This window comes from Mytilus galloprovincialis, chromosome 14 (assembly GCF_965363235.1).
Source record: "Mytilus galloprovincialis chromosome 14, xbMytGall1.hap1.1, whole genome shotgun sequence".
Classification (NCBI taxonomy): Eukaryota; Metazoa; Mollusca; class Bivalvia; order Mytilida; family Mytilidae; genus Mytilus; species Mytilus galloprovincialis.
The window spans coordinates 2603876-2675964 of NC_134851.1; the positions used below are offsets into that span (position 1 = coordinate 2603876).

Consider the following 72089-nt stretch of genomic DNA (forward strand, 5'->3'; position numbering starts at 1 on the left):
GTACTTCTATATACCGTCTATCAATACTATTTTTCTCTACCTACCGTCGGTGGTTAACATATAATACAGTGCACCTATATACCGTCTATCAACACTATTTTTCTATACCTACCGTCGGTGGTTAACATGACATATAGTACTCCTATATACCGTATATCAACAGTACCTGTCTATACCTACCGTCAGTGGGTAACATACAATATAGTCCTCTTATATACCGTATATCGACAGTACCTGTTTATACCTACCATCGGTGGTAAACAAGCAATACAGTACTCCTATATACCGTATCACAACAGTATTTGTCTGTACCTACCGTCTGTGTTTAACATACAATACAGTACTTCTATATACCGTCTATCAATACTATTTTTCTCTACCTACCGTCGGTGTTTAACATATAATACAGTGCACCTATATACCGTATATCAACAGTATTTGTCTATACCTACCGTCGGTGGTTAAAATACAATACAGTCCTTCTAAATACCGTCTATCAATACTATTTTTCTCTACCTACCATCGGTGGTTAACATATAATACAGTGCACCTATATACCGTCTATCAACACTATTTTTCTATACCTACCGTCGGTGGTTAACATGACATATAGTACTCCTATATACCGTATATCAACAGTACCTGTCTATACCTACCATCGGTGGTTAACAAGCAATACAGTACTCCTATATACCGTATATCAGCAGTATTTGTCTATACCTACCGTCGGTGGTTAACATATATTACAGTACTCCTATATACCGTATATCAACAGTATTTGTCTATATCTACCGTCGGTGGGTAACATACAATATAGTCCTCCTTTATACCGTCTATCGACAGTATCTGTCTATACCTACCATCGGTGGTTAACAAGCAATATAGTACTCCTCTATACCGTATAACAACAGTATATGTCTGTACCTACCGCCGGTGTTTAACATACAATACAGTCCATCTATATACTGTCTATCAATACTATTTTTCTCTACCTACCGTCGGTGGTTAACATATAATACAGTGCACCTATATACCGTATATCAACAGTATTTTTCTATACCTACCGTCGGTGGTTAACATATAATACAGTCCTTCTATATACCGTCTATCAATACTATTTTTCTCTACCTACCGTCGGTGGTTTACATATAATACAGTGCACCTATATACCGTCTATCAACACTATTTTTCTATACCTACCGTCGGTGGTTAACATAACATATAGTACTCCTATATACCGTCTATCAACACTATGTTTCTATACTTACCATCGGTGGTTAACAAGCAATACAGTACTCCTATATACCGTCTATCAACAGTATTTGTCTATACCTACTGTCGGTGGTTAACATACAATATAGTGCTCCTATATACCGTCTATCAACAGTATTTGTCTATACCTACTGTCGGTAGTTAACATACAATATAGTGCTCCTATATACCGTCTATCAACAGTATTTGTCTATACCTACTGTCGGTGGTTAACATACAATACAGTACTTCTATATACCGTCTATCAACAGTATTTGTCTATACCTACTGTCGGTAGTTAACATATAATACAATGCACCTATATACCGTATATCAACAGTATTTGTCTATACCTACCGTCTGTGTTTAACATACAATACAGTACTTCTATATACCGTCTATCAATACTATTTTTCTCTACCTACCGTCGGTGGTTATCCTATAATACAGTGCACCTATATACCGTATATCAACAGTATTTGTCTATACCTACCGTCGGTGGTTAAAATACAATACAGTCCTTCTAAATACCGTCTATCAATACTATTTTTCTCTACCTACCATCGGTGGTTAACATATAATACAGTGCACCTATATACCGTCTATCAACACTATTTTTCTATACCTACCGTCGGTGGTTAACATGACATATAGTACTCCTATATACCGTATATCAACAGTACCAGTCTATACCTACCATCGGTGGTTAACAAGCAATACAGTACTCCTATATACCGTATATCAGCAGTATTTGTCTATACCTACCGTCGGTGGTTAACATATATTACAGTCCTTCTATATACCGTCCATCAATACTATTTTTCTCTACCTAACGTCGGTGGTTTACATATAATACAGTGAACCTATATACCGTCTATCAACACTATTTTTCTATACCTACCGTCGGTGGTTAACATGACATATAGTACTCCTATATACCGTATATCAACAGTACCTGTCTATACCTACCGTCAGTGGGTAACAAGCAATATAGTCCTCTTATGTACCGTATATCGACAGTACCTGTTTATACCTACCATCGGTGGTAAACAAGCAATACAGTACTCCTATATACCGTATCACAACAGTATTTGTCTGTACCTACCGTCTGTGTTTAACATACAATACAGTACTTCTATATACCGTCTATCAATACTATTTTTCTCTACCTACCGTCGGTGGTTAACATATAATACAGTGCACCTATATACCGTATATCAACAGTATTTGTCTATACCTACCGTCGGTGGTTAAAATACAATACAGTCCTTCTAAATACCGTCTATCAATACTATTTTTCTCTACCTACCATCGATGGTTAACATATAATACAGTGCACCTATATACCGTCTATCAACACTATTTTTCTATACCTACCGTCGGTGGTTAACATGACATATAGTACTCCTATATACCGTATATCAACAGTACCTGTCTATACCTACCATCGGTGGTTAACAAGCAATACAGTACTCCTATATACCGTATATCAGCAGTATTTGTCTATACCTACCGTCGGTGGTTAACATATATTACAGTACTCCTATATACCGTATATCAACAGTATTTGTCTATACCTACCGTCGGTGGGTAACATACAATATAGTCCTCCTTTATACCGTCTATCGACAGTACCTGTTTATACCTACCATCGGTGGTTAACAAGCAATATAGTACTCCTCTATACCGTATAACAACAGTATATGTCTGTACCTACCGCCGGTGTTTAACATACAATACAGTCCATCTATATACTGTCTATCAATACTATTTTTCTCTACCTACCGTCGGTGGTTAACATATAATACAGTGCACCTATATACCGTATATCAACAGTATTTTTCTATACCTACCGTCGGTGGTTAACATATAATACAGTCCTTCTATATACCGTCTATCAATACTATTTTTCTCTACCTACCGTCGATGGTTTACATATAATACAGTGCACCTATATACCGTCTATCAACACTATTTTTCTATACCTATCGTCGGTGGTTAACATGACATATAGTACTCCTATATACCGTATATCAACAGTACCTGTCTATACCTACCGTCAGTGGGTAACATACAATATAGTCCTCTTATGTACCGTATATCGACAGTACCTGTTTATACCTACCATCGGTGGTAAACAAGCAATACAGTACTCCTATATACCGTATCACAACAGTATTTGTCTATACCTACCGTCTGTGTTTAACATACAATACAGTACTTCTATATACCGTCTATCAATACTATTTTTCTCTACCTACCGTCGGTGGTTAACATATAATACAGTGCACCTATATACCATATATCAACAGTATTTGTCTATACCTACCGTCTGTGTTTAACATACAATACAGTACTTCTATATACCGTCTATCAATACTATTTTTCTCTACCTACCGTCGGTGGTTAACATATAATACAGTACACCTATATACCATATATCAACAGTATTTGTCTATACCTACCGTCTGTGTTTAACATACAATACAGTACTTCTATATACCGTCTATCAATACTATTTTTCTCTACCTACCGTCGGTGGTTAACATATAATACAGTCCTTCTATATACCGTCTATCAATAATACTATTTTTCTCTACCTAACGTCGGTGGTTTACATATAATACAGTGCACCTATATACCGTCTATCAACACTATTTTTCTATACCTACCGTCGGTGGTTCACATGACATATAGTACTCCTATATACCGTATATCAACAGTACATGTCTATACCTACCGTCGGTGGGTAACATACAATATAGTCCTCCTATATACCGTATATCGACAGTACCTGTCTATACCTACCATCGGTGGTTAAGAAGCAATACAGTACTCCTATATACCGTATAACAACAGTATTTGTCTGTACCTACCGTCTGTGTTTAACATACAATACAGTACTTCTATATACCGTCTATCAATACTATTTTTCCCTACCTACCGTCGGTGGTTAACATATAATACAGTGCACCTATATACCGTATATCAACAGTATTTTTCTATACCTACCGTCGGTGGTTAACATATAATACAGTACTTCTATATACCGTCTATCAATACTATTTTTCTCTACCTACCGTCGGTGGTTAACATATAATACAGTACTCCTATATACCGTATATCAACAGTACCTTTCTATACCTACCATCGGTGGTTAACACGCAATACAGTACTATATACCGCCTATCAATACTATTTTTCTCTACCTACCGTCGGTGGTTAATATATAATACAGTGCACCTATATACCGTCTATCAACACTATTTTTCTATACCTACCGTCGGTGGTTAACATGACATATAGTACTCCTATATACCGTATATCAACAGTACCTGCTTATACCTACCGTCGGTGGGTAACATACAATATAGTCCTCCTTTATACCGTATATCGACAGTACCTGTCTATACCGTCGGTGGTTAACATGCAATACAGTACTCCTATATACTGTATATCAACAGTATTTGTCTATACCTACCGTCGGTGGGTAACATACAATGTAGTCCTCCTTTAAACCGTCTATCAACAGTACCTGTCTATACCTACCATCGGTGGTTAACAAGTAATACAGTACTCCTATATACCGTATAACAGCAGTATTTGTCTGTACCTACCGTCGGTGTTTAACATACAATACAGTCCTTTTATATACCGTCTATCAATAATACTATTTTTCTCTACCTACCGTCGGTGGTTAACATATAATACAGTGCACCTATATACCGTCTATCAACACTATTTTTCTATACCTATCGTCGGTGGTTAACATGACATATAGTACTCCTATATACCGTATATCAACAGTACCTGTCTATACCTACCGTCAGTGGGTAACATACAATATAGTCCTCTTATGTACCGTATATCGACAGTACCTGTTTATACCTACCATCGGTGGTAAACAAGCAATACAGTACTCCTATATACCGTATCACAACAGTATTTGTCTATACCTACCGTCTGTGTTTAACATACAATACAGTACTTCTATATACCGTCTATCAATACTATTTTTCTCTACCTACCGTCGGTGGTTAACATATAATACAGTGCACCTATATACCGTATATCAACAGTATTTTTCTATACCTACCGTCGGTGGTTAACATATAATACAGTCCTTCTATATACCGTCTATCAATACTATTTTTCTCTACCTACCGTCGATGGTTTACATATAATACAGTGCACCTATATACCGTCTATCAACACTATTTTTCTATACCTATCGTCGGTGGTTAACATGACATATAGTACTCCTATATACCGTATATCAACAGTACCTGTCTATACCTACCGTCAGTGGGTAACATACAATATAGTCCTCTTATGTACCGTATATCGACAGTACCTGTTTATACCTACCATCGGTGGTAAACAAGCAATACAGTACTCCTATATACCGTATCACAACAGTATTTGTCTATACCTACCGTCTGTGTTTAACATACAATACAGTACTTCTATATACCGTCTATCAATACTATTTTTCTCTACCTACCGTCGGTGGTTAACATATAATACAGTGCACCTATATACCATATATCAACAGTATTTGTCTATACCTACCGTCTGTGTTTAACATACAATACAGTACTTCTATATACCGTCTATCAATACTATTTTTCTCTACCTACCGTCGGTGGTTAACATATAATACAGTACACCTATATACCATATATCAACAGTATTTGTCTATACCTACCGTCTGTGTTTAACATACAATACAGTACTTCTATATACCGTCTATCAATACTATTTTTCTCTACCTACCGTCGGTGGTTAACATATAATACAGTCCTTCTATATACCGTCTATCAATAATACTATTTTTCTCTACCTAACGTCGGTGGTTTACATATAATACAGTGCACCTATATACCGTCTATCAACACTATTTTTCTATACCTACCGTCGGTGGTTCACATGACATATAGTACTCCTATATACCGTATATCAACAGTACATGTCTATACCTACCGTCGGTGGGTAACATACAATATAGTCCTCCTATATACCGTATATCGACAGTACCTGTCTATACCTACCATCGGTGGTTAAGAAGCAATACAGTACTCCTATATACCGTATAACAACAGTATTTGTCTGTACCTACCGTCTGTGTTTAACATACAATACAGTACTTCTATATACCGTCTATCAATACTATTTTTCCCTACCTACCGTCGGTGGTTAACATATAATACAGTGCACCTATATACCGTATATCAACAGTATTTTTCTATACCTACCGTCGGTGGTTAACATATAATACAGTACTTCTATATACCGTCTATCAATACTATTTTTCTCTACCTACCGTCGGTGGTTAACATATAATACAGTACTCCTATATACCGTATATCAACAGTACCTTTCTATACCTACCATCGGTGGTTAACACGCAATACAGTACTATATACCGCCTATCAATACTATTTTTCTCTACCTACCGTCGGTGGTTAATATATAATACAGTGCACCTATATACCGTCTATCAACACTATTTTTCTATACCTACCGTCGGTGGTTAACATGACATATAGTACTCCTATATACCGTATATCAACAGTACCTGCTTATACCTACCGTCGGTGGGTAACATACAATATAGTCCTCCTTTATACCGTATATCGACAGTACCTGTCTATACCTACCATCAGTTGTTAACAAGCAATACAGTACTCCTATATACCGTATAACGGCAGTATTTGTCTGTACCTACCGTCTGTGTTTAACATACAATACAGTACTTCTATATACCGTCTATCAATACTATTTTTCTCTACCTACCGTCGGTGGTTAACATATAATACAGTGCACCTATATACCGTCTATTTTTCTATACCTACCATTGGTGTTTAACAAGCAATACAGTACTCCTATATACCGTATATCAACAGTATTTGTCTATACCTATACCGTCGGTGGTTAACGTATAATATAGTGCTCCTACAAAATGTATATACTGTCTATTAAAATTATGTGTCTATACATACTGTCGCTGGTTAACATACAATTAAGTGCTCCTATAAACCGTCTATCAACAGTTTTCATTTATACCTACCGTGGATTGTTAATATAACGTATTATATGGTCCGTATTATATAGTGCTCATATATACCGTATGTCAAAAGTATCTGAATTTACCTACTGTCGGTGGTTAACATACAATATAGTGCTCCTATATACCGTCTATTAACAGCATTTCTTTATACCTACCGTCGGTGGTTAACGTAAAATATAGTGCTCCTTTATATACCGTCTTTCAATAGTATTTCTTTATACATACTGTCGGTGGTTAATATAGAATTTAGTGCTCCTATATACCGTCTATCAACCTTATTTGTCTATACCTACCCTACTGGCGGTTGTTATCAAAACAAACTATGTTCAATCGGCAGTCCAAAGTTTCGTATACTTCACTCTGAATGACCGATGACATTTATTTGACCAGTAACATTCCCTATTGTATTCATTATTAAGTTTTCTCCGTGAACTTGTCTGAAATATTTGCGGCTGTACTGATGACAAACAACAATCAATCAATTTCTTAAAGTACTTCTTAATCTGAATAATATATTATTTTTTAATCTAACCAGTAATATGTGATCGGTGAATGTACGTGTGACAATTACGCCAATTTTGAAAAAAGCATATTTTTTTTTTGCATTTGCGCACATTGACATTTTTTAATTTGCGCCAAATTGATTCGAAAGGTTAGGTCTGATAAATTTAGATGATAAAATTGAACTTTTTTTAACCAAACGCAGCAGTTCAATGAACACAAGCTACAATATAGATAAATGTGTATATAAACATATGTTGAGCTCATGGGTATCATCATTTAATCACACTTCTTGTACCCGAACATTTACTTTCATATATGGAACCGATGCCATAGAGAAAAAAACAGGCATTAACTTGTAAAAATGATAATCAGATGTTTCAACGTGGCAGCAAATGTACCATAACATAAAAAGTTTTTTTTTTAATAAAAAAAAGGGGATGCTTTATTGTAGGGAAGATATCACAAGGTTGCAGTTCAACAGAAGTGTTGCATGCATGACAATACTCAGTTAAAAAAAGATTTGTGCATATGCAAATGTGCTTTTTATGTCAAACTGTTACAATCTTATTTTATAAAGTGCTACTTCAGGTGCGATGTACACAGTTTTAAAACTTTTGCAATAAACTTATCCTGCTTTCAATCCCCCTCCTCCTCCCCGTCACGTGTGAGCAAGTGGCAGGTGGCAAAAGGCCAAGGAATATTTTTGTTATTATATAAATAAATTCTATACATCTTATATGCCTCATGACTTGTGTTTACCTGTTAATTTGTGCAAATGAGGAAAATAAATTTTGCGCAAAGAAATAAAAAAAAATAGGCGCTAATTAAGTGCAGATTGGCGCAAATGGAAAAAGCCGAAGCAAATATAATCTTTTCTCGTATCAGATCAAATTGATGTTTTCTTTCTTTTTTTCGTTCAGTTTCATCTAGTCCATTTGTTCATTTGACTCTGTCTCCATCACGACTAGGATGCATTTTAATTTATGATGTAAAGTTGTTCAGGTTTTTGTTTTATTATATAAAAAAAGAAGATATGGCATGATTGCCAATGAGACAACTCTCTAAAAGAGACAAAGTGACACCGGAGTTAACTATAAAAAAAACCTTTAACAGATCACGGTACTCTCACGGAACAGATGCCTGTAAATTCAGAAATTAATGCAAGGTTTTTATTATTGCGACAATAATTAAGACTCGCATTTTGAAATATTGCGTTTGATTTGATCAGGATTTTTTCTTAATCGTGGTAATCAAAATCTCATTTCAGGTTATAACGACACTCATCGCACTTAATATTTAACAATTGCACGCAACAAATTTACATTCAAAGACTTGATGTATATTTGACAAGATTAGTTCGTTTAAATTACCAAAGATTCTATAATAAGGGTACTATTCTCCCAAGTTCATGTGAAAAGGTATAATTCCTCTATACAAATAGCAAATATCCAGTAAGTTGGATAAACGTTTACCAAATCATCCCAAAACAGTTTGATTTATATATTCACTTTGCTATTCCGTTCTTGCACAGTGATATAGTTCATTTTGCGTCATCCCATATTCTAGCAAAGGGAGATTATCTCAGCATCACCGTTACATTAGTAATAAAATAGTTAGCTCGAACTGTATGATCCTGTGTGAATCTATTCTTTATATTAAAAGTGCATAAATGGTTCACATATAGGTCTTATTTAAACATTAAACAGTATCAAAACAATTAGTGCATTATAATATAACCAAATAGGCATGCAAACAAGAATCAATAGGCAAAATATGCTTGTCTATCGTCTAATTCTAATTGCTAGTATTTACTGTATTGTACATAGCTCAATTCCATTCCATTCAATTCAATTTTATTTATTTTTTAATCTTCAGCAGAAAACAGTATTTCTAACAATTAAATTGAATTAATTTGATATGACGTTGACACACGGTAATCACTCTCATGTTTTTATTTACATCGCTGTCAATCATCCGGTAAAGATGAATATTCATTACTACCCTCGGTAGTTAACGTCCCTCGATGGTTAACTTTAAGTGCCTACCGTTTAAAATAGAGAGCACAAATAAAAGGGGGAAGGTGTCCACAGGGAATATTTGTATCTTATGAACTCTATATTTGAAAGGTTTATTTTTTTAATTTAATTAAAAAGAGAAAAACAAATGTAAGACAAATTGTGAATGGTCTTTCTTCCTTTCTCGCGGCATAAATACTTCATACTTGCGCTGCGCCTTTTAGTTATACTGAAAACTTCACAGACTAAAATGTTTTTACAGGTGGAAAATGTTCTATGATAGATATCATTTTGTCAGACACTTTTCTTTCTTTGATTTGGTTCTTGTAATATGCCAAATATCTGCATATTTAAAAGAGTTTAACATTAAATTGTGCGTTTTACTCTTAACAGACGTATAACCAACCCGACTGATTAACAAACCAACCGCCCACATAGCCGCATACTCAAATATAGATTAACCGACCAATCTCTCGGTTAGCCGAGTGTCGGCCGTGATATACATGTTTAATCAGTTTACAAGTGTATTATAAACGGGTCAAAGTTCGCTCGGGTCAAGGTTGAGCGAACATGAATTTCAATCGATTACACAGATGACAATCAATTGATTGAGGCGCGTGTCGATAAAACATTAAATAACTTTCTAATTACTAAAGATATGATTATAAAATTTGAAAGTATGAAATTTTTCAAAGTATAATTCTATATGCCATGTCCTTTGTGACCGTTGTATCATTCCATCAGGTCCTTAGTGCACATTTTTGTTCTCAGTGCACTAAGGAGGTCCTTTGTGGTATTTCTACGGACCCGAAAATAGGCTCTTCAAAGCTCTGTCAGATCGGCGGCACTTCTTTTAACTGTTTCTTGACGCGTGCCAAAAAAAAAATGCAATACCGAGTTACAGATGCTCATTGACAAATTATCATCTTTCGATTATATGATCTTAAATCTATATGGTCGTAAATTTGAAATTTATAAAATCTTAAATGTTTAGTGATCTAAAATTACTAGTTAATGAGTATTTTCGATTTTTCTGTGAAATGAGTCTAATTAAGGTGGTCTAAACGTATATATATATATATATACATGTGTATTTGGCTACTGACTGCATAGTAAACTATTTATGTACCTATTAGGGGTGTTTGAGCGAGACGCGGGATTGTCGAGGCGGATTTTTTGTAAGCGTGACACATGATAGTCAAATTATTGTGCCGTGAAAACGGGAAATGAAGTTAAGCGGGACACGGGAAATTACAAAAATATCAGAATTGCTTACTTACATAGTGTATAAGCGGGATGCGGGAATCTAAAAAAAAAGTAACTAAGCGGGATCCGTGAACGGAACCCCCAATGAGACCCCCATTAGTTGTGGCTTATTTTGGTCTTTTAAGTTAGTTTCTTTCCCCTACATTACTTGATCGTTTTTGTAAAACAACAGCACTCGAGGTCTGATAGTATTTTACCAAGAAATGGACAAAATATTCAAAAAGAAGGCTTAGAAAATTTAAATATTGGTATGCACACATATACTAACCTGTCAGCACAGACAATTATATTTTTGTTAACGCGACAAACTCGTTTCTTCCACAGTGCGACACTCTTTACAATGTTGATGGTGGTGAAAATCTAGTCCAAATAATTATGACGTCTTGCAAGGCTATTTTATTTCTGGGACGCTTTCCTCCGACGAAGCCGAAATGTGAAACCAAATCAACAAGAAGTCTAACATTTATTATAGAACTGAAAATAAAATTGAAAATGGGGAATGTGTCAAAGATAACAACCTGATGATTGATCAAAGAGCAGATAACAGCCAAAGGTCACCAATGGGTCGTCAACGCAACGAGAAAAATCCCGCAACCTGAGGCTGTGGTGGATTCAGCCATTTCAAGGAGGGGTTCCTAACCCAGGACAAATGGGGGGGGTCCAACTACATGTCCCCATTCAAATGCATTGGTCGTCAAAAAAAAAGGGGGGTTCCAACCCTCGGACCCCCCTGGATCCGTGCCTGTGAGGCATGCTTTAGCTTGCCATTAAACAAAAATGTATACTAGTTGAGGGATAATGGACGTGATACTAAACTCCTCAATATAAAAAAAAGAAACTAAAATAAAAATCATACAAAGGTCAAAAAGGCCATAACTTCTGGCCCCTGACTTGGGAAAAGTGCAAAATGCATTGGGGTTAAAAGCCTTTACTGTAAATTCCTGAAATTACAATTATATAAATCATCTGCATCTTTGTGCATTTCTAAAAATTGGTCATATTAATAAATGCATGCTATATTTTCAGAATATTTCAATATATATAGGCTTTTAAAAGTCAATCTTGTGCATGCTTATCACGATTATACTAGCACAATTAACACATGTGGTTCTCAAAAACTAAGAGGTGTCTATGCTATTTATGACAACATTTTAATCAAGTATTCACAAAATATATTTAGTACTCTATGATTTTTAGGTTTTTAAACATAAATATAGTGGGTCAGGATCTGCCAACTTTCACTGACTGACTGAGTACATGAATTCAACACTAGTTTTTTGGTGATGTTGGTGTTGCTTAGTGTTTTGTTTTGTTTTTCTTTTTTGCATCTTATGTTTTGCCTTGGCATTGTCAGTTTCTCTTTGTTTTTTTTTTTGTTATTGTTAAATAACAAGAGAGAAAAGACAAAAAAAATGTGAAGAAATTGGCTTAGTTCAGTAGATATTAAGGACAGAGATAACAAATAGCTAAATAAGAAAAAGAAAATTCCTTTTCTACAGTCAATTGTCTGATAATCTAGAAGATAGCCTGATTGGCTCTTAATTCTCCTGAATTCTAGTAGGTACTTTATTCCAACTTTTTTAATTCAAACAAACCATGTCTTAGATAATCTTGGAATTAGAATACATTATCCATAAAATTTTCATAATACTTTGGTGAATTATCTATTGATATAATTAAGCTCCTTTTTAATTTTTAAAGATTTTGAATTTTGCAATTTAAAGTTATAGATTTTATTCATAAACGGGGGATTTTCCCAGTATACTATTAACAATGCTTCCTGTAAGTCAGTGGTTGTTGTTTGTTTTTGTGGTGCTTATTTGTTTTTCGTTAATTTTTTTACATAAATAAGGCCGTTAGTTTTCTCGTTTGAATTGTTTTACATTAATTGTCTTATCAGGGCCTATTATAGCTGACTATGCGGTATGGGCTTTGCTCATTGTTGAAGGCTGTACGATGACCTATAGTGGTTAATGTCTGTGTCATTTTAGTCTTTTGTGGATAGTTGTCTCATTGGCAATCATACCACATCTTCTTTTTTTTATATTTGAGCAATTTTCATGAAACTTGGTCATGTTGGTGAATTATTTTTGTATAACATAATCATGATAATTTTCCTTTCAATTTTAAAAAATTCTGATTTATGTCATTGTACTATTGGGATTTGGATAGTCTCAAGAATGCTTTAACCAATTTTTTTGGTAAATTGTTTTTATATCTTGACATAAACTCCCTTTTCATTTTCATGACCCATAGTGGAGGGGGCATTATTGATTAAGTTTAACACTTGATCATCTGTCCGTCTGTCCAAAAGTTGTTTTTAAAGCAATTGCTTTTATGCCGTCGCGTATGGCCATCTTTGTGACCCAGATCAGAGACTCCGCCCAGATCAAGCCATAGTATTTTGTTAAACAGGCTCCTGGTCAGTCATTCTTTAACACCTATGTATGTTTTCTAATGCAATACATAGCTTGAAACTTTAAAAAAAAAGTTAGTGGATTTAAGAAGTTTCAGAATATGTTCTTGTAGATGTATTTTTGTATTTAAAGGGTCAACCGTTTGACTATCAAATAACATAGAAGTCCGAGTGAAAAAAAGTACATTTTTATAAATGCGATTCCGTTTTCCGCCGTTCGTACGATGTTTCAACAAAATATGGATTCATTTCAGTTGTTGATTTAGTATTGAAAATTTAACTGAATTATCTCCTAATAAATACGGTTTTTTATGTTTAATTTGTGTTTCTTTAAGAGGTCAGGTGCTCTTGTTCATTCATAAAATTATCGTTCATTCATACATTTATCGTAAAATCAAAATCACTACACTGGTTAATATCTACATATCTGCTCTGTGCCCATTTTGCTGTGACAACCATTGAAAATTAAAAACTAAGCCAAAAACATCAGTATCAGTCATTTTTTAATAGCTATGGGTTGTATTTATTCAAAAAATATCATCCATGGATAAGATAATGTCTCATCATTAATTTCTGCATAGTTCAATAGGTCTTGCACGTTATTTAATGTAACATGGACAGACATGTTCTTATTCAAGGTTCCAAAGAGTTTTATTAATTTAAAGTGAGTAATTGTGAACTGTTATCATGTAAGAGCAATGTGTCATTCATAAAAAAAATCATAAACCATTCAAAACAGTGAATTTTGCTACCTTAAAGGTGTAGAATCGCATAAAATTTAATTGAAAAAAATCATCAAGCATTAAAGTTATCTTAAAAATACTTTCAGACTTGCAGAAGTATTGTTTCTTTCCTAATATTGACAGATCTACATATGTAGCATAATATATATGAGCAAAAAGGCAACTGATATGAACAGAAAAAATAACTGAAGGCAGTAAAATATCAATGGTTCATCAGCCAGTCTCATGTAACATGGACAGACGTCAGTTAAAACTTGTCAACCATTTAATTATTAGGGCATATAATGTCTAATTTTTATATGATTGTCTTTCAATAAAGAAAACAAACAAAAAAAACTTTGCATTGCAATCCCATAATTAATAGAACAATGTACAATGTCGGAACCTTGACACCTTTAGATACAAATGGATTCTGTCGCAGTTTTTTAGCCTTTAATCGTGACAATTCATTAATGTTTTATATTTTTAAACAAGATTACACATTTTAGTTTTAATTCAATTTATTGATATTCTAATAATTATTAGTCATTGCATTGCAGTTCACAGGTCAATCTTCTTTGGCCCTTTCTTGAAATCATTGCCTGCAAAGAAATTTTGAAAAAAAATGTTTTGAAAAAGACCTGTTATACAGTAAAATATGAAATAAAGAAATAGCAGCCTGTTTTATTAATTTATGTTATTAGCAATAAAGTTAAACCAGAGTTTAAGAATCATTTACCAGAATATATTTTAAAACTACAAACTACATCTGTGCTTTTATTTTTTCAATGGTGGCCAACATTTAAAGAACACAAGCATAAACTCACTTGCATAAATATCCATTGAAAAGGCATGTTTACCTTATGGAAGCAATATGACAATTGTGCACATTTTATATGTTTATAATCATCACATAATCAGTGTAATAAGTCTTGATTAGAGATAGCTTCAAGATTTGTTCATTATCTGGATTTGCTCGGTTTAGCTGCAAGATTTCTTCATTATCTGGACTTAATCAGTTTGCTGGGGTTCGTGTTGCTTATTCTTTAGTTTTCTATGTTGTGTTATATGTACTGTTGTTTGTCTTTTTCTTTTTAAGCCATGGCGTTGTCAGTTTTTTTCGATTTATGACTTTGACTGTCCCTCTTTTACAGTTATTTGTATACTACTGACAAAGTCAATAATTTTATAATTTAACTTGTTTAATCCCATATAAAATATACTTACATCCATGCTTTGTTTTGTTTATTTTATTAAGAGAAAAAAAAGTTTTTAAGACACTTGTCATGTTTTGTGAATACCTACCATTAAATATATAATAAAGATGACGGCCTTCCATTCTTATGTCTGGTGGGTCCAACGTATCAACAACATCTGAAATTGCAATGGTATACGTTGGCCCACCATCCATCCATTTTCCATCTTTAAAATACTTATAGTACATGATCCATGGCCATTCAGAAACCTTTAAGAAAAATGATATATATATCAATAAAAAAGTATTAGAACGACAACCAACTTTGGACTTTTTATATTTCGTTCATGGTGTTTAATAAAGAGCCGTTCTATACATTGAAATATACTGAAATTTGTGTACATTCAACCTAATTCACATTATATCTGAACTTTAGAACTTTTGATAACTACATTAATTTGTAAATTTCCAAATAGTACTCACATGACTCACAATCTTGACCCAGTATGGACTATTTCAATAAATAATTACCATCAAATTGCAAATTGAAATTTTATGCAGCAAACTAAATTGCATATTAAATTGCAATAAATGAAGTACATGAGAGATGATTATTTTTGACAAAACCCACATATTGTAAACAACAATCTGCACAAAATAATTGCTTTCTAATTAATATTTTTTATAAAGGTATTGATCCTCTTGGATGTCAAGTGTTCAATAAGACAACTGTGAATAGTATCAGAAAATAATCATCTCTGGGTGCACTACGGTAAAAAGAAATTAAAAACAAATAACAACAAATGTTCTTCAACTCCACTTACTACTGCTGGATAAATATTAGAACCAAACTTTACAGCTATGTTTGTACCATTATTAAAGTTTCTGTTAAAAAAATTGAGTAAAAGTTCAACAGCTAGGATTAAATTCCAATTAAACAAATGTCTGAAATAAGGCTGTTCCATTACGGCATTTTAACTCAAATTAAAAAAATAGTGTGGTATTATTGCCAATAAGACAACAATTTACTTAGATCTTAACTTTAGGTCACTGTACAGCTTTTGTCAATGAGCAAAAGTAACACAGCATAGACACAATTTATACCAATGTAATTTAGTTTATTGAGAAATTTAGATACTAAAACCACAAAGTGAAAGAAATAAAACATTACATACAAGAAAACTAACAGCCTTATTCGTGTACAGTACATTACATAAAAGTATTATATACAGCAAAAAAATTACCCTCAAATAACATGTTTCTATGTTAGCACAGACAAATAATAACATACCTTGAAGGATTACATTTTTCTTGAACATGTTCAATGTTTTCTGTGTTTTCATGGTTCCTTTAAATATAAAAAAAACATCCATATGTAATGCATTAAATGATAAAACAAAACTAACCCTACTACAGATAAAAAAGGTTATCTGAATTTTGCATGGTTTATGAGCTAATGCCTTTATGGTGTTTTATAGTGGTTAGAAAAAGTAATACACCCAAAACAAAACCCTGAGGAACCCCTTACTGATGAATACAATATGATTTCAATATTTTTTAATCTAAAATTAGCATGCCAAACTTGTAAAATGTAATGTCCATTACAAAACTTGTGTAATAATAATATAAACATGCAGAAAACCAAATGCATTTGAGATTTCTTTTCTTCTGAAAATTAAACTTCAAGACAAAAACCTACCCACTGATAAATTGATCAATATATGTATCATGCGTATTGAAAGATTCTTTTTCGCAATCAGCATCACTGAATGACATGTTGAAGTTGAGACTCGTCATACTGGTGTCTACAAAAAATAAAAATATATATATTGAAACATTTAAATGTGACTTATAAGTAAAACAATTAATTGAAGACATTGGTTGCATTATTATGATTATCTCAGACATGAAATTAGTCATTCAAATTATAAGTATCGCCATGGCTTAAACCACAAAATTTGATGTTCATTTTCATTCAAAATTTAGCAGTTGTTCAATGTTAAGTTTTGGAATCTGCAATCTTATCAAAAAATTCTGATTAAATTTAAATCATTTTAAGCAGTAATTATGATAGTTATCGTTACATGTATGTCAAGCATGTATTGTTTTTGGCTTTATGCATTATTGCATGAAACAAAGAATACCATACACTTTTGTTAAATTAATATTAAAACATGTTTAGATTAATGCTTTTGTCATGATTTTATACCCTTTAGGTCTGGTAGTTCAGTAAATAAGTCACTTCCAAGGAAATCGTCAGGTCCATCTTCAGTAACTAATTCATCATCATCATCTCTTTTATCTTGTTCGTTTTCAATGTCTTGCTCTTCATCATTCCTGTTTAGCATGTTGAGATCAGGTCCATCTTCGTTTACTATTTCATCATCATCATCTCTATCATCTGTTTTGTTTTCAATGTCTTGCTCTTCATCATTCCTGTTTAGCATGTTGAGATCAGGTCCATCTTCGTTTACTATTTCATCATCATCATCTCTATCATCTGTTTTGTTTTCAATGTCTTGCTCTTCATCATTCCTGTTTAGCATGTTGAGATCAGGTCCATCTTCGTTTACTATTTCATCATCATCATCTCTATCATCTGTTTTATTTTCAATGTCTTGCTCTTCATCATTCCTGTTTAGCATGTTGAGATCAGGTCCATCTTCGTTTACTATTTCATACTCATCATCTCTATTATCTTGTTCGTTTTCAATGTCTTGCTCTTCATCATTCCTGTTTACCATGTTGAAACCATTCAAGATTACACTCCTCCATGGACCAACAACTGCCTCATTCTCACATGTTAAACTTGTTCCTTCAGCATGTTCAGTGGCAGTGCAAAAAGCACAAAAACAAGTCAGTTTCCTGACTTGAATTTGTCCTGCTCCTATACCCCTCACAGAATGTAGACTTCGGGTACCTTTAACTGTTTTACATACTCTGTTTGGTCTTACATGTCGTATGTTGCTTCTTTCAACCCAAATTAATTTTCGTCTATTATGGTTACAAGTTCCATCAGGGTTTGTAAGTTCTTTCTGCAAACATAAACACTGTTGATACAAATCCTTAGCAGAGTTGATCAATCCTCCGTTCCTTATTATTCTTGCTGCCTTCGATTTTATGACTCCCCCTTCTCCATCACACCTGTTCTTTCCATGCCTGGAGCCATAAAATGCCTTTTCTGATTTAATATTATTGTCCACCTGTGACATGCTGGAATCTAAAAATGCCACCTTAGACTTGTATTGGGCAGCACATCCGTCTGAAAGAATGAACATTTTTTCTACATCTATTCTTCTTTCTTCCCTCAAAAATTTTATAATCACTTCTGTAAATTTTTGAACTGCATGTACATCATGTTGTAAATCATTACTGATGATGTCAATGATGTCATCTACCATTGAATTGTTACATTCTTGGTTTTTGCACTGATATCTTGCTATAACTGGATGTATTGTAACTGAGTCTTTGGCCCAATGGGCGCCTTGGATTTCATTCTGCGCAAAGCAAGAAAAGTTTTCTGCAAAATCCATTGTGAGGACAACAGTTTTTTCTGGGGGTCTATTGTTTAATTGTCTAAACTGATTTTGTTGCCAACTGGCAACAAACAAATGATATAGTAGGAACTGCAGTTCATCCAATAGTTGAACAAACAACTGTTGTGCTGGGGTGAAAAATGTAACCAACTGCCTTTTTTTTATTTCTTTTCCTGTTTTGTGGTTTGGTACATTCACAAAATCCCATTTTTGCCATTTCATTTCTTCATTAGCTATGATAAGAGGTTCCATTCTTTTACTTAGATTCTCTGTTCCACAATTCACACACTTTCCTTCTATGCAAGTAATTTTGTTAAATTGTTCCCCATTTTTATCGCATAAAATCATATTAATAGCTTCGTACTTATCTCTAATTCTAAGATGCTGTTGATTCTTACGTACTGCAAAATTGTTAAAAGCTGTGATTTTCAAATTCACATTTTCACAATATTCACATAGACACTGGATTAGTTTTCTCTGGTTCTGTAATTTTACATTCTTTGGTCTCATTTTTAAGAATTTAGATTTTGATAATTTTGTATTTTGGTTTTCGGCTTTCCAATCTGAATATATTTCTGTCATTGACTTCTGTAGCACAAATTGATGGTCTTCTGTATTTGCTTTCATTGCTTTAATATTTGGTACATTAATTGATATGTCTTCACGTACAAGAAATTTGTTAACAGAATCTGTAGTATCTTTTGAAATAGTATCCTTTCTTTGTTTCTGTTCCGTGTTTTTACAATATTTTGTTAAGTATCTTTTTTCAATTCCAAAGGTTTTACAAACTAAACTTTGCATGCCATATTTTCTTTTGATATGGTCTGATAAATTGGAAACAAATTTTTTCCTGGCCATCTTTTCTGTCTTTGTTTTTCCTTTTAAATTTTCATGTGCTGCTTTCACTATTGATATAAGTGTTCTGTTCTGTTCATTACATATGTCATTTGTTTTACTCAATTGGTTCAACACCTTTTGCCTTTTAGAAGGACTTCTAGGCAAAGCTGATTTTACCCTGCTTATTGCTTTTCTTAAAGCTGGTTTGGTCCATTGCTTTGACACTTGATTAGATTGATCATTTTGAACAGGTACTATTTCACTATCTGTATTTGAAATTATATTGGATGTAGTGTCTACTTGATGAACATGATGAACTGTAAGCTTGTTTAATTTTGTTTTTTGTCGTTTTAACCTTTTCTTGTTTCGGTCTTTTTCTTTAATTCTTCTTTTCTTTTGTGAAGACAGAGTTTCTCTGTATTGTCTCTTTTTTTCTCTTTGCACTCTTTTTCTCTCTTCTTCTTTTTTTAATTCATGTCTTGTCAGAATGTTTTTACTTACAGACTTTTGAGTATGTTCTTTTTTTTTCCTTTCACGCATATTTTGCATCCTTATTCTGCTTCTTTCTTTATTTTCTTGTTTCTGTTGTTCATTCCACTTTGCTCGTCTTTCACGCATTACTTTGGCATGTTTTTGTTTCTTGTTCAATTCTGGAGTATCTGGACTTTGTGCAGATGGTAGGGCACTTAATCTGATTTCAAATCTTTTTCCCATCTTAAAAAAGAAATTGTAATGTATAAGTTCACTATGCACATGTGATGCAGTAGTTTTACAAAAAATAAAACATTTATAATTTATAGGCAACTGTGTTTTATAAAAGATTTTAATATAACGCTCTGGTTTTGATATGTGAACCAAGTCAAGTCTGTGTTTATGTTTCATTTTTCTTCTTCTTTGTATTGATCTGACAAATTTATAAGAAGATGTGGTATGATTGCCAATGAGACAACTTACCACAAGAGACCAAATGACACAGAAAATAATATTTATAGGTTCATGTACATGATCTAAGGCCTTCAATAACATGAATAATGAGCAAAGCCCATAGCGCATAGTCGGGTATGTATAAGGCCCTGAAATGACAATTTAAACAAATATATATAACACATAAACAAACAACAACCACTGACTTACAGGGTCCTGACTTGGGACAGGCACATAAATACAGAATGAGGCGGGCTTTAACATGTTAGTGGGATCCAACAATTCCCCTATCCTCGGACAGTGGTGTAATAGTACAAGATAAGAACAAACTATAAAAATCAGTTGAAATAGGCTTAACCCATCAGATGGATACAAATAAAAATACTACACATACTGGAGGTGGCCGCTTACTTGTATATATCCCGACAACAAAAAGACACTAAGTACAGATCTGAGAGTACTCACAGAACTTTACTGACAGACATATTTCTCTTGTCAAGGCCTTTTATAGCCAACTCTACGGTATGGGTTTTTTCTCATTGTTGAAGGCCACAAGGTTGCTTACATCCACATTATTTGAACTTTGATGGAACGTTGTCTCCTTGGCAATCATACAGGTCTCTAATCCTTATTTTTACAAAGCAATGTTCTAATTCCAATAATAATGGGAAAAAAGGGGGGGGTGACCTCATAAAATCAAACTCATAGTTACATACATGACATATATATTTCAATTAATTTTGAACATTGTGAAACAACTTTTTTACTGGCACGTCTGTTCTTCATCAAATTAAAATAGCTGCCATTAGAACGTGTCTTATGTGTCGGCCTTGGAGTACATAATATTTAAAATGGGTACAACAACCCCTCCCCCCTTTCCTCCATATCACGCCAGGATTTCCATGTATGACTGAGAAAAGAAACCTGAAACCCTAAAAATCATTTTTATTGAAATAAAAGGTACTTTAAGAAGCTTATTTATTTTGAAGTATACAGTATACCTAATTTGCAATTGAAGTTTATGTAACAAAATTTGACAGACATGTCTGTGTGTCTTGTTACATGATACCAGAATTTAATGTTATTTCTTTTTTTCTTCAACAAATATTTTTTACCTGAAACAGGAATTATTGTTTCCTTTAAAATTCTAATTGTAAGCACATTCCATCATATAACCTTAATAGTGGATGGTCACAAATGGTTTCTGAGTAAACAATTCATGTAACAAGACAGACAAGTTTGTCTGTCATGTTACATGAAATGTTAAACAAAATGGAAAATTTACATTAAAAATGATTTTTTGAAGAATGTTATATAAACACAATGTTATCACTAATGAAAATAAAGTGATAAACAACAAAGATCACTTTACTTTTATACTGTACTAAATTGCAACTCAAAATTAATGCAATGTAACAAGAATGGACACATCTGTCTGTCTGTGTTACATGATATCAGAATTTAAAGTTACTTCATAATAAGTTTAAACAAATATTCCATTAATGTAATAATATTAATTTCTTTTCATACACAGGTTTATATCTTTTTCATTTTATTTAATAATTAAAGGTAAACTGTCATTCAGGTACCCTCACAAATAGAATCATGTAACATGACGGACAACTTATTTATTGTGATACGGATTTAATGTAACATGACAGATTTTATTCTGTCCGTCTTGTTATGTGAAATGTTAAAAAATAAAGACAAACTTTTTTAATTTTCGATGAAACCAACAAAATCTCAAAGTGACATTGACATTTAAGTGGTGGGATCATAATGAAATAGTAACAGAACAGTGCAAAATTACGAGATAATCATGTATGTATTTTTCCATTTCATGCAACCATGACAGATATTTTTTCTGTCTTTGTTACGATAAATTAATATTGATATCTGTCCGGATGACCAAATAAAGATAAAAGTCTCACTTCGATCTTATCTCAAACATTTCAAATTAAAAAATTGCTTTTCACATTGTATTCTAGCGTAGTAAAAACACAAAAAAACAGCCTTCAAACACAAGGAAATAAACACTTTATATGAAATTTGCATGCTATTCATTGCATTCACGTAACTTACCTTCATTAGGCTTTAACGTAACATTTTGGACAGAATGTGACTGGCTGTATTTTTTCCATACTTCGTCTTTCGTGCCAATGTTGACAACCGGAAATTATAGTCCTAAACTTGTTTGCGCATGTTCCCGCCTCTCTCTGGCTTTCTTATATTTAGATTTCTAAATTTACAACACGGGATTTCCTAATCACGTAATGGATTCGATCTGGACAGAACTCCCGACCGCAACTTCAACATCGATTTTCTACAACTTATGATGAATTCATGGCCATTTTGAGTCTTAGTAAACGAAATAACAAATAAAAAAAGATATTTATTTAATCTACAATACGAATAATTCTCATATAACTCTCAAAAAACGAAATTTTGAAATGAAGCCTTTGGACAGAAGTTACGTTAAAATGAGAAGTCACTTTCATCAAATAATTTTGATGTTAATTGCGGAAAGTTTATCTATTTGAGTGTTCCTACTTGTTTATTATAATCATGACAATCTGTTTACCCCTGTTTAGGGTAGTTTTCCCCTTCAAAACAATTTCAAATTTATAGAAATAAAATCGTTATTGCGTATGTCACAATTTACACTGAAAAAGACACCAGTTGGGGCCCTTTAAACATTTGAGCATTTAAAACGAATAACTTAATGAGCTTGAAACTATTTTTTTTATTTCTTAATATCATAAACCACACTCCTACAAACACAAAAGTTTTAAAAGATTATGATAAATGTACAAAAATACATTTTTAATATAAATTATACAAAAGTGCTATGGAGTCAATATTGACCCTAATGCGTAGTGTCAAATTATTACCTGTAATCTAAAAATAGACAAACTTTATTTGCGCAAATAATTTAGCGGAACGAAACCCTTGTTGAAAACACATAACAATAAGTTCGTTTTCCTTATGTCAAAACTCCGTAATATTTATCGATCACCTTACTAATGAAATGGACCCGTCCAAACGTAGTAGATGCCAAGTCGGTCCAGATGAAGAGATATTTACAATTTGGAATTTTCTAGTTTATTAATACATAGATTGAAAAAAAGAACGTCTTTTTAAATATCATGATCAAAACTGGGTTTGCATAACAAATGTCAGATGAAACCATTATCCTCGTCTTTTCAGTGAACAAGTCTACTACGTTTGTTGACACTCGACGGTCCACCGTGTTAGCAATTTGATTTCACATGTTTTCGAAATATTGAAGATCATGTTTCGCAATGTTTCCTGAAAATTGATAAATATCAAAGCAACGTAGAGCTGTTTGTTCTTGTTCGTATAATAAAATTGAGAATGGAAATGGGGAATTTGTCAAAGAGACAACAACCCGACCATAGAAAAACATACAACAGCAGAATTAAGGTCACCAACAGGTCTTCAATGCAGCGAAAAATTCCCGCACCCGGAGGCGTCCTTCAGCTGGCCCCTATACAATATATATACTAGTTCAGTGATAACGATTTAATGTCATGTTTGTCTGTGATGACCCCCCTTTTCGGGATTGCATGAGAATTGTAGTTATCTCGTACCCACATGCACTTGTTTCTATCCATAGGAAGGTCGACTATCCATATAAAACTATTTATATGGATAATCGACCTTCCTATGGATAGAAACAAGTGCCTGTGCTCGTACCGCATCAGAAGGACACATATCAACTGAGCAATAATGTTTGGAACTTGGTTTTAAAAATGATGACAAAGTAACATTATGAAAATATTTTTATTAAGCTGAAATATACATTTATTCTTTACATGTTTATGTCTTGTAAGATATTTATTTCTTTCCCGTTTTTTAACATTTGCGTCTGGAAAGTTGAAATGTTTTAACTTAATCATTTGTGTTAATGGTTAAATATAAATTAATAATGAAAATTGTTAAAATTAAATCAATAAAGGAAATTATTGCCAAGGAAGTTACAAACACTACCAGGGGATAATCCATGATGATTTCTTTTTGAATTATATGTTTCAGCACATGTATATTTGACCCCAACTTTAGCCTGGTAAACGTGTTGTCTCCTTGTGAAATATAAAACATATTAAAAATGACTTTCTGCTAAAGTCTTTTATTTATATAAAGTTAAAACCTTCTTACTTTTAACTAGACAACACTCATGTCAGGTTTAATTCTTGTATATATGTGGATGAAAAATAAAAGTCCCCAAACATTAACATGGCAGCAATTGCTTTTACAGCCTTTAAGGCTTTGATTTGTTCTCTTACAGTACTTTAGTTTGCCTCAACCAAATTTAATTAAACTTTTACAAAAGCTTGTTATCACAATACTCAGATCAAGTTTGTATTTTGGTGATGTCAGTGCTACTGTACTAGAGTTATGCCCCTTTACAAATGGGAAAAAAATGCTGAATTTTTGGTTTCCTGTTCTCTAAACTTTAGTTTGTCTCAACCAAATGTTATAAAACTTATAGACAATGCTTATCACCACAAAATACAGATTAAGTTTGAATTTTGGTAGTGTCTCTTTTACTATTCTAGAGTTATGTTCTTTAAAAACGGAAAAATTATAAATTTTTCGTTTCCAGCCTCTAACTTAAGTTTACCTCAACCAAATTTTATTAAACTTTAAAACAATACTTTTTACCACAAAATCAGATCAATTTCAAATTTTGTTAGTAAAACTTTTACAGTTCTTCAGTTATGTTCCTTTAAAACTTTGAAGAATATGCAAGCTGGAGTATCATCCCCTAGTTATCATGTATATTTTTGTATAAGATGCAGAGTTAAGGAACTTTAGTTGTTCGAAAGTTATTTAAAATCTGTCCATTTTCAAACTTTGGAAGGTTTTAGAAATGTATTTGTTAAAAAATCACAGCCTTAAACTTAAAGTCACTTGAGATATCTCTAAATGGAGCCAAATTATCTTCATGTTTTATGTCAATGAGTACCACTGTGTGTGCATGTCCTTTTTTTTTTATTTGGAAGGGGGGGGGTCTTATTTGTGCAGTGCTCATAGTTTTTCTAGTTGATCATTAAAATTCATTTATAGCATAAAGACCAACTAAAAGGGCAACAAGCTTATCAAGCACTCATGGTACAGATTTTTATTAAACTCACATTAATATACATCATGTACATTAAACAGCAAAAAAAATCATTGATGCAAGATGTCATTCAATACATGTACTAACTTTTACTCTTTTATGTATAGGACAAGAACTATAGAAGAATTAAGAATTATAAACAGCAGAAATGATAGGCAATTTAAAATTTGCACACTCCAACTAAACCTACATGGTAAGGCAACTTTTATTTATTTTTAAAGTTATTGAACTTGAAAGACAGTTATCATGATTACTATAAAAATTAAAAGATGTGGTATATTAAATATGAAAACTATTGATCATGGCTTAAAGAAAGCAATTGTAGGCCTGTGACGACCTTCAATAATGAGAAAATTCGTACCCTATAGTTAAAGTAGGCAGCTATAAAAGACCCTCAGATGAAAAATTGAAACAATTAAAACTGTAAAATTAATAGCCTAGTTTATAACAAAATAAAATACAAAAAAATAAATATGAACAGTATGAAACAACAACAACCACTAAATTTTAGTGTCAGACTAAGCTGACAAAAACTACAGGCTCTGAACTTTGGACAGGCACAATAGGAATATGGCAAGGTTATATAAAAATAAGATGTGGCATGATTGCCAATAAGACAACTCTCCACCAGACAACCAATGATGTAAATTTCCTGCAAACACAGACCATTGCAGACTGGACTACTGTACCCAGGCTTAAGTTATTACAAGCATGTAACTTACTATATAAGAGTAAATGAGACACTTGGAATCTTGCGCAGTGCCTCATTACAAGCTCTGACCATCATTTCTTACAATGAATGGTAAACCAACTAAATTTTATTTTGCGTTTTATACTTTCTAGTCTACATCACAGCTATTTATTTTTTTTGCGATTTTCAATTTTACTTTAAGGAAAGATACATATGAAAACAGTCCCGACAATTTATATGCGTGTAATATTTCTAAATGCGAAAATAAATTGTTTGTGAAAATAAATCGCTCGCGAAAATTAGTTAGTTTACAGTAAGCAAGAAATTTATACATTTCCCTTAATTGAAAAGACACAAAGTTAAGTACTCACAGTAACTGACAGCTTAAGTTAAAAATCCATAAAAACTAATGCATGTAATGAAAAACAGGTTTATAAGCACTCAACCCTACCCTTACTTCAGACAGTGGTTTAACAGCTTAACATATATATATAATATAAAGAACAAACTGCCTCAACTTGAAAGATTGATAAATGCAAAAAATCAACTAATATAAGAACTATAGACAAAAGCATTCACAAGTAAGAAAGGAAATATATTTAAAATGTTAATAAACATGACAAAATAAACTTTTATTGCTGTTTTTCTCTCCATTTATAACATTTTATTTGTTTATTTTGTGTATTTATAGGTGATCAGACATCTTGGTTTTCATGATCAATAGGTCATTGTACTGAAGAGGAAACTTAAAGTTGAAATGTATCTACATAGTGCGCAATTGGATTAATTTGAACTGGAATGTGTGCTTTCCTGCAAAAAAAGAAATAGGAAATTTCATCATAATCACATGATAATGGCCATAAACAAAATGGAGTTCTATCATAGATACACTAAAACACTATTGTATAAAAGCAACAACATATTATATATATTAGTCTAAAGAAAGGAGAAATGCAGAACAAATACTATTTTGTTTTTGAAAAAAGGAAAGCCAGTTTTATCCACACATTTACATCGCTCCCTCATATCAAATATATGGAAGAAGATTATTGAAGAACAATTTGCAAAAATGTTTAGTGAATGGAATAATGTATTCACTGAATTCTTACGTAGTGGATTGAATAACTGTACACAAGCTGAAACAGAAGAAAATTTCAGTTTAAAATAACAGGAAAAGACGTGTTTTTTTATTATTTAATCTGCAAATATAAACAAATTCAATGGTATGACATTCAAATTGGTTGCTTATTAATGTATTGGATTGAAACAATTACAAAGAAAACAGAATCCTTTGCTACAAATTTTTTTTATAAATTAAAGTTAAAGTTATATAAAAAGTATGAACATTTGATACCTGTCATACCTAGACCTAAACAGTCAGACTGTATGAATTTTCAATGTCATTAAAATGTTGGGTCAAACATTTATTAAAGTTTTAAATATCAATTATTCAGTCTTGTAAAATTATATTCATACTGTTTGTATACATGGTATAGTGAAGAAATGTTTAACTAGTAAAAATAAGGGAAAACATTTCCTTAAGGGAAATTTGATGTTCAGAAATTTCCTTAGAGGAAATTTGAAGAACAATAATTTCCTTAGAGGAAATTTGTTGTCTGGAATTTTCCCTTAAGGAAAAGTGTTTGTCAAAATTTTCCTCACAGGAAAAAGTATTTCCTCCAAGGAAAATTTGACGCTACAAATTTCCTCACAGGAAAAAGTTTTTCCTCAAAGGAAATATTTATGCAGCAAACCTTAAGGAAAATCTTTTTCCCTTGAGGAAAAAACAATTTCCCTTGAGGAAAAATCTTTTTCCTTTAGGGAAATTTGATTTCCCTTGAGGAAAACTACTTTTCCTCTGAGGAAATTCTTGAAAAAAGGGGCATAACTTTTTCAACAGTGGTGCTAGAGCCAAAAAAATTTAGGACAAATATCAGGGAACCAATACCAACCAAGTTATCAACTTCATTTTAACTTAACTCCAAAAATTAAGGTGACAACTTTTGCACTCAGCGGAATTGCAAACTTGTCCCGGAGACTGTTATATCATCATTGTCAAATCAAAGTCCTTGGATGAGGTAGCTAGAAAAAGAAAGTGTCAAGATCTGCTGAAGTATTTCACACCAGTGACATTTTCAAAACGTTCATCAATCTCACAAAACTACAGTACACAATATAAAATTACAACACGTTAATAATTTCGAGCGTACGAAGTGCTTTGCTGGATTTTCCTTCATCATGAACGCTAAAATATAAAAAAAGAAGATGTGGTATGATTGCCAATGAGATAACTATAAAAAAAAAAGACTCAAATGATACAGACATTAACAACTATTGGTCACCGTACGGCCTTCAACAATGAGCAAAGCCCATACCGCATAGTCAGCTATAAAATGTCCCGATAAGACAATGTAAAACAGTTCAAACGAGAAAACTAACGGCCTTATTTATGTAAAGAAAAATGAACGAAAAACAAATATGTAACACATAAACAAACGACAACCACTGGAGCCGATTATATGCAAGCTAGGTGTGACCAAGAACCGCAACAGTTCTACAGATGAAAAAGGACATAACAAGTAAAATCACAAAAATACTGTACTCAGAGGAAAATCTTATCGGAAGTCCACAATCACATGGCAAAATCCAATGACAAAACACATAAAAAACGAATGGACAAGAACTGTCATATTCCTGAAAGGCACAGTCACAGGCATTTTCAAACCTGGTTTAATAGAGCTAAACCTCTCACTTTGTTGACAGTCTCATCAAATTCCGTTATATTTACAATGATGCGTGAACTAAACAAACATAATAAATAAAATAGTGAAATATGGGTACAACAGTCATCATGGTGTTACAATTTTAAAAGGAACAATTTAACAGAACACAAAAACTAGACGATCTTAAGAACACGTGGCGCTAACCTAGATTTACGTTTACCTTCAACATTATCGACTACTATTTAGAGTTTCTTACCATTTTATTTAGTCCCCCCCCCCTTCCCCCTAAAAAAAGGGTAAAACAAAATCTCCATCACTCCTCTCTACTAACTTCAGGCAGAATTTGACCTGTTTGCGGATCTTGTCTTTTTACCATATTTTAAGTTTCTATCTATCTATTACGGTCTTCAGATAGTAGACAAAATTGGTAAAGATCGTAATTAAAAGAGCAATAATTTCAACAAACAGTCCTCTGAAGAACTCAGACTTATTTGTAAATCTGATCTTGCGGATCACTTAAACTGTTTAAAGTGTTAATCTATCTATAATTGTAAAATTAAAAGAAATCGCACGACGACGACAGACGACGAACGCCGACTGATGGAAAAAAACCTCACAAGCCGTACGGCCCAGGTGGGCTAAACTTTTGTTCTTTATAGTTTAAACATTAATAAACGAATAATTGTAGAAAGGTATGTTAAAAATCATGTCGTTCACTCCTGGGTTTAGGATATCATCAGGACTGATAGTCCATTTAATGCATACTATGAAGTAGAACAACATTGATGTATTTCCGATTGTGGTGTGTGATTGTGAGTTACTAAAGATGTATTAAAACTGCAATTGAAAAAGATATCAACATATATTAAGGTATAGGTATATAGAAAAAATTTTCTGAGACAAGTGCCTGTGCATGCAAAGCTCTGATTTCTTGCTTTACGTTTGCTATGGATTTCTCAAGCGTTTTTTTTTTCATTTAGAGGTTTTGATTTTAAATAAGCGTTTGATTATCAAAACATTATTGAAGTGACACCTTTATTTGTAACGTTAATGTTATTTTTCTGTTTTCATTTTGAAAATTAAAATAGATGCGTTAGACAACTATAAGCTCTATTATAAATATTTACGTATTGTTCCGGTCATCGGAGGGAGATATGAAGGCCATACCGTTCCAGGGATACCCCTTAGTATTTCTAATTGGGCTGCATTTATTCTTTTTGATTTGTTCAACTTCAGGATGGCACTCATACTATTGTTGATGATTTGAGATAAATGTGTTGGTGGAAATACTCCGTCAAAGAATCGCCTTGCAATCGCAGGTGATACTTTAAAGTTGAGCAAGAAAAATCGAGTGAAGTTTCCCTCTTCTTCTGTAAGTTGTGAAATCGATGCCATGATTTCACTTTAGAGCCTCTGTTGAACAAGTATGATCCCCAGTATTTAGTCAGGAACTCCGTTTGTAATATATGCCATCATAACTATCCTGTTTGAGGTATAAACACATTGGTATAAATACATTGTTTATTTCTAAAACATTCTTTAAGTTTTAATGAAAGCCCAGGCAAAAAATAAAATAGGAATTGTATAATGGTGCATACCTTCCCACTTAAAAAGCAGCTATATATATATAAATAAATGCATATGACAAACGCTTTTAATTTTTTTTTTGGTGTTCTATTTCGGAATCGTATTAGGGACATAGTAAAAAGAAATTTGAAAAAATTCAAAGTCGATATTTTGACATTTCAAAGCTTTAAATTTCGACTTTGAATTACATTAAAATCTTGAAGAAATTAATGTGGAAGTTTTGTAACTGAAGGTACATCTGTAAATTTTGGTATAATATAGCTGCTGAACCGTAGCTCTTAGTTCCTTATTTTGTTTTATTTTTTAATATTTGCGGACCATAGAATAGAGCTACGGATTTTTCCTATTTCAAAATGTTCGGAATTGCAACCCAGGTTCAGCTCGCACTTTATCCCCAAAATATATTGTTTATAATCCATGTAGAGCTTGTCAATATATATAGTTCGTTTCGTCAGATATTTTTCTAGGATATGACGTACCTCGTCGTGACGTCACGGAAATCATTGTAAGATTTCGCCCTTTCCAGTAATGTATTAATTTTTCACAAACTTAGGCTTTTCTGGACTTACCTTAATCAGGAACGCTCAAACATCTGAAATCAGAAGATGTATAAGTACCGAAAATCGTCGAAGAGCTATATGTCAAAAATACCTAAAATAAATAGCCAAATTTATCTAAAGCCAACTTTGCCTGAGGGAGTTGAAACCTTAGTTTCATTATTAATTTAAATTGATAAACGAACAAATTTGGTAAAGTTTGTTCAATCATGTCAGTACCGAAGCACTGGCTACTGGGCTGATGATATCCTCGGGGACTGATAGGCATTGGCCCAGTGATGTAAAAAATGGAAAACAACACGTTTAATAATTTATTGCGTCCGAAACGCTTTAACCGTGTAATCAGGATATATAACCTTATTCTGCGGTATAATATAAACAGTTCAAGATGTCATAAATGATATGTTTTCATGATAACATAACTTAAACAAAAACTTAACTTAAAAACGTGAGGACTTACGGATGGACGCACAGAATAGAATACATAATGCCCAACTTTCTGCTATCATGGAGCGGGTATGCAATTACTGTTACAGCTATAGTAATAGTTCGTCATTTATATACAGTTTCTGCTTTGTTAAACATGTAATTTAAAACATATGTGCTTTTAAATTCAAGACTTTCACGGTATGATTATTGAATTCTATTTCTGTCATTCATTTTGATAAACACTTAAAACAAATATAACATTTCCGTCTGTCGGTACTGACTCGTGATTTCAAATAGGTGTGTTTCAAGTGATTTCCTTTCTAATCGTAATCAAACAACTGTCAACGGTTAAGTATTTTCTGTTATAAAACTACATTGCATGGGAAAAAACAAATTAACAATTATTTCCTCTCCAGTTGAAAGATCCAGTGATAAGTTTCTTTTTACTCATTTCGAGTAATAGTTCTTTGTAATACATTCGTTTTAGTTAAATTTACATGATTTAGGAAAATATCATGCATTTTATTATGTTTATGCTATGAATATTTATCTAATTCCAAAAATATTCTTTGGTGATCTGTTCATCAAAGAAAACTGAAGGATAGCAAATTGATAGTCAAACTCATAAGTCGAAAAAAAACTGACCACGTCCACTCTGGGTAGATGTATGTATCCATCTGACGATGTTTGCCTTTTTCGACTGATATGTATAGTTCGTTCTTTTGTTTTACTGTTTCACCAATGTCCCAGGTTAAGGGGAGGATTGGGATCCAGCTAACATATTTTACCCCGACACATTCTGTATGTGTGTGTCTGTTCCTGTAATAAAGTGGTTGTCGTTTGTTTGGTAATTTTATATCTGACAATGAGGTATAGGTTTTGCTGTTGAAGGCCATAAATTGACCTGTAGTTGTTAATTGCTGTGTCATTTAGTCTCCTGTGGAAACTTGTTTTAAATACAACTATTTCCCATAGGGTTCAAAAATACATGTTTGCCTACAAATTAAAAGAAACTCTGGAAAATTTAATCATTTAACATCTTACTCCCAACAGATGATAGCCTTATCAAAAAACGAACCCACAATTCCACGGTAAACTATTCCTGGGATAAGAAAATCCTTAGTTTTCGAAAAAAATTAAAGAGTTGTCAACCGGAAATTTTTACAAAACACTATGTAATTCATATTCTTTGTAGATCGTACTTTGTTATATAATTGTGCTGTTTACAGTTTATCTCTTTCTTTATTAATATTCTAGTTTATGACCAAAAACCTAAAAAAAAGGTCATGAAAAATACCTTTACAAGGACAGCAACCCAACAACGTAAAATCTAATGAATCTCAAAATTTCAGAGCACACATATCTTGACCTGATACGAGATTTTTCTACATGCTTTAGTTACAGATATATTAGCCAAAAGCTTCAATTTACCCTAATTTTCGTTTTTAACCATGACGGCCACCTTTATTGATGACCGGGGTTGGGGATCATCGGATACTAAAAGGATGATTCGGGCCAAGTTTGGTTCAATTTGGTCACGTAGTTTCAGAGTAGCAGTTAAAAACAAAAAAGGACGATAACGGGTGAAGGACGCCAAGTGATGTGGAAAGCTCGGTTGGCCCTCTTGGCCAGGTGAGCTAAAATGAAATATGACAAATTCACGAGTATATATAAACGTAGGGTATAACACGATATATTTTTCTATAAAAAGCTTGCTTTTGGAAACATATTTGTTTGGTCAATAGTTACACCAAAAAGTGAAAATATTAGATTGTTTCACAGCCGATATTTATTCTATCAGATCTAAAATGAAGTAAGAGTAGAGGAAGATATGTTCTCTTTCTGACAAAATGTAAAAAAATGAAAAAAAAATCATTTGAAGAGATTTCTCCCATCAAACTGAGGTGAAATACTTAAAGCGATTAGTTCAAAGAAAGATATTTAATTTTAAACTTGGAATGGTACCTTTGGCAGACTATTTGTTTCATTTTTTTTTAATCTATTTAAAACGATATCTTTTGGTGCAGTAAGTTTGTTCTAAACTGAAAATGAAATATCTGAACAATTAGTTCGTTGGAAGAAATGTCTTCTATCAAAACTTCTACAAAATACTTGGAGCAATTAATTCGTTGTAATAAATGAATTATATTTAGCGTTAATTTAGTACATTTAGTATTGACCAACACTGTCAGTTCACTGGTATTAAAGAGATAATAGTAACTGCAATTACGATTATCCCAATATGGCGACGGTAGATATAGGTAAAATCTTTACACTCATTTTTCTTAAATGTAGCATGCTTTTGTCAATAGTTACTCAGCTGCAAGGTTTATCTATACCAGTACATCATATTTGAATCGTAAAGGTGCACTGGATTAGTCTAAGCGCTTTGAAAATTGCCGTCGAAAAATTCGGGATGATAATCGTAACTCGGAAAAAAAGATAATCGTAATTATGGTATTTAAAAATGGAAAGATAATCGTAACTGGAAAGTGTTTTATTGATATTGACACTTAAAACATATATCTAATAGCATATAATGAAGTTATGTCGATGAATTATTTACGAAACGTTCCAACATCTTATGACATTTCTTTTTATGCATATATTATTAACAGTTCTTAGGAAAACAGCTACATATGTGTATTAATTGATGTTTTTTGATTGAGTTAAGTCTGCCAATTGATATTTTAACGTGTGTTTTTCTATGTTGTGATGTTATGCTATTGTTTTTTTACACTAGTAATTTTGGGGCCCTTTATAGCTTGTTGTTCGGTGTGAGCTAAGGCTCCGTGTTGAAGGCCGTACATTGACCTATAATGGTTTACTTTTTTATAAATTGTTATTTGGATAGAGAGTTGCATGTCTCATTGGCACTCACACCACATCTTCCTATATCTACATACTAGTATATCATAAAATTTAGTTTTTTTAATAAATAATGCCGTTAGTTTTCTCGTCTAAAGTGTTTTACATTGTCATTTCGGAGCCTTTTATAGCTGTCTATGCCGTATGGGCTTTGCTCATTGTTGAAGGCCGTACGGTGACCTATTTTTGTTAATATCTGAGTCATGTTGGTCTCTTGTGGAAAGTTGTCTCGTTGTTAATTATACCATATTTTTTTGGCATTTTAGCTACTTCATGACTGTCACTGAAATTTCGATATCTCAGAAAAAAAACTATAAACAACACAAATTTAATTTTGAATTATAGCAATATGACATCCTTTAAACAGTTAATGCTATATAAGAATAGAGAAAGGTTGGGATTTTTGGTGTATTATGAAATTAAGTAACGTGGAGTTCTTTGACAAACATGGATTTGTGTTCTCTTATAGTTTGGCCAAAAGCCCGAAAATGAAGAATTGAAGTTGATGTGGCTTTAAATTGTCTTACAAGGAATACTTATTCAAAGAATGACTGCAAAGTGGAGAATAAAATAACGCATATTCCGCAATATTAGAAACAAACTAATTCAAAAATTCATAAATACTCGGTATATGAAAAGTATGATGCATACATATGCATGGAAGATATTGTAGAGACAAATATTGAAGGTACTAAACAAGGAACATTTTTGTATTTGCATACTTGCCATACAATAAGTTATTTTCTATTAAATGAAAACAAAAATTAGCCTAACCTAATTGTCATGTATTTTTCTGAAGCATAAAATATTTGTTGTAAAATCTATAAAAATCTTTGTAATTAAACAAGTTCCGACTGTGATGATGTACATGTTATGCCTTCTGGTGTAATTTATCAATATACATATTTGTGTGTTTTTTCAGTCCGTCAAGTGCTTCGTATTAAGACTATAGGTAAGGCTAAAAAAAACAAAAAACAAAAGTAACTATAAACAAAAGTAACAATAAACAAAAGTAACAATAAACAATAGTAACAATAAACTGTAACTATTTTAGATCCTTTACCATACACACTGTTTAAAGAAACGTCCTAAAATACATGGGTATTTGATCAAAACATTTGAAGTAAATTTTTAAAATCATATATTATATCAGTATAAAATAGAAAAAAGGGAATCAAAGGGGAAAAAATGGACGGCTATATTTATTGAATTATAAGGAAAAGGGAAATATGAACACTCATATCTACCGATAAAGGTATCAACTGTTAAATCCGATAATGCAGTTATAAAGTTATTGACGGAAACTTTTGTTCATTTCGCGCAGAATTTTAATATAAACGTGATATTGGAGGCAAAACATATATATGACATATGAAAATGTGGTATACGTGACTTTCATTTTGAGCAATGAATTGAAAGGATTGCACTTTTGGGATATGGGATATAGCTAATCCCACCTCCCCCTCCCCCTAAAAAAACCAAACAAAAACGGACTTAAACGCGCACACAACATTGAAACTTTGAAAAAAATCAAAATATCTACTTACCACAATAGCTGTCTCGACAGCTGCTTCATTTTCCGTATCTTTAACAGGTACATGTATATATCAAAAGGTTCACCAGCTAATAGAAATTTATTATAGGATATGCATGTCACTTGATGATCGCTGTATAACATCTCTTATATTATGTGATACCTCGAAAGCTTTTGATAGGGTATGGCATAGTGGCCTCTTAATAAAACTTAAAGCGTATGGTATTGATGGAAATCTGTATAAATGGTTTGAAAGTTATATTTCAAATAGAAAACAAAGCGTTTTCGTTTCAAATGCCTATTCGCCTTTTGATAATACTAATGCAGGAGTTCCGCAAGGCTCTGTATTAGGTCCCCTACTATTTCTTATTTATGTAAATGACATAGCTGATAATTTGACAAGTCTAACTCGATTGTTTGCTGATGATACATCTCTTTCTTATTCCAGCAATAACCCTTACACTATAGAGGATGTCTTAAACAGCGATTTAGAACAAATTTCAGTATGGTCTAAAGATTGGCTTATTAACTTTAACCCTAATAAGACAAAGGCTATGATATTCTCCTGCCATACTTCCCCAGATGATATTGAAATAGAATTTCAAAACCAATTAGTAGAATTTGTCTCCTGTCATAAACACTTAGGGATTACTTTTGATTCCAATGATAAATTCCATACACATATAGAAAATATTTTAAAGTGTGCAAGCACGAGATTAAATGTTCTTAAAAAATTGAAATATGTATTGAATAGAAATTATCTTGCTCGTATATATTTAACTTTTATAAGACCAGAACAGAAGAAAATCCAGAATGCTCAATATGTTCTATTCTATACATAATGAGACTGCCCCTGATTATCTCTGTGATGTAATGCCCTCGCTTGTTGGTCAAGTATGTAACTACGATTTGCGAAACAGTAATAATTATGTAGTACCCGGTTATAGACTAGACATAACTAGAAAATCCTTTTTCCCATCCACTACTTTTGAATGGAATAGCCTTCCCCCCGACATACGTACGTCCAAAACATTAATATTTTTAAGCGAAAGATGAAGTCCAAATTGATACAGCCCCCTTCCTATTTTAGTTGTGGGGATAGAAAATTAATATCATTCATACACGTTTGAGAAATATGTGCAGTTCTTTAAATTCAGATTTACATCGTGTTAATATTAAACCCAGTCCCGCATGCAGCTGTGGCCACCCTGTTGAGGATAGTATACACTATTTTTTACAGTGCGCTCTTCACAACGAAGCCAGAGAAATACTGTTTTCAAAATTAGAAAGTTATGCTATATCCATTGACCTTCTTTTAGCTGGTGACGGTGACCTTTCTTTTCAGCAAAACAAAGACATTTTGAGTCCGTACAATCTTATATCAGAATAACACAAAGATTTAAGGTAGCACAATACAAAGATTTTTTTACTTCCAATCACTAACCTTCAAAATGCTGTAACTTTCTTATGAATGCATAAAAAATAATGAAAGAGGTATATATAGATAGATAAAAGATTAATCTTTTATATGGATGCAATATTTTTATTATGCAATCATTATGTAATCAATTATTATGTAATTAGTGGCAAAATCTTGGTCAGTTCACTTGAATGAATTTAGCTCTATCATTTCTTTAACTATACAGAATTTTTTTACGAAATCTTAATCAACACATCATGGGCTTCAAAAGGGTGTCTCAAATTGTCCCTATGGGATTCCATTCTCTCATAAATCTGTAATTAGTGTAAACATCCTAACCACATAAAGGAAGATAATGTTTGATTGGGTGTAAAATTTGTTCTATACATTCTATCTGAAATCTGAGACACCCTTTTGTAGATAATGGACATCGGAACAACATATAATAAAATCAATCCTCTAGGAATACCTATGCAGAAGCTAATTTCATTTGAAAGTGGAAATTTGGTGAAAAATATTTTAGACACAGTTAACATTATAGTTGGTTACATAATTGTTGCATATACTAACATAGCATTAATTTGAAAGAGTAATCTGTTAGCTATCCAAAACTACCACTTTTATAAATTTTCAAGCATTATTAAGAAAGTTACAGCATTTTAAAACTTGGGAGTTGGAGTTATGAAATCTTTGTATTGTGCTACCTTAAAGCAGTTAATTAACATTCTAAATTTCTACTTTACAACCTTTCACTTCAGTCTAGTTGTTTCATTATTATTCCTTTAATATTATATTGTATTTTTTTTTCTTTTTTCTTTTATTTCTAATTTTTGTTTGAAGTATGTATTACATGCATTACTACTATGTTGTGTTTTTTCGCCATTATCTAATGTACTTTGTGTTTATATTTATATTGGGAGAGGACGTCTCTAATGTTGTTATAACTTGTGTCCAATCCCTTTTGCTACTTTTGCAAGTAAAATATGTTTAAACTAAAAGGTTATGCATATTGTTGTCAGTTATAAATAGATATACAAGTTGAAATGATAGGACTTTTTTTTACTGGGAACTCACTTTAGTCCCATGACTGTATATATATATATATATAGGTAAATTTGTCCTAGATATTAACCTGTAAGTTTCTTCATTTATTTTTATATGCGTTTATGTCATCGTTAAACTTGACATTTGCATTTTTAACACACAAAATACCATTGAAATGCTGAAAGACACATTTATTATGTTTCAGTTACTATTATCCGATAAAGAAAATTACGATTATCAAAGAAGAAAAATACCATAGAGTTACGATTATCATACCGAATTTTTCAACGGCAATTTTCAAAGCGCTCAGACGATTCCAGTGCACCGTTACGATTCAAATATGATGTAATGGTATAGATAAACCTTGCAGCTGAGTAACTATTGACAAAAGCATGCTACATTTAAGAAAAATGAGTGTAAAGATTTTACCTATATCTACCGTCGCCATATTGGGATAATCGTAATTGCAGTTACTATTATCTCTTTAATACCAGTGGTCAGTTGTGTATTTATCAGTAGGAAAACCAGAACTGGTGTTTTACCTATTTTAATATTTGGAGCTGGTTCTAAATTACCACCGCCTAATTACTTCTGCATCATGATGATTTAAGTTCCTTCCCCTGGTATGCAGTACTAGTGGTCATGAGAAGAATTAATACAAAATATGTAAGCATCTGTCTTGCTTTACTATTTCCTTTTTCATATATTTCATATCTATGTTGGTATACTGACCTCATTACACTAAACACTTTTAATACTGCGATACTCATATCTGAGGGTATTAATGGGGTTTACAGTTTAGAGAATTCTACATATAGGTCAATATTGCAAAAACAAAATGTCAAAAAAAAAAAGAATAGAGAAACATATATAGTAAAAAAAGAATATGGAACAATTGGTTGCTTAAATAGAAAGAATAGAGAAAAATGTCCTATTCATTTTGAAATAAAAGTATAATTTAACGACCCTCAATCCAGACCGTAAGATTGTACTTTTTTCTTTGTGTACGTATGGCGTACTTGTAATAAAATCACGCATGTTTAATGATATTTATTGTGTTATAAGGTGTTATGTACAAATGTATTTAAACTTTATATAGAAAGGCATTTCTTTAACAGGAGGCTGTTTAATTCTTCACCAAATGTTTTTATAATATATCTACAGAATAATGTAAAACATATAAATATTTAAAAAGTTTACCCTCTTGGAATAAGCTTCGTCATCAAAAGGCAATAATCCGAATAAAACTGAAAAGAAATAAGACAATTTAATCTTCCAAATAAGCTGCTGATAGCTTGTAATATAAGTTGGTCAGATTCATACTGAAACACATATTATATAAGGTAAATATAAAAATGAAAACAAATAATTCACCTACCTATTTAACCTATTGTTTTCGTCAGCAGACAGGAGACAAATATTTGTAATATCTCAATAATGTGATTAATTTCACTAATTAAAGCAAATCCATAGCATCCAAGTTTAACCAGAAACACAAATTTTATTAAATGTTTCGTGTTCACGTGAAACTACAGCTTCAATTCCCGTAAACACACACTTCTACTGTTCTCTATATATAGTTTTACATTCTAAAGATTTGTTCATCTGCACTACAAAATCCTTTAAATAAATACATTGATATCTGTATGTAAATAGGCCACGCAATAATAATTAACAACAGACTATCTGATGGTATACTATTAAACTAAAGAACTGAATTAATCCAGTGTGTAAACGTGTGTTATGTATCATGTCTTTACACAGCAGTACTAAACGTAATAACATACAAGTAAAAGCGTTCTAAAAAAAACTTGCCGTTTTATAGCCTGTTATCCATAGAAATATAGTAGAGTTTTATTAAACTCAGTAATATATTTTGAAATATTTGAAACACAATCAGAACAGATACAAAAAGTAGTAAATAGTTATCAAAGGTACCAGGATTATAATTTAGTACGCCAGCCGCAAGGTACTTATTTCAAACGACAAATGTTTTTGTGAAGAATTTGATCAATCTTTAAACATTTGCTTATATGAGGAGAGCAATGTGTTATAATACCGGCGTCAAACATTATCGTATAGACCGGTGTGCACCAGACATACAGAGGAAATTGACAAACTCCGTATACGTTAGTTGCACGCCAGAGCAACGGTAAGCATAAGTTTGAAGTACGTCGAAATGCAAAGGTATACACTTGGCAAACGCTTTATTTGCAGGACATGTTTATGCAGCATAAACATGTTCATCCAGCTCAAACGTTTGTCAAGCATAAACCTGTACGCTACACGCACGTAATGCGTACGCTACAAGCGAGTTGAAAACGCTACAGATAAGTTTTAGATACGTTTAGGGCACATTGTATACGTTTCAAGACTTACACGCATACGGTTTTTTTTGTAACAAACACCCCATAATTAAACCTCCCACACATGCCAAAAGCACGGATTATCGTCCTAGATACGTTGGGAGATATATATACCCCTTATTCCGGTGCTGCTGGAATGTTGCTACTTAGAAATGGAAAGTTCACATTTGAAAGCTGAAATCATCTCTTTTGTCGTAAAGTTTCTGTTTGAACCGACCCTCATTGTGAATTTCTAGATGTAAGTCAAGATATGAGGCCGACTTAACTGTATCTGGTGTATCCTTTATCTCTAGTTTGATGGGATAGATGCGTTCAACATAGTCACCAAATTTTGAATTATTTAGTGAAGGAACTTCATCTATATAGCGGAAAGTAGAGTTAAAAGATATTGCTAACTTCTTATCTTTCTTCCTAAGAAGTTTCTGTATGAAGTGAGCCTCATAATACTTTAAGATCATATATCAAATTTTCTGTCTAGTCCGTTTATAAAAAGAGCTAGTTTGTGTGTTAATTGTTTTACAAGAATATACATGTACATGTTTAAAATCAATGCTTAACATTTTTTTTTAAAAGACTTGCCTACATACCAATTGGCTGTATTACTAAAAACAATATAATTGACAATCTTAAAGATAGATAGATAGATAGATAGATAGATAGATAGATAGATATATAGTTGCATTATTAAACAGATGATTCGTAAAAGTAGCTTTTAACTTACTGTGAGTTGTTTTATCTTGTTGCGATGCTGTATGTGTGAAAATAGTTTCTTTTTAATATCGACTATATCATTTAACATAGTTGTTTACATCAAAACCCCGGAAAGAAGAATACAATTCCTTCCTCAAGTGTACAAATTGAACCAAAACATTTTTTAAACATTGTCAAGCCTCCTTTTTTATTTATGAAATTAACAACTGTGATCACATGTCATGGTGGGTCCGATTGAATTTTCCTCTGAGTTCAGTATTTTTGTGATTTTACTTTTTTTGATACAGGAACAACCCATCTTTATGGAGTACCAGGGTTCATGTCGGTGTTTGTTTGGTTTATTGTTCATTTTTTTGTTATATCGTGAGTGTTATGTTAAACGTTATTTAAACCTTGTCTTTTTTCGTTTTGTTAATGAAATGTTGATTTTTCTTTGAGCGATGGATTTTAATTACAGCTTCCATTTTTAATTTTCTATAAACAATAGAGCTTAAGGAAAATTAGCATACACGTACATTTACTTATTTCAGTTTCCTTAACCAGTGTCAATTAGTAAATTTGTATCGACATGCTGATACATTTTATGTTCAAAACAACATGTAACAGCTTCAACAATATACCACGCACTACGTAGATGTATGTATATACATACCTGGATATTCATATCTACATATCACTACAGAAGAGGAAGGTACAACGACGAAAATTCGAATTAAGGTTAGTTAATGCATAAACTGTTTGTTTCGTTCACTTATGCATGCTATAAAACAACCATACGAAAATACCTCTACCAAGTAAGAAGTACAACTGTTAATATGCATTCGTTTGGTGTGTTTGACCCTTTGATTTGCAATTCTAAAAATAACTTTCTGTTTTTAATTATTCTATGAATGTTTGTTATTTTTGATATTTTGCATTCTACATCATATTTGTTTTTAATATAAATATATTTACATGACAGGTGAATATGTTACCCCATTCATTACTCCACAATTTGGTCTTTCAATAATATTACATAAACTCGATTTGTTTACGGTTACAATGATCGGGAATATAACAGATATTTTCAAATGTTATCTGTTAGCAAGCGCTTTAATAACAAATTTTGATATAGATTAATTTGAACAATAATTTAAGTTATGGGCATTTCGTATGGAATTTCTTTCTTCTATTTCTATACAAAAAAGTAAAGGTGATATGCTTAACAAACTTTTAAAATACTAATAATCATTAAGTTAAGCCTCGGTCACACCTTACCGGATAGCACGAACGGACGACTAACGGATGAAAATAAGTTGTCCGTTGACGAAATTGCTATCCGTTGGGAGTCCGTTGATGTATTGACCAAATAAAACGGACGCATAACGAATGCACAACGGACACGCAGCGGATATGCAACGTACGATAAACGGAAACGTACCGGACAGAACGAATGTCAAACGTACATCTAACGGACGAGTACCGCATAAAATGGACTCATAACGGAGGCGTACCGCATAAACGGATGAACAAGATATATACGGAAAAATTAAAGTCGACAATTATGAAACATGTAAATCGTATAAATATTCAAAATGTTTCTGGTTTTGGTTTGTACTTCGAAATGCCACCAAAGGGCAGTATCTGGCATGAATAAGAGCTGCTTGATTGTGAAGACGTGCCCTTACTCTAAGATCGATTATTAATTAAAAGAATTCATGAACCTTAAGAAATCTAATTGGCATTTCTAACAGGCAGGTCCGTGACCACAGTTATTTCGTAATGCATTTCCTGTAGACAATAAATGAAAATTAAAAAAATCCCACCTGCCCTTTCTGAATAATATTTTTACAGTATGTTGTACTATTTTTGGGACAAACTATATAAAAATTATAGAAAACTAAATCAGCTCTAACTCAAAATATGGACAATTTTATGTTAAGATGTCTTGACAACTTCAGAAATGCTATTTTTTAAAACCTTTTTCAACCTAACCAAATCACTACTTGACTTTCAAATCCATTACCCAAATTTATCTACAGTGCATATCCGTTTAGTGTACGTTTTGACCGTCGACGTCCGTTCTGTCCGGTGGAAATTTTTGAGCATGTTCAAAACTTTGAACGGACGTCCAACGGATGAAATGCCCGTTGAACGTCCGGGAGGCATCCGTTTTGTACGGTACTCGTCCGTTTTGTTTCCGTTTTGTATCCGTTACGTGTCCGTTATACATCCGTTGGAGGTCTGGAAGATAAATTCACAATCGGACTTCTACCGCACGTTTAACGGATAAAACGGATGATGAACGAATCTAAAACCGATAAATGCCAATTGAAAATTTCGCGTCAGAAATGCCAATTATTGGTAAGTCAGATTTCTTAAAATTCATGACTTTTTATTATTTTAGAGTAAGGACACGTCTTCAAAATCAATCAGCTCGTTTTCAGGCCAGACACTGCCTTTTGGCGGCATTTTGAAGAACAACCCAAAACCAGTTACACAGAAACATTTTGAATGTTTATACGATTTACATGTATTATTATTGTCGCCTCTATTTTTTTACGTATATCTTGTTCATACGTTTTATCCGGTACGCTTCCGTTAGGTGTCCGTTTTATGCGGTACTCGTCCGTTGAATGAACGTTCGAAATACGTTCTGTCCGGTACGTTTCCGTTTCTCGTACGTTGCATATACGGTATGTGTCCGTTATGCATTCGTTAAACTTCATTTGATCTGTAGAAAATTGAAAGCAGACAAGAAAATATATAACCATGCAAACAATAATTGCCTTCTAAAATTTAGAAACTGAAAAGGTAAATACCACAACATAGATTCGTTATTGCCAAAACTGTCAAAAATAAATAAACTATTTTACCTTTGAAATGGTTCTTCAAGATTCTTTTGTTTTGTTTTGTTTCATGATTTGTGTTATTTTTTTGTTTTTGGTCTAATTATCAACCATGATATTTCATAGGATATCTTAAAGGATATGAATTCCTTTAATTGTAAGTCAATAGCGTGTCTTCACTTTGCAAGATTATTGGGATAACTATAAAGCAAAACTAAATTATTTGAAACATGTATGGATCATTAAATATTATCATTAGATACAATCAACAAAAATAAAAGTGATACCAACTATCCCCGAAATTAGTTCTTTGATGAATATAACATCTTTGTATAAGTGAATGTACTGAGATGTTTAACATAGGATACTTTAATCTGTAGCTTGTATAAAGTTTATTTAAATGTTCAACATCAACTTGATTTCGTGTGAATCTCAAAAGAGGGGCGTAAAAGGGCTAGGATTTCTGCACGGAAAACTTAAAATGAAATTGCCCTTTCACGACGAACGAACAATAAAAAATGTCTTGAACGTTGATATTTTTACTGATTTCCTGAAACACGAATAAATAACCTTTATCACGGCTGCACGTGATATGAAAGTGGCAAAACACGTTGCACGAAAATAACCCTTTACCATCCTCTCAAAAGTTATGTTGACATATCTTTCTATTTTGGTTGATTGCATTGGGCATTATTCTATGTATTCTGATATATAACTTTATGAGTACGATATTTTGTAGAAATCAAAGGTTATTGATGAATGGATTAATGCCCTCATGTATAGGATTATATCAGATGTACGTAACCCACATTGTTAGTTTTATTTTCAATTGCAGACGAGGTGTTGTTTCGAAATATAAAGATGTATCAACTGCTTAGTGTCAGTGTATTTGTCGGTAAGTTAATAATAAAGTTAACAATATACTAAGTCGACAATAGTTTACCTATGTTCAAATATCTGAAATCAATAAGAAACAGACACATCAAGATAAAATTCAAAAGATATCACATGTACACACAGAAGTGCGAGACCAAGTGCATAAACAGCGTCTTATTCTAAACACGCATCAAGCAGACAACAAAAATATCCTTAAACGGTAGTTTGTTTTTGTTTCATTCAAAAAAAAAATCAAGTTCTGAATAAGCATTTGTTCAGTTATATTAAGTCTTTTAAATAATTTTTAGAACATCCACTGCAGTAAATAAACATATTTACACTTTTGGTATTTAGCTGAATTTTGTCTCCAAATGACCTTAGATCGCCTCCAAATAACCTTTTGACGTCAAGCAACAATTACTTTTTTATTGCGACGTCAAATGTTTTGAATTGTTATGTCAAAGTTTACGGGAACCTGTGTGATTCTACGTAATGGCGGACAAATTTGCATACAAGTGTAAATACGCCTATTCCGGTTTCTACTAACGGTAGAATTCATGAATTCATATATTTACGAATAACGCAAAGCTAAAAAATGAAAAAAGGCAAACTACAGTATAATGAGAATACAAAACATGAAGAAAAAAACATAGACAATGAGCAACACGTTCCATACCAAAAACAAAAACCCAAAAAAGACGGGCTTATCTCATTGCTCCTGATGTATAACCAGTTTCTTTGTCGCATGTTGTACCTGTCGAGTTACTCATGAAAGTACAAACCCAAAGATAAGTCCCATTCAAACTAATGTATTGTAATTATAGTCATGACAAAAATACATTGTAATGATTTTGATAATTGTAGAGATACTTTCTTATGTTTTTGTAGTGTTCCTCGTGTCTACAGTACGTATATGAACATTAATTTAATATATGATGAGTATTATTCAATTTTGAGAGTTTTCACACGGCTCCTTATGAATGAACATCAATATGTGTTCAAATACAAAGGAAACGTTCTCGATAATTATATAAGGACAATTAATGTTGTGTACAACAATATAGCAACAATTTGACGGATATCAAATGTAAATTAGAATCAATGTTGACGAAACAAATTGGAGGAACGGTATTATTTCTTTTTTTAAAGGAATAGTTATAGCCTTTTTAGAATTATCACAGCTTTCTGTGTGACTTGATGATGGTAATTGTATAATCGCTACACACTCTCTTTTTCTTTTTCGTTATGAGAATCGTAAAAAAACTTCTTAAATGTTATTTTATTATCACTATAAAAAAATGTCTTAACTTGGAGATCTATTGATAAAAAAAATGTAGCATTTCTGCACTCTAAATGTTTTTACTTGGGGCTTGCCATGAACATATATTTAATTCATTTTTTAATATAACTTAGGCGTTTTCGGCTGATACAAGTGTAAAGATAGTTAATGGTGACAATGCCAACATTGAAGATCATCCATATCAGGTCTCTGTTCAGATCAAAAGAACCGAAAACGGCAATTTTACCCATGAATGCGGAGGATCAATTATTGACAAAAGTTGGGTTCTTACAGCTGCACATTGTAATATTTATCCTGAGTATCCGTAAGCTATGTTATTTACAGTTGAAAATATAATACAATGCGCATCTGTATCAATTATGATTACCCTGCCAGGGTCCCGTCTGAAATCATTCAAACTCTGTAATTGGAATCATTTCACTCACCCTGCCAGGGCCCCGTCTAAAATCATTCAAACTCTGTGATTGGAATCATTTCACTCACCCTGCCAGAGCCCCGTCTAAAATCATTCAAACTCTGTGATTGGAATCATTTCACTCACTCTGCCATGGCCCCGTCTGAAATCATTCAAACTCATTTCACTGCTCAGTCCTTACATTTTATAAAGTGTTTCGTTAATTGTTTCCTTACGATCATTCGTATCATAATGTTGATTTTTTTGGCATATTTTGTTATTTTGTCCTTTCTCAAATCAAAGAATCCGATAATTTTCCACAATCAAGGTATTCTAAAGACATATTCTAATGAAGAACTTTTTAAGAAAAACTTATTTGTCTTCATACTATTATTTTTACAAGAAGCTTCTAAGAAATATTGATGTGCATTAGTGCCCCTTTTTTTTGTATTTTAGAACAGAGACAAAACTTCATATGCCCTTAAAGATATGGTCTTCATAGAAGATTATAGATGCGGTATAAATTTAAAAATCAACACTGCAGAACCAAAATAAAACTCGGTCAATTGGCATATAATTGGAATTATTTCTTATTTGCCATTTATTAAAGTCTACAGCCATTTTTAAAAGGGGGTTTCAAGTCATAATAAAGGAGTGGGATTCAACCGTATGTCCTCATTCATTGATCGTTAAAAATGAGAGTTCCAACTCTCAGATCCCGCTACTAAATTATTATGTGGTTGTAGGATAGTGCTGACATGAGGGTTCAACCTCCCAATATTTCATTTGCTTTAAAATGGCAGGAGAGGAACGCTTATACCCTTACGTGTATGCGCAGTTTAGTTCTCCATATAATTTAAGAATGAATGCGTGTCGTCACTGACAAAAACTCAGCAACGGTTATTCACAGTGCAGAAACCTGTTAGGTATCTTCAAGTCAATAAAATTGAGAATGGAAATGGGGAATGTGTCAATGAGACAACAACCCGACCATAGAAAAAACAACAGCAGAAGGTCACCAACAGATCATCAATAAAGGGAGAAATTTCCGCACCCGGAGGCGTCCTTCTGCAAGTTTAGTGAAAATGAACGCCATATTGATTTCCAAATTGTACTAAATAAACTAAAATTAAAATAATACAAGACTAACAAAGACAAGAGGCTGCTGGGACAGGCGCAAAAATGCGATGGGGTTAAACATGTTTATGAGATCTCAACCCTCCCCCTATACCTCTAGTCGATGTAGAAAAGTAAACGCATAACAATACGCATTAATATTCAGTTCAAGAGAAGTCTGTGTCTGATATCAGAAGATGTAACCAAGGAAAAAAACCAAAATGATAATAATACATTAATAACAACAGACTACTACAAGATAACTGACATGCCAGCTCCAGACTTCAATTGAACTGATTGAAGGATTATGATTTCATCAGATGAATATCAGGCATAATCCTTCCCGTTAGGGGTTAAGTATCATACCATCATAAAATATACGAGAAGAACATAAACCGTGTCATCCCAACAACAAGTTCAGTTTTCATAGTCAAATTCTCAATTATCATCTTTGCTTCTTTTCACTTCTCATCAAAACCGATCTCAGCAACTGTTATTCACATTTCTTTTAACAAGTTAAGATTTTATAAAACTAAAACCTTTTATGTGTCACTTTCCTCAAGCAGACATGGAATATAATATATTTTCTTTTTTTTTTTAAATAAATACAAAATATGATTTTAAAACAAAAAATCAACTAGAGTTTATTGGACGGGCTAAATTAAGTGATATAGATCATTGTCCACAAATTTTTAAAAATGTGCTTTGTTCATTATTGAAGACCGTACGGTGACCTATAATTGTTAATTTCCATGTCGGTCAATTATGGAGAGTTGTCTCATTGACAATATTACCTCGTGTGTTTTATATATATGCTCAGGACCATATGAGTATTTGGACCATACGCGTAAGTTCATGACCATATGTGTATACTCATATGGTTCGACCATACGTGTATGGTCAGAACGTATGCATATGCTCCGACCAAATGAGTATATACTCGTTTGGTTAATAACGGACCGGACCATATGAGTAATTGGACCGAATAGGTGTTTTTTGCAATAAAATGCATTAGAAAACAAGAAAATGTATTATTTACAATTCAAAAGTTTTTATCGCTAATTGTATTTTTGCATGTAAATGCAGGGTGAGATTTTTCAACAAGGTATCATAGCTTTTTTAGGTCCTGCGTCGTTCCGATGTGTCTACGGTGTTTTTAAGAGGCTCTAGATCTCCAAATTATAGCATGACTGAATAACATCACATCACAGATAACACGTAATAAACAAGGGTCCATTCCGGTGACGTCACTCATTTTTAAAAACAAAAACACGTATAAGTGACAAAATTCTGAACTGCTATTGGTAATTTTAAAGTTTCAAACGTATCAAACGTAAGCAAATAATTAGACTTCTATCTTGTACTTTTATGTCAGTTTATAGTAAAATGGTTGACTTCTTATTTAACAGATATTTTTTGGACGTTTTCCTCCCAAGTCCACATGTTGCCATTCACTCGTAATAACAAATCATTAATGACCAGTAGTATAAAATGTGTCTGTAATAATTTTGACTAACGATGAAATTTACTGTGTTATACTGCTTATTTAATTTTCTTAATCTTCTTACTATTATTTTTCAATTGATCTATAATAAAGTGGCCTTTGGTAGTATCTTTTTTTTTAAATAACGTGACAATTAACCAGAAGGGTTATATGAAGCGTTAAGTATTAAAAGTAAACCTGTTTATTACCACGACCATATGAGTATATACCCATAAACTCATGACCATACGCGTATGGTCCGAATTCTCATATAGTCCGGAACATACATATTAAAATAAAACTCTATATAACGTTACTGTTGGATTTTTTTCATTTTAGGGTAAAGAGTATCAAAGTAGCAGCCGGAAGTTCTCTTTTGAGTCAGATGAAAACAATTATACAAATAAAAAAATTCTATAGGGTATAAATTTTAAGTAACATATGTTATATCCAACTATATATTTGGGCAATAATGCACCCACCCTGCTTTCCCATCACTCCTTTCGTGATTATGATTACAACACAATGTTGACTGATGTACAGTTATTTTTGATATGTTTACCTATTATGTTTTTTTGTTTATTTCACACATCGTTGTCAATTTAATTAAATTTGAAGCGACTGGCATACACGTGAGGAGTTCAACTAGCTTTAAAACCAGGTGTAATCCAACATTTTCTACATCAACAAATGTCTGTACCAAGGCAGGATTAAGACAGTTGTTATCTATCGTTTGATTTTGTTTAAGTTTTTGATTTTGCCATTTGATTACAGACTTTTTGTTTTGAATTTTCCCCTGACACTGGAGTTCGGAAGAAATTTTACCTCTTTCTATTCTGTGTTTCTTTTGTAGATGCCTCGTTAACCACTATATTGATCCATACTGCATCTTAAAAAATATGCGTTTAAATAGAGCTTAGATTACCAAAGATTATGTTATGAAAAGTTCGTAAACTGCGTCCATGCATAAATTCACATTCTTACAAATCTATCAACTAACATTTAGATTATTTCTAGACATTTGGAACCATTTGAAATTAGTTCATGAATACTATTCGCTGGATATATTGGAATATTGGCGCGTGAAAATCATTTTATAAAACACTAATAGTGTAATTCCGTCATTACAAAGAAGAAAATAATCACGATTTTTTTTAAAGTTTTATATTTGAACACCTGTTAGTTATACCTTTATCGTAAACTGATTATAAAATTATTATCTTTCAGCACGAAAACTTCAAACCATTAACATCAGAAATCAATAGTGACCTCATGCTACTACAATTAAGAAGGCCGCTTAAATTCGGGTCTACCATTAATAAAATCGACCTAGACACTGCTGTAGGGAAAAATTATACTGGAGAGTTGTGCACAATATCAGGATGGGGAAATACAAATACAAGTGGTATGTTTTATTATAAATTGACGTTTAGCTAGAAAAACAATAGCTAAATATACCAAAGGGATAATCAAACTTATACAACTACATGATTATTTGATTCAAATAACCTTTTCGGTATGTTTTATCAAGATTGGAAACCTGACAAAACAGAGGCGACAGGTACCAAAGAAATATTTTAGAAAACAAACTGACAATGCCATGTCAAAAACTTGCCACTTGTCGGATATCCAGGGCTTTGAATAGAAACATACCTTATGCATAGTTTTATGTTGTAATTTCTTACAACATGTAGAATAATCTTCATTATCAATAAATTCCTTAATTGATTTCTTCAAATTTAGTTGTTTAAACTTGAACTTACTCAGTTAGATAACCTGTTGAATACGTTCTCTTATTGTGAACTGCAGATTTTTTATTTTTTTTTACATAGGATTTGATGAGAAAAATATACATATATATTTCTAAATGGAAAACAAATGGTAGTTCATTTATACGAATTTAAGAAACTATATGCACAGGAATTTATTTGTTTTTACACAGTTTTGATTTAGAAGTAAAAATATGGATTTAAAATACAAATAAATACATCGATACTAAATTGTAAAGGTTACAAAATAAATACAACGGCAATATTCCAAACTTAATCCCAATTTCATATAATTTATTTAGAAGCTGACCTGTGACAGTACTTTTTGTGTTGTTGAAACAATACCTCATTTCTGGAATCATGTCTTTCACCGGAAAAGATCGTCAATTTCGCACGCCTGTATGACGTCATTTGTCAGATAGAAGGCGCATCTGTATCCCTGCTTTATTAAAAAAATTCCAGTAATTTCATAATCGTCATTCTGTAGGGTAGTATAGAAATAATGAATGTTCCGTAAGTACGAAATCTTGATTGCCGTATGACTGAAGGAGGCATCATCTTATTAGATTTTAATTTCCCAAATATTTATTGCAGGATCAAATTAAACTTTTTCGCCACCCGTTTTTCCAACACGTGTTGAGAATGACAATGTATTCATTTTTGTCACGTGGTGATGGAAGTCACATGATATATTCGTCCGTGTCCTGGAACTGGCATATTGTGTGACACGTAGATCATATTTCTATTATGGTGTATGTGTATACAGTCTTACACTTTGTCATTAACTAATGTCATATCTGTTTAATTGTGTTCTAAATAGGAAAGAGATCTAATTTTGAAAAATATGATGCATTGTATACAAGAAATAGAGCCATATAATTATGTTTACCCTTCCAACTTCAAAATAGATCAATGGCGTGGATGTAAACAGGTATATATGTATAAACCGTAGTCCGATTTTACTAACGAGAATATACCAATGATAAGGCGTGGTTAAACGTCTCTATAAGCGTTTAACTTTCACGTAACTTAGATGATTAGAAATTGATGTTACGATACATTATTATACAGGATATAATTAAATTTCACAACCTTTGGACTAATAACAATTTTGATTACAGTGACGAATTTTCCTGATCGTCTGCAAGTAGTGTCAATGCCAGTTGTCACCAATGAATACTGCCGAACTTCTTGGTTTAGTGGTTTGAAGAACATGATATGTCTTCAAGAGGAAGAAAAGGATTCTTGTAATGTAACTATATTTTCATTTACTCAAATTATAAATTCGTATTTGTTAACGCAATTCTACAAATAATTCATGAATATCGTAGCATGTCGACCATGCTATTTTCGTTTTAATTTTTTGTTCTATTACAATAACAGAGAGACTAAATAAATCAAAGAGACATCCAAAATCATCAGTCGAAATCAGACAGACAGCACCATGGCACAAATAAAAAGAAAATACAAGCAAATGATTAGAAAACACATTATATATAACTCAAGACTGAGCAACACGAACCCACCAAAAATAAATCGGGGATGATCTCAGCTGTTCAAGAAAGTTACGCAGATCCTGCTCCAAATGTTGCACCAGTCGTGTTGTTCATGGAAATACTAAAATGAAGATAAGTCTTATTCGGTATGCGGGAGTAAGGCATAACGCTGGAGGCGTTTGAGACATATCAGTCGTTATTTGTGAAACAGATTTTCCGTTATTGACATCCAACTAGTTGCTGTGTCCGTAAAATAATCGAGGGGATAATTTCAATTTGATGCTGGTAACACTTCGATTTTTTGGTTTCATCATTTTTTTGTGATTACTTACTTACCCTCTACCAAGACAGCCATGATATAAAACGCAATCACGGGAAGAACTTTAAATAATAAGTTTATCTGAAGTCATGATCTATATGAAAATACATGAACTAAGCAATATCATTGAACAATTAAAATCATTTGAATGACCATCAATAAACTATTGCCATTTTTCATATAAAAATGAAAGGTTAAATCAATAATATCTTATAATACAAATATTAAAAAAGGCCAATATGACCAAAGTAGTCAATTGACCCCTTTAGGAGTTATTGCCCTTTATAGTAAAATATTGTCCTCTGAAACTATTGGGCACAGTAGCAAGAATGCTCAGTAAAATAAGATCTACAAACACATTGCCATCACCAAAACACAAGGTTGTCAGGAATCAATGTGTGTCTTTTGTTTAATATGCACATAGACCAAGGTGAGCGACACAGGCTCTCAAGGGCCTATTGTTAAATATCTATTTCAATATCATCATCTGTTTAAAAAGATTTTGAAAGGAAGTGCCTCTTAACAAGTGCCTAGCTAATCGAAATAGAAACAATAACATAATGGACTAACATACGCCTGTGCCAAGGTATCCAACAACAAATTTAATTTCATTTCAAGGTTCGTGTGGTTCAAATTACGTTACAATATAATAAAGATAGTACTCTAAGTTAGAATTAAATGGATAACAAGAGTTGTACACATGATATGGCAAATTGTTTTCTACACGTCAGCGATAAAAATTAGAGTTGGAGCTGGTTTCATTGATTTACCGAAGATTATGGCTTTACATATTAATATCTGTATTTATTTCAAGATTTGTTGTTTTATTTCAGAGAGATAGTGGTGGACCAATGGTTTGTAGTAAAAAGCTAGTAGGAGTACTATCGTTTGGTGTTCGTAATTGCGATGGAAATAGACCAAGCGTCCATGCCAGAGTTTCTGCTTACTTAGATTGGATTAAAGAAAAAATGAATAAGAGAAATAAGAAGAATAAGAAAAATAAGAAAGATAAAAAAGAGAAGAAAAGAAAAAATAATAAAAAAGAAAAGAAAAATAACAAAAATAAGAAAAATTGAATTTGTCACTTGAATGAGGTAAATAAAGAATTTTAGAAATTCAGTATGTTTGTATTTCTCACCTGCTTTATTTTTTTGAATTTAATTCAAAATATAAATTAAATGTCGCAAACTAAAAAAGTTTAAAGAAAATAATAAACATAAGACACATCAATGCTAAGAAATAGATATAGGAAGATGTGGTGTGAGTGCCAATGAGACAACTCTCCATACAAATAACAATTTAAAAAGTAAATCATTATAGGTCAATGTACGGCCTTCAACACGGAGCCTTGGCTCACACCGAACAACAAGCTATAAAGGGCCCCAAAATTACTAGTGTAAAACCATTCAAACGGGAAAACCAACGGTCTAATCTATATAAACAAAACGAGAAACACGTACGCTTTAGTGTTTACATAAATGGATTGACATTAAGATCCTAATGTGATAGTATGCTATAAGGAAAATTGAAATTTGATAAATATTTTTTGTAAGCCACTGCATTTAGGAGTAATACCACTATTGATTTTCTACTATAAGTCTTCGGTAAATTGGCACTTTTGAAAAGAAAAAAAAATATGCCAGATTCATTTTCTGGTCAAAGAGATAAATACTTCGTTTGAGTAAACCATTATCCTGTCTAATACTAAATTGAAAATTGAACAAAACATTGCATTGCTTATTTTATATTAACCATCACTGGAAGTAAAGAAATCAAATGTTCATCCCTTTTTTCCTGTTAACAAGCTTTCGTAACAATGTCACCTGACAAAATGGTGCTTTTTAACACCAAACATATATGACTCAAAAACAATTCTGCATTAAAATACAAGCTAGACCGCCAACATCTATTACTTGTAGTTCTCCTTCAACTATAGCCACTCGGATGAACTCATTACCTAAATGATTAGGTATCTTGTCTTAGGGAGGGACAACGCCTACTTTGTAAAGGATCACTCTGATTCAAACAAAAAATTCGCTGAAACTGATATTATCTAGATGCTAGATTTCTTGATTGACAACATATTTGTTACGTTCCAAGGACGTGTTTTTCAACAGACGGTCGACATTCCGATGGGAACAAACTGTGTCCCTCTACTTGCCGACTTGTTTCTTTATTATTATCAGGCTGACTTCATGCAGGAACTTCATAGGAAGAAAGATAAGAAGTAAGCAATATCCTTTAACTCTACTTTCCGCTATATAGATGATGTTCTTTCACTAAATAATTCAAAATTTGGTGACTATGTGGAACGCATCAATCCCACCGAACTAGAAATAAAGGATATGACAGATACAGTTAAGTCGGCCTCACATCTTGACTTACATCTAGAAATTAACAATGAGGGTCGGTTGAAAACAAAACTCTACGACAAAAGAGATGATTTCAGCTTTCGAATTGTGAACTTTCCATTTCTAAGTAGCAACATTCCAGCAGCACCTACATACGGGGTATATATCTCCCAATTGATACGATATTCCCGTGCTTGCATTTTCTATCATGATTTTCTTGATAGAGGGTTGCTGCTCACAATGAAGCTTTTAAACCAAGAGTTTCAAATGGTGAAGTTTAAATCATCCCTTCGTAAATTTTACGGACGCCATAACGAGACGGTTGACCGTTATTGAATAACCGTTTCACAAATTATATCGGATATGTTCCTTTCGTCGTAACTACAATCCCCTTCCCTTTCATGAATGTGACCTACCGAATTTTACTATTTACCGGATTTGTTATCACATAAGCAACACGACGGGTGCCACATGTGGAGCAGGATCTGCTTACCCTTCCGGAGCATCTGATATCACCCCAAGTTTTTTGTGGGGTTCGTGTTGTTTATTCTTTAGTTTTCTATGTTGTGTCATGTGTACTATTGTTTGTCTGTTTGCCTTTTTCATTTTTAGCCATGGCGTTGTCAGTTTATTTTAGATTAATGCGTTGACTGTCCTTTTGGTATCTTTCGTCCCTCTTTTAATAAATGTGCTATAATTAAAAACCTTTTTGTGCAGTTTTCATTATAATTCAACGAAAAGATTCATGGCATGATTTTTTTCTGTACTTATTGTACCTCTTACTTATTTCCAAGGTGTAGGTATTTAATGTGAGGTTTGATTGGAATCAAATCTGAAAAACGCTCACATAAGGATCTAGTAACTAGGTTACTAAATACTTAGTTAGTTATCAGGCTTATAATTTAGTACACCAGATACGCGCTTCGACTTCATTAGACTCATCAGTGATGCTCAGATCAAAATTGTTATCAAGCCAAACAGGTACAAAAATGAAGAGCATTGAGGACCAAAATTTTCAAAACTTGTGCTAAATACGTCTATGGTACTCTAGGCCTTAGATGAGAAAATCATTAGTATTTTGAAAATTTCCTATAAAAAGACCATATAAATGAAATTCATGTGAAAATCGAAGTGCCGGCTACTGGACAGATGATACCCTCGGGAACGAAATGTCCACTAGCAATGACATCGACCCAGTGGTGTAAATATTTTTGAAAGGTACCAGGTTATAATTCAATACACCAGACGTGTGTTTCATCTGCATATGACTCATCAGTGACACTCAGATCAAAATAGTTATATAACAAAACAAATAGAAAAATTTAAAGCATTAATGACCCAGAATTCAAGATAAAATAGTTATAAAGCCAAACAAGTACAAAATGAAGAGCATTGAGGACCCAAAATTCTCAAAAATTGTGCCAAATACGCGAAGGTACGTTATACCTGGGATAAGAAAGAGATTTTTCAAATTTTCATATAAAACAGACCATATAATTGATATTAATGTTATCACTGAAGTTGTGGCTACTTGCCTGGTGATATCCTCGGGATCGGAACTTCCACCAGTACATGCAGTAATGCAAATATTTTTCAAAGGTATCATTTTCAAAGCATAATTTAACGCGCGTTTCATCTACATATGACTCATCAATGACGTTCATATCACAAAAGTTATAAAGCGAAACAAGAAGAAATCTAAAGATCATTGAGGGCGCAATATTCAAGATCAACATGTTTATTAAGCCAAACAAGTACAGAATTGAAAGCATTGCAGATCCAAAATTCCAAAAAGGTATGCTAAATAAGGCTAAGGTACACTATTCCTTGGTTAAGAAAATTATAAAACCATATTATTGTTTTTCATGTCAACACCGATGTTCTGACTACATAGGTTAGAGGTATATGGGGAGGATTGAAATCTCAAATAAACATGTTTAACTTCGCCGCCTTTTTGCGCCTGTCCCAACAGTTATCAAATGTACCAGGATTATAATTTAATACGCGAGACGTGCTGTTCGTCTACACAACAATCATCAGTGACGCTCATATCAAAATAGTTAAAAAGCCAAACAAGTATAAAGTTGAAGAGCATTGAGGATCAAACATTCCGAAAAGTTGTTCTAAATACGGCTAAGGTAATCTATGCCTTGGATAATAAAATCCTTAGTGTTTTGAAAAAATCTAAGTTTTTAAACAGATTATTCATAAAATGATCACATAATTGATATTCATGTCATCACCGAAGTGCTGACTACTGGCCTGGTAAAACCCTCGAGGACGAAACGTCCACCAGCAGTGGCATCGACCCAGTGGTGTAAAAAGTTTTCAAAGTTACCAAGATTATATTTTGGTTCGCCAGATGCGCGTTTCGTCAGGCGCCTGTTGCTTTTGTAAGTCTTGTGTGTTATTTTAATGTTTAGTTCATTTATATGTCTTAGAGTTTAGTACAAAGTCCATTTTCACTGATCTAATTATACACCCTTTTATATGCCTTTTGGTTGTGTTCTGGTCTCTTTGATGATATCATTGGAATCGGAAAAATGTGTACTTTGAGATTCTTCTGGTAGTCTAAGGAAAATGTGGTGCAGTTTTTCAGAAATCTTTACCAAAGGTCACATGTCGTTTTCAAGGAAAAACAAATATAATATCTAACTCCAATTTAAATACCCTTTTTACAGTAGAATGAATGATTGTTTGGGGGGTTTTGTCGGATTCCTATTTCTTAAATAAACAACTGAAAAACTTATTTTGCCCCTAATTTAAATAAAATCACTTTAACATAACCTTAAAGAAGAAGTACAGACATCCAAATAATTCAACGAAACAATAAAACACCTGCAAAAATAAGTAATTATCAAGTTCAAAATATAACAGGAAAACTATGTATTCAGCCCAATCATGGACGGGACACAACTATCCGGAATTTTTTAAAAGTTAATGATTGAATAGCAGAGATTTTTGAAAGTTTATAAATTATAGTTTTAAACAATCTTATCTCATTAAAACGTGTGTACATGAAAAGAAAAATTCCAGTTAAATTACTTTATAATAGAAACGATATAAACTATTCATCAGCGCTTTATTGTATGATGTTGGAATTAGAAAAAAAACCAACACAAAACATCCCCGTTAACAGTATTTTTTTCCTAAATAATTTGTCATCAAAAGGCTTTTAGAATTATCTTTTTCGCCTAATGCATAAAGCATTATGTCTGATATTTGAATTTAACAAAAAAGAAGAATATTCGATGGCAGTTTTTGATAATAAAAAAATTAAAAAAGCCAAACTGCATGCCACTAATGATCTGCATTTGAAGTAAAATTCGCTGACTTAAAGCTTAAATAAAATAAAGCTGCACCATACAACGTTTTGACAACCAATTTTAAATTTAAGTAAAATCATTTTTCTATGACTGTGACAATTTTTAGCAGTGTACCATGAAGTGAAATTAAACTCTTTTAATAATTGACTTTTTCATATTCTGTCATTGCACTACATATGTTAGTTTACATTATATGTATCATTTGTTTTTATATTTATAAAAATATTTGTTTCCTCACATTCATTTTTCCACAGGAGGTAACAGAAATCGCAAAATATTTTGGGACCTTTTTTAAAGGTTAAGTTACTAACTTACGTAAATATTAAGTGTCTCGTCTAATTTTTTTTTTAAACTATTCACAATATGAAAGTCTGCCAATCTTGTATTCATTCATGTCAATCGTAATTGCAATTTTTGAGAAAAATCTTAACAAACAAAACGAGCAAGGCAATCAACATGTTTACCTATTAACGCATTTATAAGTTAGTTCTTAACTATTCTATTCATTTACTGGATATCCAAAACGTCTTTACTACATTGTACTATATACTGACATTTCATAAAGGTCTATGTTTGAGATATTCACAATTTGATTACGCCACAAGTAAAAATATTGTATAAGTACTAAATTTGGAAAAATGTTGTCATTCATTCCAAGCGTCTAAAGTTCTAAAATCTCACCGAAATCAACCCACATAACATTATTCTTTTCATGCAAAAAAATGGAGCTATGCCTCTCATGATAAAAAACTTCACATTTTATCTTTTTCTCGTTGGATACAAAAACACGGACAAATTAATTAAATGCATTTTGCAAATAATTTTACATCATTATTTTACATAAGATTTCTATAATAATATTCAGTGTGACATCTTGTGTGTAGGAAACTACATCAGGAAAAACAGTTATATTTAACAGTTAAAAATATAAATTACCATTAAATGAAACATTAGAGTACAAACTAGTAATTCATGGGTTAACGAACGTGTACAATGACGAATATTTGCTAAAATGCCAGAAAATTTTAACAGTACATGCAGTTTTGTAAGATAAATTTTCAAAAACAAAGTTTGTAATTTCTTTGGTAATATACAGCAAATATTTCCGAAGAATGGTTTCCGAATGTGCTTTTGTCACCATAGATCAACACAAATTAGTTGACCTTTACAACGAGTCCTCATTTAAAGATTGGTGATTTGCACTACGTAAATAAAAGTTTCCAAACCTTTCATTCATATAAATATTTTTCATTTTTTTTTACAGAATTCATATTTTCAGTACCCTCTAACTTCGTTTTTACACTGACCTTGACAATGTTATACACAATAAAGTGGGCTATTGAACATGCAATATCAACGGTTTTTAAAATTAACAATTTATAAATGATATGTTGACGGATTTAAACAAAATTTCTTAGTGTATGTGCCTATTGTCAACGATTTGAAAAACAATCATGAATTAAATTAAGTGAATGTCAAATTGTATATAGATTTGGCTTGGCTTATAAATACACCTTATCGTTATTTTTCTGACATTACTGGACATCACACAGGTTCCCGTAAAATGTTGACATCATAATACAAAATATCTGACGCCAAAAAGAAAAAGTGATTGTTGTCTGACGCCAACAGTTAGCAGGAGAGATTCTCGGGTCAGCCAGGGATAGCGATAAGGTGTATGGTGCTATATAGTATCGTTCCATTTGTTAAGTGTTTAAACAGATTGGAATATAACATAACGTAATAATTTAAAGAGAATTTGACCTTTAAGTGTTGCTTGTATATAGAGCAATGTTCGAAAATGAAGCGGCAAGTAAACAAAAAATGTCTTTAACATGATAATAATGTCGATCCTATATCCCTTGTGTAAATCACAAATCACTTGAAGAGAAACTGGAATATGACCATCATAATATTCAAATAGTTGCATCGGATAGAAATCGACCTTATGTAAGTGTACGTTAATATGTATATGTATAAAAATCTGATTAATTTTGGAATATTTATAAACGAAATACAATGAAATATTAAATGAAGTTCGGTTTGTCTTGTAGCGTTCGAGTAACAATTCAACTTGTAAACAGTCCCAGACCTTCCGTAGAATTCATTTTCTAAACAGAAATAGGTTTACAAATGTATTGATGTTGATATGCACAAAGTCGATTTCTATCCGGCGCAGCCCATTTGATAAAACTTAAGGCCCCTGAGTGTTACTTTCATATAAATCAATATTCATCAAAGAGTCTGCAAATAAACCCCACATGTGTCTTCAGCATTATTATTTCAATAGTGTTGTTTACAAGAACACGCGTGTGACGATAAGGCTTTGGGGATTAATTTTGTTTATACTGGAGGTTACAAAATGTGAGGTCGTTTCTGGTTTTGACAAATGCATCACTATATGCATTCCCTTCATTTTAAGTATTTTTATTTCAATTTTATATTGACTTACTAATTAACATAATTTTGGAAGAAAGAATAAAAAATAAAGGAAAAACATAAAATCCAGCGAACTGCGTCAGATTCAAGACCCGATATCAAGATAAAAAATATCTTGGGCTATGAATCATAAATTTGGGTTGCATACATCATTTCAAGACGTGTTTTAATCTTTCTAAAGTTTGTACACTGAGGAGTAGAACACAATGTGATACTGTTAACAGTAACAATTTGAATGCACAAGATGCGGATTTACTTTAGAAAATTACCAAAGTGGCCCTATGATATGATTGTTTTGGCCATAAGATGAAAATTTTTTGAGATAACTTAGGAGTAGAAGTAGACATTTAATATTAGGAGTTTCTGTTCTCAAACCTGCATAAAAGCTAAGTAAAGGCAACAGTAGTATACCGCTGTTCAATCGCCGTCATAACCGATTAAGCAGAAGCAGATCTAAAACTGCAGGAAACACTATTAGAGGAAAACATCATTACTATAGAAACACTGAACTGCAACAAAACCAAACGCCAACAAATGTAGAAAAGTTTTGAAAGCTAAAACTATATTGATATATCATCATTTTTTAAACCTTTTAAACATTTTAAATAAAAAAAATAAAAAAAAAATTCTTTTAAGGATGAGATTACATCATTTTGCATTCATAAGTTAATTTATGTATCATTATGTAAATATAATAAAATGCGAAAATTGTTACCTATTATGTTTTTCTCTACATGCAAGATGTCGCATTTAGTTATATTTCATATACAAATATTCAAAAAACATATATATACAAATTCTGAAAAATGTATTCATATACATGTTATTGCAAACGTAATTTGTCAAGCAGAGAATGCATCATCATCTAAATTGTTATAAAAAACAAACTACTACAATTTTCTCTACACTAATCGACTAAACAACCGAACATTTTTAATTCCACAGTATTGTAAAAGATAGACAATCTATCTAATATTGGCTAATTTTAAATAACGACAATTGAAATATAAATGCGATTCAAATTTAAAAAAACAACATAATAAAAATAATACATTTTAGCAAAACGTATTCAAAGCATCAAATGGAGGTTCATTAAGGATCAGATTCATTCTACGCTTATTTTCTGGCTGTCATGTTATATGTTTTATTTTTTGAAAACAAAAACGTTCCTACTACCATATATGCATTATTGATTTAAGTAACCAATGGAATTTTCATCATTATTCAATTTCATAATAGACGTATCTAAAAAAAAAAACACAATTGTTTGCACAGAATAAGATCAAAATACTCCATAAGATTTCGCAAAGGAAATAACCTAAATACACATATTCATATAGATATTAACAAAACTGTTTGGTTTAAATCCTTACATTAATTTTGTAGAATATAGAAAATGGTGGATTACACCTGGTTCTATAGCGTTTACCCTTTCACTTTGATGACAGTCTCATCAAATTCCGTTATATTTACAATGATGCGTTAACTAAACAGACACAATAAATAAAATAGTCAAAAAATGGGAACAGCAGTCATCATCGTGTAACAATTTTAAAAGGAACAATTTAACAGAACACAAAAACGTCTCTCTACAAACACATTCATTGATTTGCGTGTATGCCGTCAGAGAATTTAATACGTCACATATATTTTTCGTTCAATGTACATACAAACAATCAATTGTTATGCAATTAAAGGCAAAATCTTGGTCAGTTCACTTGAATGAATTTAGCTCTTTCATCTCTATATACATGATATATACAAGTCAGATTTTGACATGTTTGAGGTACACATAACAGTGTCAGGCCGAAAGTCATAATATTAAATGAGTAAATATTTTGAAACTTTTGTATTTCACTTCGAGGTTCTGAACGTTCGTATCAAAAGAAACCCATGTTACAATATGCTTCTCCGGAAAAATCTTTTAGCTTTGCCTCTTTTTGTAGAAGACGACAAGTTATATATTTTTCGTTGGACACAAAAATCCAGACAAATCAATCAGAAGCATTTTGCCATTTGATTTACGTAATTATTTTACATAACATGTTCATAATAATATTCAATGTGACATCTGGTATGTAGGAAACTACATCAAGAAAAATAGTGATGTTTAACAGCTAAAAAATATAAATTACCATAAATTGAAATATTAGAGTACAAACATGTAATCCATGGGTTAAAGAACGTGTACAATGACGAAAATTTGCTAAAATGCTAGAAAAGTTTAACAGTACATGCAATTTTTAAAAATGTTTTTGGTAAATTTCATTTCTTATTTCAAGCAAATGTTCCCGAAGAGTTGATACCGAATGTGTTTTAATCCCGAAACAAATTTGTCAACCTTAAAGACGTGTCCTCCTTCGAAGCTTAATGATTTTACATATATATCTTTTAGAGTCATGCGTTTCATGACTATCTACACGGCGTGGAACGTACATGTAGATATGGATATTGTTTAAAGGTTATAATGAATCGTCAGTATTAAACTAGCAATTAAATGTGACATCTTACTGCTTAAAAGATACTTGCATTATTAAACAGATTTATCTGATATACTTTGCTCAGTATTTTTCTAAATTCATACTTTCAACTGTATGTGAATAATCAAATCTTGTCCCAATGCCATATTTTGATCAATCTTTTCTTTTGTTTTTAGTATCGACTTTTTCATTTTGGAAATCAAACAAGCATACTATATGTAGTTCAACAGGGCACACATTTCGTTATACTTATAAACAATATTACTGATATCTAAATAGTTTGTGATAACGCATGTACTTGTGGAGAGTTGTCTCATTGGGAATCATACCACATCTTCTTTTTTTACATGTAAAAAAGAAATAGTATGTGAAAATTTATTAGATTTTATAAACATTGACATTTTTTTTTTAAATACATGTTCTGATTTTGAGCATTACCCAATATAATATCATCTAAATAAGTTTCATTGTTTTCTGTAAGTAGACCATTACTGTAGGACATCATTAACCAAGCACTATGGTCCATTTCCCATCGGCATAATATCTTCCTCCTTTCTTTGTATATGACATCACCGACCTAATGTCATGATCGGTGCCACCAGTTAAACACAAACACCCCACCCTTTCAGAGTACCATAGACCATCCCTGGTGTTTGTTTTGTTTCGTATAGTTTAATCTTGTGTTGTCTATTGAGTTTTATGTAAAATTTGTTTGAACGTTATGTTGTTCCGTATTGCTTTTTGAATGTTTCGTTTTTATTAATAACAATCAAGTTACATTAAAATTTTACCATAAAGATTTATTTATTTAGTTTCCGTAATTATTCAGTGTCAGTTGGTAAATTGTTATCGACGTGCTGAAAATGTTATGCTTGTAGCAAGATGTAACATCTTTAACTACATACAACGCATTACGTGGATGTATATAAAACTGGCTGCTCAGATCTTCAAAGCATTACAGTAGAGGTTATTCGACTTAGAAATATCAATTCAGGTTTGTCAATTAATAATTGATATCTTTTTTCTTAAAAATAAATTCGTCTGAAATTATGTCGTATTGACCTCATATAACGTCAAGAATGATCGAGAAAATGAAAGATTTTTTTTTATTATTTTAGCAGTAAGCCATAAGACTACTATAAAAATTTAATAGAAAATTAACATAAGCTGTGGACAGTTTATATCGTGCATAAAAAACTACCATAAATTTGATACTAGAATATTTCTGACAGAATTAAATTCGTTACGTAAAATATTAAAGACAAAATATATCCACTTCCAAACATTTGATCTATAAAACAATTTATAATTTGAGACAAGAAAAACGCAAAATATATATTCTCGCAAACACACATGGACTTCTACTATCGCAGAATTAAAGGTCGGCCAAAAAACCAACCTACTGCATATATCATATATTACTGTTGTGTGGTTTAAGGGGCAACAAGTTAGATTTAAACAACACTGTTAAATACAACCAATGTATTTGAAATAATTTGTTACAGTATTCTCTTTTGGAAAAAAGTTTTTTTATTTATTTTCGTTTTTCACATAAATTTTGCTTTGTTTGTAAGTTTGTTATATGATGGTTTATCTCATTATCATAAAAGGAGTAGGTCCGGTAAGGACCGATTTTGGCCTCAAATTTCAGGTTCATCTGACGAAAGAGTTTGACCACTTTTTAAACGCTTAAGTGTCTATTTCATTTGATTCAATTAGTTAATGTGAAAGATTTTATCTGATTTAGTCATTAAAAACGATCCGATTCAAGCTCAAATATGAAAAATCTACCAAATATGCCGGAAAATGTCACTTTTCAGATGGTTTTTGTCAAAAATGAAAGTGGCCGCATCTGTGTTCATCCTCAACCTTTATATATGTTATGTATTATCATAAAATATAACTTGCATTTAAATATTAAGGATGAACACGAATGCGGCCACTTCCGTTTTACACGAAAACCGTCTTAAATTTAACTAAAATGCTAGAATTGTGAAGATTTCAGTAATTTAGCATGACTTAATGGTGCTAGTACCCGATATATGTGCATTCTATTGTCAAAAATATGCCATATTTATGTAGCAGAAGTATTCTACTGTCCAATAAATAACTAAAAGTTTACATTTTAACAATTTTGTAAAACTGCTATATTTTGGGGCCAAAAAGGGGTCTTACTGGACCTACTCCTCTATTATTTTCAACAGTAAAATCTAATAGATATATACTAAAAATAACTTCAAATAATATCTTTATAAGATTTATAATCGGGATAACAACGAATCAGAGATAAAGGATACAATAGATACAATTAAGGCTGACTCATATCTTGACTGACATCTAAAATTGACAATGAAGGTCGGTTGAATCAAAACTTTACGACAAAAGTGATGATCGAAGCTTCTCAAATGTGAACTTTCCATTTCTATGTAGCAACATTCCAGCAGCGTCTCCATATGGAGTATATATTTCCGAATTGAAACGATATTCCCAGTCTTGTATTGCCTATCATAATGAGTTTGACTGTCCCTTTGGTATCTGTCGCTCCTCTTTCAAAGTCAATCAAAAATATTGCAAACATATCTGTTTGATTTACTATCATTATCAATATTTTGAGAAATTTTCATTTGATTTTTTCTGACTGGCAATTTCCTTTCTACGCACAGTTGAGATAAATAAAAAAAAATTGTCGCTAGAAAGTAAAGGCGCACGTGTCCGTTGTAAATGAAATTAACAACGTTGTCATAGGTAAAATGAAAATGAACAGATTAAACAGCGCGTACCGACTCAAACGACAAAATCAATCTGACCGAGAAGGCCAATGATCATCTATAACTATTAATTACAACCAACTAAATGAAGGCGGGCTGTAAAAGTAATGCGAACTTTTCACGAGATTAGATCCTAGATATAAATCGCTATAAATTAAAAATCGTTCTAAACGACAACTATCCAAAGATGCCTATTTGCAGCACTGTATTTTCAGCAATTTTTTAACTTCTCATATTGTGTTGATCTCAAAACATATCTGTCATATTGTCAATGTTGTTTTAACAGGACATAGCTCTGATATTTCACTATAAGGTTTCTACATTTTGTTAAAGTAACATGTACATTGATTGCTGTATTGGTGGTCGCATATCTAGGGCCAAAACATCACCAGAGTCATGTAATAGGTATAGGACGTTTTATTTCAGATTTCCGAAGTGGTGTTAAGAAACATAAAGATGTATCGAGTATTCCTCGTCAGTATATGTGTCGGTAAGTAAATAATGTTTTATCTATATATTGAAGCGATAATATTTTTCCTGTTTTGAAGTCTTGTAAATCGATTTGAAAGAGACCAACCAAGATAAAACAATTTGACAAATCCGCGAATCACATGAAATTCAATCGAAACATGACCAAGTGGGTCGACAGGATTAGCGTCAACGAGTATAGATTCAAGTCAGAAGTAAATGTATTTCGGTCTTAAAACGAATCTAATTAATTTGAAATTTGATCTGAACAGTATAGTCTAAACAATTAAGTATGCAGTCGTATTTAAGATTTTAGGTGATTGTTATATATAAATATATATGTGTATACACTGAGAAACGTTCAATTTTGTTCCGAACTTACGCTTTCAAACAATACAGTACAGAAATAATTATAATAATTTATGATTATACTAATAAATCTGTTGTAATTTCATTTTCTTAAAAAAAAATGCACTGTAAAGATAATGTTAAAAAAAATATTTTAATAATTACGATAATAATATTCATAATATAACTTTCTTGTGAATTTGTAGTGTTCTACACGGTACGTATATGAACATTGTTTTAAGATATTATGAATATCATACAATTTCAACAACAATTAGCATTGTTGCTTATAAATGGTACTTTTAGTAATTATTAGCATGTCGAAATGTACTACTGTATTGTTAATTTGTTTATTTCTCTATAACGAATGTTCTTGTATTTATTTGTACTGTAGTCCTGTAATGTAATGTTTGTCATTTTAGTGTTATATTTAACATAGCCATACAAATTGATGTGGTGTCTTGCGCTACTTGATAATACATGAAGATAATTTTTTGATTGAAAAGAAACAGAATAACAAAACAAACTGGCGGAGCTGTAGTATTTCCTTGATCACATGGATTACGGTGGCCTTTTCAGTATTCTCATCACTTTCAAACATTAAAGAATAACTTACACATACGGGAGTATTCTCAGTATACTATATATACAGACATATATGAGAATATTTATGATGACAATATACTCGTTTTTGCTGAGTTTTTGCTATGTTTGTAAACAAAACGCACTTAAAAAACAGTTTAGAAATCCTTTGTTTGTACAATTATTTCATATTTTTCTGCATACAAAGTATACAAAAAATGACCATACCACAATAACAAATCGCCAGGATGTATACATACCGTGTCATGCCAAAGATAAATTTATGGATATACTTTTTATAGAAAAGATTGATGTGGTTTATAAGTGTGTCTTTGTCTCGTTTTTTTTATCTAGATATTACTTTTGCTTTTCCTGTTTGAATGGTTTCACACTAGTCATTTTGTGAGTCTTTCGGCTTGCCGTTCGGTGTGTGTCAAGACACTGTGTCGAATGCCGTACCTTGACCTATAATGGTGTACTTTTACAAAGTGCGAATTTGATGGAGGACTGACTCATTCGCACTTATATCACATCTTCTTATATCTCTATACTTGGTAGTTTCGTGATAACAATTGCATTATTAAGGAACTGTATTAATTTCGTGACTTGATAATGTAATTGAAAGTTGCTGTAATCAAACTGTCTACTGAAGTGATCTGGTGATAATTATTGAATTGTTGCGAAATTAATACTGACTCAGTGTTTCTTTGTTGACATTACGTTCATATAGCTTTGATGAATTAGTCATAATTTTGAGATTTCATTATAACATTTGTATAATCGCATTCACAAAAACGATAGATAATGTGGCATTTCCGATAAATAAATATTCTTTACTTGACATTTGATAAAGAATATATTTAGAATTAATGTTATATCATAATTCAGGCTTTTTCGGCTGCTGCAATTGTAAAGATTATCAATGGTGACAATGCCAATATAGAAGATCATCCATGGATGGCGTCTCTTCAGTTTAGAACTGGTGTTAATTTTACCCATCAATGTGGAGGAGCAATTATTGATAAAAGCTGGGTTCTAACAGCCGCACATTGTAGTCTTTTTGGATATGAGTGAGCTTGCTTTTTTACAGTTTATATATAAATTTAAAAAAATAAATACAGCTAAAACTGTTACTGATGAAATGACTTGTTTTCATAAGTCTGCAATTAGGTTATAGTGCAGGGAACGCATAACCTTTTCAGTCTCATTTCCTGCTACTTTTATTTTTATAATAAATAATATTCATGTGGTGAACTCAGGAGTTTTTACGCATACGGTTCCAAATACTCATATGATCTGGACCATGTGTGTTTTATTTTATCTTAATGTATTATTTATTTAATGTTTGTTTTTTTCAAAATACGCATACGGTCACTTTACGCGTACGGTTATAAGAAGTTAGTCAAGTTCATTAGATACAAACGTATTTTACAGATCAACATAACTTATATAAAACGTGTAATTGTAATAAGAACAAAACCTTAAAATTTTAATATTTAAAAAATTAATCATCTGTACAGATAGCACGACAAAATACGGAAGATACTGGACAAAAAACAATTAAAAAAAACTGTTCAAAATACAATGAACAAATATAATAAAAAATTGTAGAAAAATAATGCAAAAATTGAAAAACGGTAGCTTTTTTAATGTGAGAAAAGCATCGGGGGATGAAGGGTTGATGAAATTATTAAGTATGCAAGCTGTACAAACTTGCAGCAAAATTGAAATTGCACACTGAATGACAAAATGAATTGCATTGTACGCTGCCGCAAAACAAGCAAGATATGCAAATGCAAAGAAATCTGCATGAGGAAAATATGTAAATGTAAGAATTCTGATGTTCCTTGTAGTAGTAGTAGTAAGAGTCACCCGGGGCGAGAGTACCAAAATAGGATTTGATAGACAATTAAATACATGGTCATTTAATTTCAATTGACTTAATGTGATCTTATTCACTTTATTCGTCTAGCTGTAATAATATTAATTTGTATTACTCAATAAAAAAAAATAAAAAATCTGATATAAACCCATATGGCCCCAAAACATGTATGAGTAAACTCGTACGGTACGAGTATACGCATACGGACCGGACCGAACGCATACGGTCCAAATATTCATATGGTCTTGAACACACGCACACTTTATCCATCCCCTTTTTAGTCCCATTGACAATAACATTGGAATAAAATTTCATACATATTTTAAAATGCAATGAAATGCTGTTTTCTGCTCTTTGGTCGTATTATTGTCTCTAAGACACATTCCCCAAATTTGGTTTCCAATTTTATTGTTTATCAGCTTAAGACACTATATGTACGTACGTTTCAATCCAATTGTCTATGCTTATATTATATTGTCGACATCACGAATATATAATGTACATTTATTTTATCAGATGTGACAAACAACAATATATATACAAATGAACGATATTTGTTTATAACATGCAGGTATTCGTACACCATTATCAAACTGGTGAATGCATTGGTTCCATGCCATTTTTACCTTTTTTAATTGTTTTAAAACGTAAATACACCGACACATAACATTATAAAGTATGTGTATAAAAATCGCAATGTTCTCTATTTTGGAATAAAAGCATTGTTAGGCTAAATTGAACTGTTTGAACGAACAGTAATGTGGGATTCATAATATCATTTCATTTCAAATACTAACATACCTTGTATAACCTTGTATATTTAACCCAAGCTTTTGTATCATGTTTTGTCAGAAGAGAAGTCTGTACGTTTACATTTGTGATCAATTCACTCGAAAATAAAGTGGTCACACTCGATAAAAACCGATAAAATTACTCGAAAAACCACAACCCTATCCGAACACATTACAACCCACAATCCTTCGTTAACCATAAAACCTTTGAGATATACTAGTATAACAACACATACTTTTGCGGCAGGTTAATATTCATCAATTATGGACTTTTGATGAGGTCAATACGTTATTTATAGACCTGGTCAGATTATATTGATCGAGGACGAATCTTACAGGTTCATATATAACGTATTGGCTGAGTGAAAGTCTTTAATTTATATATTACATAAGTAAATAATGTATAAGGAAAATGGCGTTCATTCTTTCTGTGTATTTTGAAATTGTATTTTGCAAGAATTATAACATGTTGTTAAAAGTATCAATATTTTTTATAACAACTTCATAGCTTGTCGCATTAGCTTTTTTGTTTTCATAGCGTCTGCATTTAACATAAAATTATTGAAATATCCAGTGATATATGCAAATTTTCTTTTTATCTGCAGCGGAGCTTCCTCTGGGGTTGTAATGTGTGACATCAAGACGTCATAAATCTACATTTAGCAAGATTGCATTATATTGACCACCAATATACATATAAATAGATACATAGCGTTATTATACGTAACTGTGGCACCGTTAAAGTCCACAATTCCTCTAAAGTCCACAACACCGCTAAAGTCCACAACAATTTTCCGCTAAAGTCCACAACGCCGCTAAAGTCCACAAACTTTCCGCTAAAGTCCACAAAATGACCTCCGCTAAAGTCCACAAGAAAACGCCGTTAAAGTCCACAATAAAAAGTTACGCTAAAGTCCACAAAAAAGAACCGTTAAAGTCCACACAATTTTTTTTGATTTTTTTTTTGAAATTTAAATATTACTTGCATCATACTAAGTCTTGTATAACATTAATATCAGTTAATAGAATATTGATTAGTTTTTGACCTGAAATGAATTTACACAAACTTTCGCACAATAGTTTATGTGATGTACTGTTTCACCACTGGTCCAGGTTAGGGAAGGGTTTGGCGAAAGCAAAGTGTTTAACTTCGCCACATTCTGTATGTGCCTGTCCCAAGTTAGGAACCTGTAACTCGTTTGCTGTATATCATATTATTTTCCCGTTTATCGTTTAAAGAATTTCAGAGGCCTGGTTTGCC

General features: G+C 32.2%; 1 protein-coding gene and 2 long non-coding RNA genes across 4 annotated transcripts; 1 reads left to right on the plus strand and 2 right to left on the minus strand.

Moving 5' to 3' along the window:
* Nucleotides 1-14747: 14747 nt before the first annotated feature.
* On the minus strand, nucleotides 14748-23597 carry LOC143059521 (uncharacterized). Its single transcript, XM_076233038.1, has 6 exons — nucleotides 22819-23597; nucleotides 17649-20526; nucleotides 17139-17244; nucleotides 16731-16787; nucleotides 15550-15709; nucleotides 14748-14846 (listed from the first exon to the last, which is right to left on the minus strand). Exons 1-5 carry the CDS (start codon nucleotides 22822-22824, stop codon nucleotides 15586-15588), a joined length of 3171 nt encoding a protein of 1056 aa, XP_076089153.1. The 5' UTR covers nucleotides 22825-23597; the 3' UTR covers nucleotides 14748-14846; nucleotides 15550-15585.
* A 5065-nt stretch (nucleotides 23598-28662) lies between these two features.
* Nucleotides 28663-40347, minus strand: LOC143059522 (uncharacterized). 2 transcript variants are annotated; one of them, XR_012973500.1, is made up of 3 exons: nucleotides 40114-40347; nucleotides 30424-30779; nucleotides 28663-28818 (listed from the first exon to the last, which is right to left on the minus strand). It is a non-coding gene; the product is annotated as an uncharacterized LOC143059522 (long non-coding RNA). The 2 variants fall into 2 exon arrangements; XR_012973499.1 differs by lacking the exon at nucleotides 40114-40347 and adding an exon at nucleotides 31453-31472.
* A 10621-nt stretch (nucleotides 40348-50968) lies between these two features.
* Nucleotides 50969-54409, plus strand: LOC143058059 (uncharacterized). Its single transcript, XR_012972929.1, has 3 exons — nucleotides 50969-51214; nucleotides 52700-52830; nucleotides 54227-54409. It is a non-coding gene; the product is annotated as an uncharacterized LOC143058059 (long non-coding RNA).
* Nucleotides 54410-72089: the final 17680 nt, after the last annotated feature.

What these genes read in the sequence shown, in the direction of transcription:
- LOC143059521 (XM_076233038.1), bottom strand. An exon ending in ATTGATCAATTTATCAGTGG is followed by an intron (nt 16,788 to 17,138) that starts GTAGGTTTTTGT and finishes TTATATTTAAAG; the next exon opens with GAACCATGAAAACACAGAAA. An exon ending in GAAAAATGTAATCCTTCAAG is followed by an intron (nt 15,710 to 16,730) that starts GTATGTTATTAT and finishes TTTTTCTTAAAG; the next exon opens with GTTTCTGAATGGCCATGGAT.